Genomic DNA, 60,948 nt, shown 5'->3' on the forward strand with positions numbered 1-60,948 from the left:
AAAGTGGGACATTTAGCCTGTTCCACTTTCAAGGTGACATAGCAAGCAAAATGGAGTTATATGCAACATCGGCAATGTAATAAAGCCGGCAGATTACTGCAGCGTTTCAACTGATAGACGCCAGGTGTCAAATCTTCATATTAAAACTTGAGGAAGCAGAGCAGTTCGTCAAACCACTGCTACATTGCCACCAGTGCCAGTTTTAAGATCACAAAACATAATCTTAATAACATGGGGAATTATCTGGTGACCCACTTGGTATTCATCCTTTATTCATTATATAGAAGGGGAAACAGTTGTCAGCTACAATCTAGTTTGTGGGTACTGCTAGTGTATTAGCTGCTATATTAATGTGTTTTGTCCAATTTACATTAAAAACAGTAAAATATAGGAAGTAAAACAATAGAAGAATGCAATTGACATTGAAGGTCCCTTCTCTTCAAAATTGACAAATGCAGATATGTGGAACTTAGTATATGTTGTTTTTACACATGATCGATAACTGTGCAATCAAACAATAAATATTTCATGGATACACAAGAGACCATAAATGCTGAAGTCTAGTGCAATAAGTGATCTGCTGGAGGAACTTAGCAGATCGAGCAGCAGCAATTCGTGTGAAACCTGACATCTGAACTTTCAGGGAATATCATTCAATTAATTAAAGTTGCTCAAAGATAGACAGAACGTGTTGGAGTAACTCAGTGTGTCAGGCAGCATCTCTAGAGAAAATAGACAGGTGTTTCGGGCCGGGACTCTCCTTCAGACTTTTGCTCCATGTCTCCACCTTCTGACTGCCTACTGTAATTTCAGGAATGGCCAGCGAACCATTTAAGATCATGATCATAAGTGATAGGATCAGAATTAGGCCATTCAGCCCATCAAGTCTACTCCACCTTCAATCATGGCTGATCTATCTCTCTCTCTCTTAACTCCATTCTCCTGTCTTCCCCCCATAACATATGTCACCCACAGCAAAGACTAAACTTATTCCGTCATCTTATCATCAGACCTCAGGACCCTTGCCTGAACCAGGGATCTTGATGCAAAGCTATCTGCACCTTCCATAGTCCAGCTGTGGTTCAATACTCTTGCCTCCAAGCCAGAAGCTCCCAGGATCATGTTACTCTATTATGAAATGAGTATAAGAATTTTGGCTGACACTTATGAGTAGAACTGATCCAGAGCTTCGCTATTGGAGATGCTGCCTTCAATGTGCGATAGTTAACCAATTCTCGTCACGTGGATTGAAAAGACTCCTTGACATGACCTTGACGAAAGGCAGAGAAGTTATGACCAGAATCTTGCTCAATATTTATCCCCTTTTCAAAAGGGGATTTCTTTATATTTCTAAAAAATACATGAATTACTGCCTCAAAATTACATTGCCTAGCAGAGCAATGTGATCCAGTTCACCCCAAGTGATTTGGGTTCGCAATCACTTCCCGATGAAATCACACCAATCCTGATATTGGGCCAGATATTTCAGTCAGCAGCTTGTCTAAGGCTTTTCAAATGAAGCCAATCATCGTGTCATGATTGCAGACAGTGGCTGCCCAAAAGTCACAGATTTATAAAATTATGAGGGACGGGGAAAGGATAAACAGTCAGGATTTTTCCCCCATTGTAAGGGAGACCAGAACTTAAAGGCTCAAGAGCAAAACACTAATTGCTGGAGTTTCTCAACAGTTAAAGCAACATCAGTCTGAAGAAGGGTTTCGACCTGAAACATTGCCTTTGCTCCATAGATGCTGCTGCACTCGCTGAGTTTCTCCAGCAATTTTGTCTACCTTCAATTTTCCAGCATCTGCAGTTCCTTCTTGAACAGCTAAAGCAACATCCATGTAGGAAGGGGGATGAATTGTTCCTGTTTCGGGTCAAGATGTTGGTGAATGCCATGCTTTACAACGGTACGGTGGCGCTGCAGTAGAGTTGCTGCCTTACAGCACCAGAGACCCAGGTTCGATCCTGATTACCGGTGCTGTCAGTACAGAGTTTGTGCTTTCTCCCTTGACTTCGTAGGATTTCTCCAGGTGCTCCGGTTTCCTCCCACAATCCAAAGACGTACAGGTTTGTACGTTAATTAGCTTTGGTAAAATTGTGAATTGTCCCTAGTGTGTAGGATAATGCTAGTGTACGGGGCGATCACTGGTCAGTGCAAACTTGGAGGGCTGAAAGGCCTGTTTCCACACTGTAACTCTATGGTCTAAAACAGCTCTCAAGATTCTTTTACCTGAGGGAGTCTGGGCTGCCGGATGTTTTCATCGGCCAGCATTACCCCAGTGGAGTACCTGGGGCACACGGTTCACCCTCCGCTTCATAGCTGCTCATGTCAGTATATGCTCCCACCACACAAGAGACGAGTGGAGATACCAGAGCTGAACAAGGAAGATAATGATAGTAGAGAATGCTGCAAGTCTCGACAAGATGCAATTCTGTTGCCTTTGCCAGGCTGGGGCACTCCGTACTGTAAGCTTAATGATTGTATCAAATCTTGCCAGCTCCAGGTGATGGCCAGTGTTGGAGATGCGAGACATGTTGCCCCTGATGGCATGATCCATAATGAAATGCGTCAAGAGGTTGATTATGACATAGGTAAAGCTGCTGCCTCACAGTGCCAGAGACCTGGGTTCAATCTTGACTTCAGGTGCTTCCTGTGTGGAGTCTGCATGCTCTCCCTCACCGCATGATCGATTGTCTGCATGGACTTGGTGGGCTAAAGGGGCAGTTTCCAGGCTGTAACTTTCAACTGTGAGGCAGCAGCCTCTCCCAGCTGTGTCACTGTGCTGCCCTTGTATTATAAATACAGCTTGCAAAATATCAATAAAATACCAAAAAAAGGATTTATTGCTGACTGGTGAGCTTGCAGTGCCTGCTCATTAGGAACATCCGCCACCATCCAACATAAAATTGTACCATTTCAAGCCAAATTAGCTATGTAGTCCAGCAAGCCTAAGTAAGTTTTTTCTATAAGACAGTCTCTTGCTTTCTCCCCTTGATGTTTAATAACTTGTTTTCAACCAGTTATGTAACTGCCTATTAAAAAAATGGAATCGATGCTGATAGTTGTTTAAAATAAGACAGGAATCCTATTGTTGTTTCTAATCCAGTGAGGTGTAACTACCTACTGGGGATCAGCAATGAGCAACTTTTGTCTGAAAATATGATTGCATAGCTTCTTTTTCCACAGTTTGATGTAACTGGCGTGTCTGGAGTGAAACAGAACAAATACATTTATCCTGCCATTTTGTGTCATGCAGAAAATGTGATCAGGGCATTTCCTGCCTTGATTCATCCCTGTGGTCCTGAGATGAATGCTCAAGTCAAGTCAAGTCAAGTTTATTTGTCACATACACATACGAGATGTGCAGTGAAATGAAAGTGGCAATGCTCGCGGACTTTTGTGCAAAAGACAAACAACAAAACAATCAAACAAATTATAAACACAATCATAACACACATATTCCTTTACATAATAAATAATGGAAGGAAAAACGTTCTGTAGAGTTAGTCCCTGGTGAGATAGGCGTTTACAGTCCGAATTGCCTCTGGGAAGAAACTCCTTCTCAACCTCTCCGTTCTCACCGCATGGCTATGCCAGGGCCTCACATTGTGAAGTCATTTCTCCTTCTGGAGAGGTGCTTGGATTACTTTATCTTCAGTAGGCTTGCAGTTAACTCTCCTGAGACAACATTTTACCAGAATGATGCCTGGATTAGTGAGTATTAACCACAGGGAGAGGTTGGGAAGACAAGGAATGTTTTCTCTGGAAGGTTGGAGATTGCGGGGTAGAAGTATATAAAACTCTTGAAGTATTTTTCATACTCCTGATATAAAATTATGAGAGGCATAGATAAGGCACAGTCAGAATCTTTTTCCCAGGTTTGAAAAATCAAATAATATGGTTTTAAGGTGAGGGGGGCAAATTTAAAGGAGATGTGCGGGGCCAGTTTTTTTTACACAGATGTGGTGAATGCCTGGAACTTGTTGCAGGGTTGATGGCTGAGACAAATATGTTAGTGGCATTTACAGGACTTTTAGATAGACACATGGGTATGGAGGGATATGGATTATCTGCAGGTAGATAAGTGATGGTTGGCATCATGTTTGGTACAGATATTGTGGGCTGAAGGGCCTGTTCTTGTTCTGTCCTGTTCAAAGTTCTATTTTTGAACATGATCTTAAAACCATAGCACTAAGCAAGGAATTGTGTACCATGACTAATTATTTTAATGCTTCCTTGAGCCCAGGATCATTTAAACAAACCAATCCTCCCAATACCCATTTGATGATCCCTCTACCTGATGCTTATTTATGACTCCAGCCAATCTCCCCTTTCCACCCCTCTCAAACACAATAGGTTTCCATACCTTGCTTCCAAAGCCAAACCCGCAAGAACTTGCTCATGCCCACTCCCAATCGAAATTTACTGCTTCCTGTGCCTTGATCTCAACCCATCCTCCCTCTCAAATATTAGCCTAAATACCAGGTGAATCAGTTAAGCAACCAAGCAACCACATTTGCAGTTGGTTTCATAAAACTATAACAGTTGGTGGTGCAGGACATCTGTGCCATTCTAGCACACTGGAGACTGTGCTCTGTAATTTATATACATGGCTGAATTTCCTTCACCAGCCCATGGCACTGAGCCAAAAACACAGTCTCTTTTATTCACCCTGTGAAGTCATCAACCTCTGCATACCCAATGTTATAGAGTCATACAGCACGCCCGTCAGTAAGCTCTTCAGGCCCACTCATCCGTGCCAATCAAGTTGCCATCTAAACCAGTCCCGTCTGCCTGCTTTTTGGTCCATAACCCTCCAAACCTTTGCTATCCATGTACCTGTCCACAAACCCGGTATTATCATGCAAACTGCCTTGTCCTTATTCATCAGTTCCACTTGATCATACACAAAATGAATCACCTAAAAAAGCTCATTGCAGTACCATTCTAGCCTGTGTAATATTCAATCACCCATGACAGCGTCAGTCTTCTCTTTTTTAAAGATGCTTTTGATTCTTGCACGTACCTTCTTTGCATGAAAGGAGTGTTTGGATGGCTCATCGCTCCACATGGCTTCCTGTCTCAGTTTTGTGAAGTTTTGTTTATGGTGTCACTTTGCAAAACTCAGCCAAGGCAATTCTATCCTGTGAAGTTTTGAATTTGAATTAGATTTTGTTCACAGCTGGCCTTATGACACAAATTAAAATAGGGCTCAACTATTTTAAAAATTCTCACTGCAAACAGGTGCACAAACATGGGGCACAGTGGCGCAGCAGCTGAGACTAACATGGAAAGTGCAACAGCAGCCAGTTCACCAGGCGCTTCTCCTCATCAGACCCATTACATCTAAGCTATAAGTTGGTACAGTGGCGCAGCAGTAGAGCTACTGCCTTACAGCGCCAGAGACCCGACTTCCATCCTGACTATAGGGCCTGTCCCACTTTTACGACCTCTGTTGAGTTTGCCCTTGACTCATACTCGCAGCATGGTCGTCACGAGGTCGTAGGAGGTCGTAGGTAGGTTGTAGGAGGTCGTGATGCTAGTCGTAGGTACTCGTGGCATCAAGTAGGTCGGGTGTTTTTCTAGCAAGATGAAAAATGTCCACGAGTAAAAAAGGTTGTGAATAGGTCGTGAAAGTTTAAGGATTAAGGGGAAATCCTTTAGGACCGAGATGAGAAAAACATTTTTCACACAGAGAGTGGTGAATCTCTGGAACTCTCTGCCACAGAATGTAGTTGAGGCCAGTTCATTGGCTATATTTAAGAGGGAGTTATATGTGGCCCTTGTGGCTACAGGGATCAGGGGGTATGGAGAGAAGGCAGGTACAGGATACTGAGTTGGATGATCAGCCATGATCATATTGAATGGCGGTGCAGGCTCGAAGGGCCGAATGGCCTACTCCTGCACCTATTTTCTATGTTTCTATGTTTCTAAGTGGGACAGGCCCTCTTGGGTGTATGGAGTTAGTATGGTCTCCCAATGACCGTGTCGGTTTTCTCTCGATGCTCCGGCTTCTTCCTACACTCCAAAGCCCTATAGGTTTGTATGTTAATTGGCTTTGGTAAAAATTGTAAATTGTTCCTAGTGTGTAGGATAGTACGAGTGTACGAGGATAAGCTGGTCGGCGCATTCTTGGTGAGCCGAAAGGCCTGCTTCCACGCTGTATCTCTCAAGTCTAAAGTAAAGTTGAGACACACAAAGGAAAGCAATATAGAGAACATGTAAAAGGACACAAAGTGCTGAAGTACCTCAGCAGGTTAGACAGCATCTGTGGCGAAAATGGATAGGTAGACACAAAATCCTGGAGTAACTCAGAAATGGAACAGGTGATGTTTCGGGTCAAGACCCTTCATCAGACGAGAACATGGATATGTGTTACTCCACAGATGCCTGACCAGCAACTTTGTGTCCCTTTGTGTATTGACCAGCATCTGCAGGTCTTGTTTCTAGAGAAAATGGAAATCACTTACACCAACATTCAATTTGCAATACATACTTGGCAAATAAAGTGTGATTCTGAAGATATAGAATACTTTATTACATATTCTATAAGAAATACAGTAAATAAACTCACCATATTATCAGCAAATAATTTGGACAAAAGTATAATCAGTAAAGTACGGCATCAATTTTACATAAATCACTTGTCATTTTTTATTAAAGCTCAGTGCCTCTGCCCTTTTGAACCAGGGTAACTCTAATCTCTGGACTCTCCAAACCCCAGCTATTCTGGTTAATTAAATATCCAGCCACCTACAATAGAATCTGCCCTCTTCATTCACGGTATGTATTCAACTGCCATCTATAATTGAATGCTTTGTTATGAAAATGTGAGAGAAATCTTTGTAGCACAGTTAATTCAAAGGTACAGCATCCTCCAACAACTACTTTGTCAAGTAGTCATATTGAACGGCTCTCTTGTCAATTACATTTCTAATGTCTTAATTGGAAGAAGCAGAGATGAGACTATACAAAAAAATAACAGATGGTTTAATTACACTAATTAACCAAACTGGAAGGACTGCTATGTAAGGGGCTCCTGAAAAATAACAGCATGACCTGCTAAGATAGCAATTGTGTAACACCTAATTGCAACTAGGACACTGTCCTCATTGTTTCTTTCCCAGTTTAAAGTCAAAGTCAATAGAAAAATTGAAAGAATAAAGAAGATTTGCAGTAATTGGTAGTTGATTGTTATATTTCAAAAGCTTTAAATAATTTATCTTATAATTTGATAGAATTTAAAATGAAATCAAATATCATCTTTATTTATATTAAATCCGGAATCCAGTTTATTCTTAAAATCTTTTATAGTTGCTTTTTGCTTACATTATTGGACTATGAAACTGATAGTTTGAAGAATTTGTCTCAAAATAAAGGATATAATTTCCCAAGGACTTTGATGATTAACTACTTAATAGTGGTAATTTTCAAAGTGAACAGCCTGTCACTGATACATACAAGATTCACATGATGAAGTAAACAAAACAGTTGTATTAAAAGAAAACATTTCTAATTCTGCTACATTGAGAGGCAGATTAAAAGTTCTTACTACTTTCAAGCACATTTGGTGCAAGGTGATTTGTTGTCACCTAAAGAAGAAGAATTTCACCTTGGGATTCTAACTAGTTCATGATATCACACAACGTGCCTAAGAAATATATCTGTTTCCTTCTACTTCCTACAAATTTAGTGTTATGCACACACAATTTAACATGGTAAGATTAACTTAATAACTAAACTAGGATAACACCAAGGCGCAGACTGTAACTCCCACCTTTAGCGACCCGGCTTGTGATCTTGAGCTCCGGTGCTGCTTGTGTGGAGTTTGCCTGTGATTGTATGAGTTTCCTCTGGGTGCTCCGTTTTTCTCCTATATCTCAAAGATGCACAGTTAATTGGCCACAGTGGTTTAATTGGCCACAGTAAACTACCCCTTGTATGTATGTGAGTAGAGGAATCGGGGTGGGGTGGGGTTGATGAGAATGTAGGGAAAGGAATATGGGATTAGTGCAAGATTTTATAGTACATAAGTGCTTGATGATCAGCACAGACTTGCTGGACTGAAGTCTGATTTCATGCTTTACGCCACGGTAACTGCAGAGAAAATTTTCATCTTCTTACAAAAGGTATTCTGAAAAAAGGTAGTGGTGGAGGACAGAGGGGTTATATTAAACTCTTAGTATGCAACCCCGCCACATCAAGCTCTGAAACCTCACAAAATATGTGCACTCATCCGCAGTTTACTCTGCACCAATAATGATTTTCATGTCCATCTTTCACCAAAATAGAATGACTGACTGACTCCAAAATCAGAGCTGCAAAGCAGATTTGCAAAGGAAATACTGTAAAGTCAGCGATACAACGTGTGGATGTGTCGCATCCTTATTCTGTATCGTCTAAAAATTTGCAACATTGCATGCATTTAACTGTCACTGGTCAAATAATTGATGAGGTAGATAGATCTCAAGTGCTGTCAATTCACACTGCCACACCAACAAATTACACAAATGGAGATGAATACAAAATGCTGGAGTGACTCAGCAAGACAGGCAGCATCTCTGGAGAGAAGGAATGGGTGACGCTTCCGACCTGAAGAAGGGTCTCGACCCAAAACATCGCCCATTCCTTCCATCCAGAGATGCTACCTGTACCGCTGAGTCACCCCAGCATTTTGTGTCTATCTGCAGTTCCTTCCTGCACACAAAAGGAAAAACAGGAAAGGAACAAGTCCAGCATATTTTGAATTACACAAGTGTTTGTGGCCTTGATCAGTTTTTAATTAGTGTATGTACTAATAGCCAGCTCCAATCTAACATGGCTTTGATTATGCATCATAGTAGGGCATGTGAAGGAAAATAATAGTGGGCAGTTAGATGTGTCTGTATGTCTTGGTTGAAAGAGAAGTCAAGAAACTTCGCTCAAGAGTGTTAATACACTAGATATGAACAGGCACACAGGCACAATTTTAGCAACTTTAGCGTCACAACAATATATATGCAATAAATGATTAATGATTCAAAGTAGTGCACAAAAACAAAGTATGTTGAGGTGGCTGAGCTAGGGTTGTGAATAGAGTTGAACAGGATGGTCCAAGAACCTGATGCTTAATGGAAAGAAGCTGTTCTTGAAGCTGGATATAATACTTCTCAGGCTCCTGTATCTTCTTCCTGCCGGTAGCATCAAAAAGTGGGTTGTGTGGGTTTTTGATGATATTTACTACCTGCTTGGGGCAGCATTTCTGGCAGATCCATTTGATGATGGGGAGGTCAGTACCCGAGATGGTCCAAGCAATGTCCATCACTTCCTTTGTTCTTGCATGTTCATAGTTCCTCACCAGGCCATGATGCAAATTGTCAGTATAGTCATCACAATAGAAGTAGAAGTTTGATTGAGTATTTGATGACTTGCCAAATCTCTTTAAATATTCTGATGAAGTAGAGGCATTGGGGAGCTTTCTTTGTGATTGCATCTATGTGCTGGGCCCAGGTCAAATCAGCAGGGATTTGCACGTCCAGGAACTTGAAACAATCCCACCATCCCGCCAAGCACCATCAGTTTTTCATTCCCATAGTCAACAATCAGTTACGGGGTCTTGCTAGTTGATTGCAAGGCTGCTGTTCTGCCACCGTCGATTGCCGATTTCACTCTTGCACTTTGACTCTTCATTGCCTGTTATTCATCCAATGATGGTGGTGTCATTGACAAATTTAAATTTGACATTGGAGCTGTGTCTGACTACACAGCACAGGTATAGAGAAGATATAGCAGGGTACTAAGCACAGAGCCTCAAATTACACCTGTGCTGATGGTCAAAGAAGAAGAGGTGTTGTTGCCAATTCATACTGATTGAGGTCTGCCGATAAGGAAGTTGAGGATCCAGTTGCAGAGAATGAATCATGGAACAACAAGGCATAAAGGTGTAAGAAAGAACCGCAGATGCTGGTTTAAATCGAAGGTAGATACAAAATGCTGGAGTAACTCAGTGGGTGAGGCAACATCTCTGGAGAGAAGGAATGGCCGACGTTTTGGGTTGAGACCCTTCTTTAGACTGATGTCAGGGGAGGGGGCGGGACTAAGTGTTAGAATGTAGTCGGAGACAGTAAGACTAGTGGGAGAACTGGGAAGCGGAAGGGGATGGAGAGAGAAAGCAAGGGCTATCTAAAGTTAGAGAATTCAATTTTCATACTGCTGGGGTGTAAACTACCCAAGCAAAATATGAGGTGCTGTTCCTCCAATTTGCGCTGGGCCTCATTATGACAATGGAGGAAGCCCAGGATAGAAAGGTCAGATTGGGAATAGGAGGCCGAGTTGAACTATTGAGCAACCGAGAGATAAGGTAGGTTAAAACAGACTGTGCGTGAAGTGCTTGGTGGTTGGAGATTAGAGTAGGAAGTATTAGTCAAGGAGGATCAGGATCTTGAGGGATGGGTAGGGATTAAGGGAGGTCACAGTCAGTTGAGGGAAACAGATGAACTTGTGAAGGTATGGCTTGAGGTTACAACCAAGGAAGTTAGATGCGAGACTTTTGGAAACTTCACAATGGCTAAGCATCTTACTTAACGATTCACTTACACTGTTACATGATTTGCTAGGTTCTCTTTAAATCACATCATACAAGACCGAACTTGCATAGGTGGTCAATGTGCTTCAAAAGCCGTGCAAGCATGGACCAACATCACGGAAGTGACATGTAACAATTAACTGTATGCTATTAGAGATACTGTGCATGTCCAAATGTCTCAGGCCATCAATGGATTGAAGCTCCAAGGAACTGGAAGGAAAGCATGGCTCCATGACCCCTATAGTAAATGTCCAACTTTCCTTAACAATCAGTTTAATTGAAATTAAATCACCAGCATGCTTAAGTGGTACACCTGTGTGACAGATCAGGTAGATCACATGTTTGCAATGACATTCCACAACATAGACCTAACAGCAAGCAAAATTGACACCTCTCTGACTATCTGTGGCCTTGCACATTTAGCTAGGTCCAGTTTACCCAGAATAAATGATGAATGAATGAATACTTTATTGTATATTTGTTTGTTGTGTTGTTGAATCTAATGCACCAGTAAAGCAGTAGCAAGTAAGAATGTCATTGTTTCCTGACACATGTGACAATTAAACACTCTTGACTCTTGATAATGAAGGTAATTCAGATTATGGTATGCAAAGATTTTCAGTATATTGGCAATGCCAGATAACAAATAGAGGGAATGAAAAAAAAAGATCAAGAGAGACATAGGCATGAATCTGGGAAATATGTTTTACGACACTGGATGGAAAGGTTAGGCTGGAGATGTGATCGTACTTTTCGAAAAGAGTAGAATAAAGGCAGGGCTATTTAACAAGAGGTGAAGATGACTATTGGAAAGCAGGTACAATATCAGACAGGTGCCATTAACATAATGGTTAGGAAGGTAACTCAGACAGTCAACGGTTTATCACAATATATAAGAATTTCATACACAGGGAGGCTATAAGGATGTCTTGGTCAATCCAGGAACTGTAATTCCCTATAATCTATTCTCGTTCACGTCCAACTCACGACTGATCCTTCTGCCTTTCATCTACAGAGTAATTTGCAACAGCCAATTTATTTACCAGCAGCATCTTTGGTAACACAGGCAATCATACTGTGAACATGCAAACACCTCACCAGCAAATCCAGATCTGCCATCTACAGATTTTGATTATACTTATTTAATATTTTGTCTTTTCATCAACGATAGCCCAGGTATTTCAAAGTTATACTTGCCTCTACTAATGGACTACGGGACGTAAATATTCATTCCACTATATTGCTGCCTTCCTCAGCACTCCGGCTCTCATCTGTGGATGGATTGTCATTACCTTCAAGATCAGCCTCTGTAATAACTTCAGTGTGTTTCTGATCTACATTTTCCTGATCTTGGCTATCAGTCAGCACTCCACTAACCTCATGCTGGCGTGCTGCCTCTTCTACTGTGTTATCTGTAGGTTCATCCTGCGATTTAATATCAATCTCATTGCTTTTGTTATCTTCGTGGCTAGAATCCTTTCTCTCTACAAAGCCCGGTTCAGTATCAACATTCGCAGTGCTACCAGATGTATCCTCAAAAACATCTTTCTGATCCAACTCAGTCTCACAGATGTCATGTCCAGCCATCTCAGTGGCCATGTCTGGCTCCCTTTTATTGTCTTCTTTCATGACTGACTGGAGCTCTGATCTACAGATGTCTGCATCTGCAGTAATGTTTACTGCCCCTATTGGGGAGCCAAGCTCTGCAGCACAAATGTTAGTCTCTGTAGTGCCATCCTTCACTGTTGAATGGAGGCTACTGGTTCCCATTCTACTTTGAGTTTCCTCATGGGTTATCTCCACGCCTTCTTCAACATTGGTATTTTCTTCTTCAGTAAATGCCAGCTCTTCTCCCGAGCTGTAATCAATTCCATCTGTACCTGGATATGCTTCTGTAAATAAGTCACCATCAGCTCTGAAAAAAGAAATACATCTTCTTTAACTGAACAATTTCAGTAATTCAGTTATATCTGTTTTCACATCAGAGTATGTCTTTGCAAACAAAATCACCCCAGATTAGTTCCATCAGAAGTCACATTTTACTCATCTGTAGAGGCTCTTTTGCAGTCTAGTTCTTCATTGAACTGGATGGTAAAATCGCCCCTAACTGATCTTACTCAGATATATTGTCCAGTTCTTCATTGAGATGGACAATAAAGTAATCATTCATTGATCTTACTCAGACAGACCACAACATGGTAAAAGTGTACTTTAAAAAATCTAGCACTTGAGCTTGAAGTTATGCAACAGTGATGGAAGAATTGAAGTTTAAAGCAAACTGAGTTAAATTTGTGGGTTACACAGAAAAGCTGGAGAAACTCAGCGGGTGCAGCAGCATCTATGGAGCGAAGGAAATAGGCAACGTTTCGGGCCGAAATATTCTTCAGACTGATCGGGGGGTGGGGGTGGGGTGGGGACAAGAAAGGGAAAAAGGAGGAGTAGCCAGAAGGAAGGGTGGGAGGAGACAGCAGGGGAGCTGAGGAACAGGGAGGAGACTTTAGCAAGGACTAACACATTGGGAGAATTCGATGTTCATGCCCCTGGGGTGCAGACTCCCCAAACGGAATATGAGGTGCTGTTCCTCCAATTTCCGGTGCTGCTCGCTGTGGCCATGGAGGAGACCCAGGACAGAGAGGTCGGAGGCGGAGTGGGAGGGGGAGTTGAAGTGCTGAGCCACCGGGAGGTCAGCTTGGTTATTGCGGACCGAGCGGAGGTGTTCGGCGAAACGATCGCCCAACCTCCGCTTGGTCTCACCGATATAGATCTGCTGACATCTAGAGCAGCGGACGCAATAGATGAGGTTGGAAGAGATGCAGGTAAACCTCTGTCGCACCTGGAACGATTGCTTGGGTCCTTGAACGGAGTCGAGGGGGGAGGTAAAGGGACAAGTGTTGCATCTCTTGCGGTTGCAAGGGAAAGTGCCCGGGGAGGGGGTGGACCGAGAGGGAAGGGAAGAATTGACAAGGGAGTTAGGGAGGGAGCGGTCTTTGCGGAAGGCATTGCGAACACCTCCGCTCGTTCCGCAATAACCAAGCTGACCTCCCGGTGGCTCAGCACTTCAACTCCCCCTCCCACTCCGCCTCCGACCTCTCTGTCCTGGGTCTCCTCCATGGCCACAGCGAGCAGCACCGGAAATTGGAGGAACAGCACCTCATATTCCGTTTGGGGAGTCTGCACCCCGGGGGCATGAACATCGAATTCTCCCAATTCTGTTAGTCCTTGCTGTCTCCTCCCCTTCCTCAGCTCCCCTGCTGTCTCCTCCCACCCTCCAGCCTTCTGGCTACTCCTCCTTTTCCCTTTCTTGTCCCCACCCACCCCCACCCCCGATCAGTCTGAAGAAGGGTTTCGGCCCGAAACGTTGCCTATTTCCTTCGCTCCATAGATGCTGCTGCACCCGCTGAGTTTCTCCAGCTTTTCTGTGTAACCTTCGATTCTCCAGCATCTGCAGTTCCCTCTTAAACACTGAGTTAAATTTGTACCTGGATACTAAACCACCAAATGGAACATTTCCTCTATCATTACAAATATTCTTCATCTTGATAAAATAAAAATTTGAAATAGAAAACTATTGTATTAACAAAATAAACTTTATCATATGTACATTTAAAATATAACTTAATAATCAAAAAAGGTGAGCTTGTAACATACAGGCTAACGGAATCAAGGGATATGGGGGAAAAAGCAAGAACAGGGTACCGATTCTGTATGATCGGCTATGATCATATTGAATGGTGGTGCTGGCTCGTAGGGCTGAATGGCCTACTCCTGCACCTACTTTCTATGTTTCTATGCTTCTAAATACCAAGCCTAATGAAGAAAGTACAATTCAACAAGGCTAATCAAAAAGCAATTTGGCTTAAGATTCATTTCACTTAATAACAATGGGGAAAGAGAAAGACTAAGGCAGGAAAATGCCTTTCTAAATCAACTAAAATATATCAAAGATTAGCGGTTAAATGAAAAACTTAACATCAATAACCTGATTTGTCTAACATTCAGAATTGTCAATTCTGAACAATTTATTAATTGTATTGAAAAAAAGAAAAGCACATTAAAGAAAAGACAATAGTCTGGTAAACAGTTTACTGTAAAGATTAATGATATTGATTTACAAAATTCATAGTGTGGAGCTTCTTGAAATCTTGTTTAATCTATCACTAATTATAAAAATAAATAATTTTGAAAGGCAAATCAGAGTGATTGTAGTGCATGAAAATTCTTACATCTTAATTATTTCAATAGTGAAGGAGTGTTCTTTATAGATTAAATATTAATAATGAGAGCAACCTATTTAGGATTGTACTTTGGGCGTCAATGGCCCATGACTCAGAAAGAAAGCAGAGTGAGATTATTTATTCCTAGGAATGTTATTCCATTGTTTAGGCTGCAATATCAGATTGAGGCAGAACAGCAATGTCAGTGGAGAGCCAATGTTAAGAACTGCAATGGAAAGATCCCTGTCAGTTATTTCCATGTTTTTTTCTCTCCAGTTTTTGTATAAAGAACCATTTTACAATATTAAGTTCCTGATAGTTAAATCAAATTAAACTGGAAAAAGACATCTTCATACCAGTCCTCTGATATTAAGACATAACCACCAACTAATGTGGCCAATTTGACAAGTTATTGGTAAACTGTTGCTATTGATTAACATATTATGTGATTGTTTAAAATATTTCTTAATTCATTCATTCATCAGTTTGTGAGATATGAAACTACAATGATCAAAGTTGCAAGTCCCCAGGTTGGACTGCTTCACTGAACATTGACTGCCTCTGTAATGAGCAGCAAGACGGAGGAATAGCCAGCATTAGCCTTTATTTCCAGTGGGAAGGTAGCCATATTGACATATAATGTGCATGAGCGTTGGTCACACAACCTCCCCAGCCTAATGAACGATGAGTGGAATGAGGTTGGATTGCAATTGGACAGTGACTGGTGTGCATTGTACCCATGATTCATGGGCAGATGCATCTGTGTTTATGATGCAACATTCATCAGTCACGCCCAATTTCAGCCAGTCATCTTTGCATTTACTAGATATTAACTGCAAAGTTGATTGTGACACAAAAAGTCCAAACTAATGTTTAAGAGTAGCCTTCGCGCTTCCACCAGTTCAGTCAGGACAGTGTCAGCAATTGGGGGACTCCACATGCCACTGACCGGATGTACATTTACTATATCAAATTCAGATACGTTGATGCATGCAACACTTGTACATGTATTAAATATACAATGCATTGAATGGCTGAAGATAACGTGGGACCAACATTGTGATTCCCCACCAATGAAAAGGAATAACGCTTTGGGAACAAAAGCTCTGAGCGTAATAGCTGCCTCTCCCATTTAACATTTCTATTTATGTGTAGAAAGTATAGGAAAGAACTGCAGATACTGGTTCTTCATATCTTAATATCATGTCTTAATATTAATGTAGAGGTCAGAAGAGGGTCTCGACCCAAAACGTCACCCATTCCTTCTCTCCAGAGATGCTGCCTGTCCCGCTGAGTTACTCCAGCATTTTGTGACTACCTAATTCTATTTATGTCAGCTACTGATGTGCAACTAATAGGTTGGTCAGATAAATTGTCACTTTTGTAATAGACACAAAAAGCTGGAGTAACTCAGCAGGTCAGACAGCAACTCTGGAGAAAGGAATAGGTGACGTTTCCGGTCGAGACCCTTCTTCAGATCTCGACCTGAAACATCACCTATTCCTTTTCTCAGGTTCTCTGCGGTTCAAACCAGCATCTGCAGTTCCTTCCTGCACATCACTTTTGTGATGTTAGGTCTACTTCATCCTCAATCATTGGCTTTCTGTGTTTTAATTTCCATTGGTTGTTTTGATGAGCCTTCAATATTTCCTCTTGTTGACCTGCTTTATCTTAATTCAGTGACTTTTGAAGTCTCTTTTATCCTCATTCGACTTCTTCAATATGAAGCTAAAAATCAAGAACTGGAAGTTTCTAATCCAAATTTTATCATTCTGTAAGATAGCAAATTTCAGCTAGACAAAGATTTAGACTAGGGAACAATTACTAATCTTGATGCTATTATTTGTGATAAAACCTTACCTATTCTTACCTTACCTATTCTTATTGCAAACATCAATAATAGAGGAATGGAGAAACATCTTTCTGTCTGAATCTTGGGCTCTCCTCTTTCATTATCTTTTAGATCATCCTTCGTGGACAGCCCAATTGTATTCGCTTCGTGGTCTATGCTGTGAATAAATCTCTGCATCGAGCGGCAATTCCACTGTCCATCCTATTTTTAGAAAATACACACTACAGGAGTTCAGCTCTCACTGTCTTGAATAACGTGAAGGCATAGCTGTCAAAAGTCCCTTGCTTGTCCTATCAAAGACCTAAATGAGATGTCTAAACATGTCATCTAGACTGCAGCATGGTATAATAAAGAAAAACATCAGCACGTTACAATTGGCAGGTTTTAACAAAAGAGAATGTAGTTAATTGGCAAAAACCTTCCACGTTTATAGTGACATCTCTATATCTACCCATTTACTTTGATTTGTTTGTATTTTCGTTAATTTACGGATGAAACCGAGGCTTATAGATGCAATCTGACAGTCATAACCCTCTAACTTGTGCTCTTTATTGGGGATCTGTATAATAAGTGGAAGAAAATATATGGAATTGTGCTTAAGAAACAAACAGAAATATGTTTCTTTATCATCATGTCAGGAACACTGAAATGTGGAATAATCTGGTGAACTGCCCAACAAAAATCATTATTTTTTAACATTATTAAGTCTTCATAAATTGTGGTTTTCAATAATATTGGGTAGGGAAGATATGTTTTAAATTTTGTGGGTGAAAATGATTACACAATCTTTCTTCATTGGTTTTGTGCATCATTCAACCACCTAAAATTGTAGCATCCTTTGCAATAATGTCAAGTGATGACAACAATATTGAAGTCAATAGGGCTCATATATTCCTGAAGTTCCTACTATTCAGCCCACACATATTTAAGGAATGATTGATGGTTCTGGATTAGCATAAATACAAGATCCGCTCAGGCACAAATAACAAATCAAATATGCGATCTGAGCTGTTACTTCAGAGATTTATCCTCATGGTAAACTATGCGAAAAGTAAAATGGTCTGCGATGCAATCAGATTGTTACTCTCCTGTCTGAGGACTAACATTTTAAAAATATTTTCAACAAAGGTTGGATTGGAACGGCTTTTGCTTTTCAATCAACATGTTGGGGGAAGTTGTCTAAAATTCAGCTTCTCACTGCTGGAAAGGATGGTGGAGGCAGAACCCCCACCACATATAATATGCATCTAGACATTTGCTTGTAGACCTGTGACCTAGTGCTGCAGAACATGTGATTAAGCTGGGGAGTGGGCAGCCAAGTGGCGCAATGGTAGAGTTGCTGCCTTACAGTGCCAAAGACCCGGGTTCAACCCTGACTACAGGTGCTGTCTGGACTGAGTTTGTACGTTCTCTCTGTGACTGCATGGGGCTATGGGTTGACAGGGATCAGAAACTTGTAGAGGTCATTCTTTGTGAAGGAGCTAGAAGGATGGGGAGCCAGAAGATGAGAGTTAACCATGGCACTTTGTTCTACAATGTGTGATTTATAACAGCACAGGATGCACATAGGCAATTGGCAACCACATGAATGCTATTTAGGCCCATGGTACATGCAATGAGGGGCAATGCATATGTCCAGTGTTCTCCATGAGTTAGAGCAACAAATGTGTAGTGTGGCACAGTGGCACCCTGGTAGAGCTGCTGCATTACAGCGCTAGAGACCCGGGCTATAGGTGCTGAATGTACGGAGTTTGTAGGTTTGCCCTGTGACCATGTGGGTTTTCTCCGGGTGCTCCAGATTCCTCCTACATTCAGGTTTTTGGCTACTGTAAATTTCCCTTACGTGTAGGTTGTAATTAGTATACGGGTGATCATTGGTCGAAGCCGACTCAGTAGGCCGAAGGGCCTGTTTCCACATTGTATCTCTAAACTAAACTACTGATGACCAAAATGAAATCATGGACTTTATGCAATTTCACGTTCCTCGAATTACAATATTTTACCTTTCATTAAAAATAGATGGTTTCTTATACAAAAAAGTTGGCAATATGTGGTTCATTATCAGAATGTGTGGTTTATTTTACATTGAATACGATTGTTGATTCAAACCAATACCTTGCTTAAAAAAGGAGTGCACCTGGAGGAACTTGCTGGGTCAGGCAGCACTGTAATGGGAAATGGACTGTGGGCAAGGAACATTTGTTTTCTTGGGACATTATTCAAAAGCCTATTCATTTCATTATTTTGTGGGAAATTAACTAAAATGCAGAATGCTTTGGAACTTACCATAAACCACTATCTATAGATAGGAATGCAACTTTTGGGAAACAAAGGACTGCCTTTAATTACCTTTCAAAATTACTTCACTGGAACCTGTAAAAGACTCATAACATCCTGAATTTGAGAAAGTCACTATCTGAATGCAATTCTTGCTGCAGCCCAACAAAATAAAATTACATTTGAGAAATAGATTCAATAGACCAAAGATATTCTCAGTTTCCGGCCTCTTATACTGCTACAAGTAAGAATTTCATTGTTCCGTTGTCAGTACATATGACAATTAAACACACTCAACTCTCTTGACGACCTTGAAATGGATTTATGCTAAATTTGGTGGTCTAGAGATGTAATAACCTTAATTTTGGTCCTACATTGCTTTTCTGCATGAAATTTTAAATCCAATTGTTAATGCATGTTTATTTGCATAGCATTGTAGTTCAATTCCTCATTGACTACCATGCATATTTTCTTCAGTTTGCCTGTAAATAACCGCTGCAAGAAACTACTGGTCATCATACGCACTTTTATTATTTTACAAGCATTATTTTTTTCCTGAGCATGCAATACCAATATTTCTCATGCTGACTAGAATCTATTGTGTGATTGCACCAAGTTGAGTTTGCTCGTTTGTCTGTACCACTCATTTTAATTATAAAGAATTCCATGGGAATGTTGCTTATGCAATAAGCTATAATGAGGGCATGGATGATTGTTATCAATTAACCTCATATAAGACTGCATACAGGAGTACTGATTGAATTTCTAAGAAGAATATTCTCCGCTTGCTACACTGAGTACCACTCCAAAAATATTCTAGCCCATTCAGCACAAAGATTCCCATTACACCATGACCCGCCAACCGATCGTTTCACTGCAGTCCGACGCAAAGTGCGTAATGTATGCTATTTTTCAAATGGAGGGCAGCAAGCTATGTAAGCTTCCTCCCACTGCAGGTAAAACCCTCAATCTTACATCATCAGAAGCTATCATTTGGGTTATTTAGCATCTCCAAAATGGAAAGTTTCCTCCACTCACTCCTGCATGGAAATATAATTTTCCTTTCCCGGTTGCTTGCTATGCCAGAGCTATTCCTAAAACACCAGTGTCAGTTCCTCTCACCACAAGTATTGAAGTGGATCAGGAATATGGAATGAATAATGACCTAATGACAATTCCCAATTTATATAAGGAAATTCAAATTAACTGAGTGATGCAGTTCTCTAGTTAGTAATCATTCCAGAAATCAGACCTCCTTCTGTACAAATCATGCAAATCTGAACCAAAGAATCGATGAATCTTTTTATATTTAAAACCAAAACTGCTGAGTAGATCTCCAAAGTACATCTACAAAAGCCCATTCAGCACAAAGATTCCACTGCACCTCTACCTGCCGACCAAATCTTTCACTGCAGTGCACTGATGCGCTCTGTGCAGTATGCACTCTGTTTTCTTTCTCTTTTTGCACTAGTCGTATAATGTATGGTAAGATTGCACTCTTGGATTGAGCGATCTGCCTGGATAACAACACTTTTCACTGTGTCTCGGTACACTTGATAATAATAAACTAGACATAAACCTAAGCATAAACACTGAGTGTTAAATGTTCTATGTGATTTTGCATGCCCTACTATTTCTGTACCATGCTCCCCCCCCCCCCCCCCCCCCCCACCCCCTCCCCCCCCCCCCCCCACCCCCTCCCCAACGCTGTGGTACAAGTGGATGATTAGCTAGGAATTCAGACGGCCTTTAAGGATGAACACATGGACTAACATCAACATGTACTCTTTGTATGAGCAACATCAAACTATTCTGGCTGGGTTATGGGCTATTGCAATGGCACTGAAGACAGAGGCATGAAGCATGATTTCAGATACATTGAATGGAACCCAGGACGGGGCCTCAATTAGCATAGAACCAGGAAGAGAGCAGATCGCTGAGTGACGTGACACCATTAAGGACCTTGACAACCATAGATGCAATGGTATGCTGGTAGGGATCAGAACTTCCCAGTGCAACTTTTATTGGTTGGGTTGTTTCAACCTGTGCTTCATGGAAGCCGAGATCTTCCCCTTTATCGATTGCATCATGGTTGGTTTCACAATTCTTAATTGTGAAATCACTGGGCACCTCCTCAATTTTAGAAATTATGGGTTTCAGGCCTTGCATAAAATCTTGTGCAACATGAGAACTGGATGTTCCCATCCGTCTGGACACCAGATACAAGAAATATACTGAGCATTTTCATACACTTGGGATTTCAGCGTTAACATAGACAGCACTTTTGTAGTGGCCATCTCAATCCTCCAGAGAGGCCAGCTCTATAACATTGGTTTCTAAGACAATGACACATAAGCAGCCCTTTTCCACTACCCTAGCAACAGTGTACATCGAATCATTTAGGGTAGTACCTTCCTCCACTTTTCCTTTCAATGTCCATAAAGGCCTTGATCTGAATTGATGGACGCAAGGGTCAGTTGCAGGCCATATGGAACATAGAACAGTAACAACAATGGAATAGTCCTTTGACCCACAATGGGCAAATGTGACACCAAGATAAACTAATCTCATCTGCCTGCACATAATCTGTATGCCTCTGCATATTCATGTGCCTATCTGAAAGCCTCTTAAATGTCATTATTATATTACCTCCACCACCTTGGCAGCGTGATCCATGCACCACCATAAGTTTTACAATTGATTAAATGTTTTCAAGTGATTCGGAATCATTAATTACATAAAGTTGTTCACAGCCAGTTATTTAAAATTTGTATTTAGTTAATGGCAATTGAATGAAGCATAAACATTCTACATCGAAAACACTCAATTATACAATTTTGAAGCATGTCGGCTTCTTATTAATATTATGGGCTCTAACTAATCAAGGTTAGGTTTTACAATCAAATGTGAGTGAGCAGACCCAGTATTTAGTGGTCACCATTTTTGGGTGGCTGATTCATTTGAGTTTATAATTAACTGTACCCCAAGACATTGATGATAGGGTCGATGTTGATATTAAAGATGAGGATTTGGTAATATTATTACCTTTGAATGTCAAGGGTAAGGTGGTTAGACACTCCTGTTGGATGGTCATTGTCTGATACGTTTGTGATGCAAATGCTACTTGATCCTGAATACTGCGGCACAGTGTGTCAACAGTTGAGTTGCTGCCTCACAGTACCAGAGACCCAGGTTCGATCCTGACTACAGGTGTTGTCTGTACGGACTTTGCACATTCTCCTTATGACCATGAAGTTTTGTAAGGTAATTGGCTTCTGTAAAATATCCCTAGTCTGAAGTACAGAACTAGTGTATGGGCAATCGTTGGTCAGCATGGACTCGGTGAGCCGAATGGCCTATTTCCACGCTGTATCTCTAAACTAAACTAAATTAAAATGTGGTTTGCCCCAACAGCAAGATCATACAGAAAATTATAAAAAGGCCCTCTAATTTTCTGAGGCATTAGCACATCTGGTTATTATCCTGGTAGCTCCATAACTGCATGTTTTAAATTCATTCTTTAAATTTCGCTATGTTTGGTTTATTCAATTTAAACAGAATATTTTGTCAGAAGAATATTTGCTGAAAGAATGCAAAGAGCTTTATTTTATTTCTTAAATTGGTGTACATGTGAAAGTCAAGGTACTTGAAAAATTAACATGACTATTGTTCTCTGTATAAAAGAAAAATTCTTACTGAAATAGATGTTTTTAAATAACTCTAATCCTGTGTTTGAAATATCTGCACAACACAAAGCAAGCAGTACTTTTTCAATAATGGCAGTGAAGGCAAAATACTGTAAGATCCAGCAATTGAAATATAGGACGGTATGGACACTTTTGTTTGTCAGCTGAGGCACTGCATTACAGAACTCACTCATCAGGTGGAGGGGTTGCCGTTTCTTTCTTTGTCTTCCTTGTAGAGTAACCTCTATATGCTGACTGTATGATCACTGCAGCCTCATCTTCATTTAAATGTGTGTCCTGGAATTTAAAAAAAGTAAAAATTGTTCCATGTAGGTTTTTTCGTGTTCAAAGAGTGTTACTGAACACTTCTAACATTGTTTGCGAAAAAGACATATCAAGTGTGAGAAGTTCAAATGTGAGATTTACAGAACAGAACTTTCATGTTTCAGAATAATATTTTCTCAGTTTTTGGACCATTTAAATTAATTGGCTGTTTTTTGCATTATACATGCTATTGGAGGTGGAGGTTGAGATCCATGTTGAATCTAATTTATTTCCTTCACGTCTACCTATCGGGCATATCGCTTAACACAGGTCTGACGAGGATCAGACAAAATGTCCCGTGCCAAAGAATTTCAGTTTCACAAATGTGCCGCTCCCAAAAAACATAATGATTATTCCTGGTTTGGAGGAGAAATACTACAAAGCATATATAAGAAATCATACAAAGTATATAATTCTGTGCCAACCCCTATCTCAAGGATAATTTAACTTTTTTTACAAATTGTTCAAATACGCTGGAGATATCTATATAATTAAAAGTCTCATCTTGACCATTTCCTGTCTACACTGTACATTGATTTTAGAAAAAAAGCTACCCTATATCGCTATGATTTTTGGCCATTTACTCACAGTCCTCCTCTGCTGAGCAGGTCCCGAGGATTTTTCCCATCAATGAAAAATAAAAAAGTTATGAGTGTTTAAAAAACCTTGAGATCCTCTCGCCTGTCAGGAGGCAACCGTGGCTGACAAGAGAAGTTTGGGATAGAATAAAACTAAAAGAAAATATGTTTAACACAGCAAAGAGTAGCCAAAAGCCAGAGGATTGGGAAACTTTCTTTGAACCATAGAAGGAAACAAAACGGGCAATACGGGCTTAAAAGATGAAGTACAAGGTGAAGCTGGCCAGAAATATAAGGAAGGACAATAAAAGCTTCTTTAGATATGTTAAGGGAAAAAGAGTAGCAAAGTCACATGTGGGTCCCTTGAAGGCAGACACGGGTGAAAATATTATGGGTAACAAGGAAATGGCAGAAGAGTTGAATAGGTACTTCGGATCTGTCTTCACTAAGGAAGACACAAACAATCTCCCAGATGTACTGGAGGACAGAAGATCTAAGGGGGTAGAGGAACTGAAAGAAATTTTCACTAGGCGAGAAATAGTATTGGGTAGGCTAATGGGACTGAAGGATGATAAATCCCCTGGGTCTGATGGTCTGCATCCCAGGGTCCTCAGGGAGGTGGCTCTAGAAATAGTAGACGCATTGGTGATCATTTTCCAATGTTCAATATATTCAGGATCAGTTAACTGTGGATTGGAGGACAGCTAATGTTATCCCACTTTTCAAGAAAGGAGCGAGAGAGAAAAAACAGGGAATTACAGACCAGTTAGCCTGACTTTGGTGGTGGGGAAGATGCTAGAGTCAATTATTAAAGAGGTAATAATGGGGCATTTGGATAGCAGTAAAATTATTAGTCCAAGTCAACATGGATTAATGAAAGGGAAATCATGCTTGACTAATCTTCTGGAATTTTTTGAGGATGTGACAAGTAAAATGGATGAAGGGGAGCCAGTGGATGTAATGTATCTAGACTTTCAGAAAGCCTTTGATAATGTCCCGCACGGGAGACTGGTGACTAAAATTAGAGCACATGGTATTGGGGATATGGTGTTGACATGGATAGAAAATTGGTTGGCAGACAGGAAGCAAAGAGTAGGAGTGAACGGATCCTTTTCAGAATGGCAGGCAGTGGTGAGTAGAGTGCCGCAAGGCTCGATGCTGGGGCCGCAATTGTTTACCATATATATTAATGATTTGGAAGAGGGCATTGGGAGCAACACTAGCAAGTTTGCAGATGACACAAAGCTGGGTGGCAGTGTGAACTGTGAAGAGGATGTTAGGAGGTTGCAGGGTAACCTGGACAGATTGAGTGAGTGGGCAGATGCATGGCAGATGCAGTATAATATAAATAAATGTGAGGTTATCCACTTTGGCGGCAAAAACAAGGGGGCAGATTATTATCATAATGAGGTTAGGTTAGGTTAGGCAAGGGGGAGGTGCAGCGAGACCTGGGTGTCCTTGTTCGCCAGTCACTGAAAGTTGGCGTGCAGGTTAAGCAGGCAGTGAAGAAAGCTAATGGAATGTTGGCCTTCATAACAAGAGGAATTCAGTATAGGAGTAAAGAGGTTCTTGAATTAAATTGAATTTCCTTTATTGTTGCAGGCACAAAACAACATTTTGTGCCTGCAGTCATACATACAATAATACAATAATAAACAACAGTAAACACAAATTAATAACCACCACAGTGAGTCCACCAAGCACCACCTCACTGTGATGGAGGCAAAAATCTTAGGGCTGCAGTCTCTTCCCTCCTGTTCTCCCTCTGCGCTGAGGCGATACTCCACCGGGCGATGGTAAGTCAGTCCCGCGGCTCACCAAGCTCTGTGAACGGGCCGGTTCAAACACCGCGGCCCGGGGTGGTCGAAGCTGCCGCCCTCCAGTCCAGCGGACGCAGCTGTTGACGACATCGTCCACTGGCCCGCGGCCGCCAGAACGCCGCCTCAGCCACCGGAGCACCGTTCCAGCCCCGAGCCGGGTCGCCCTCACGTGAGTGCCGTTCCACCCTCGAGCTGGGACGCCCCGACGGGAGTGCCGTTTCCCTTGGGCTGGGCCGCCCCGACGGGAGTGCCGTTCCACCCTCGAGCTGGCCCGCCCCGACGGGAGCGTCACAGCCCCTTCACGGGAGCATCTCGGCCCCTCACGGGAGCGCCGTTCCAGCCCCGAGCTGGGCCGCCCTCACGGGAGTGAGCCCAGGGCGAGTCCTGACAGGCTGCCTCCGGAGCCTCGAGGCCGCCAGCTCCGCCATTAGGCCTCAGCGCAGACAGAGGCAGAGAAGGGGGATACGACAAAAAAGTCGCATTCCCCCGAAGGGAGAGACAGCAAGCCCTGTTTCAATCCCCCCACCCCACAAAAAAACAACACAAAAAAGTTAAAACAAACGGACTGCAGGCGAGCTATAGCCGTTCACCAGCTCAGCCACTTCTGGAGTATAGGGCTCTAGTAAGACTACATCTGAAGTATTTTGTACAGTTTTGTTCTCCTAATTTGAGAAAGGACATCCTTGTGATTGAGGCAGTGCAGCGTAGGTTCACGAGATTGATCCCTGGGATGGCATGACTCATATGAGGAAAGATTGAACAGACTAGACGTATTCACTGGAGATTAGAAGGATGAGGGGGATCTTATAGATACATATAAAATTACAAAAGGACTGGACTAGCTAGATGCAGGAAAATTGTTCCCAATGTTGGGCGAGTCCAGAACCCAGGGGCCACACTCTTAGAATAAAGGGGAAGCCATTTAAGACTGAGGTGAGAAAAAACATTTTCCCCCAGACAGTTGTGAATTTGTGGAATTCCCTGCCACAATTCCTGAGGGCAGTGGAAGCCAAATCACTGGATGGATTTAAGAGAGAGTTAGATAGAGCTCTAGGGGCTAGTGGAATCAAGGGATATGGGGAGAAGGCAGACATGGGTTATTGATTGAGGACGATCAGCCATGATCACAATGAATGGCGGTGTTGGCTCGAAGGGCTCCTGCACCTATTTTCTATGTTTCTAAGAGGGAAATTTCCCATGGATTGATAATGCTTCCAGAAATGTGGAGAAAATTGTTCTGTTCCAAGATAATGCAAATTTCAATTGTACAGCACTGCTTTTTTTGTGCTGCCTCAATACATTTCTAGGCCACAACCTATAAAAATAAAGAATGCTTGTAAGACAATGTACTCATTGTTAGATTGATAAGCTAAACCGTTACTTACCGCACTTGGTTCCTTAGAGGATGGAATTTTTTCATCTTGTGCTGATGTTGTTGCAATCATTTGAGTAGGTTCATCTTCCTTTGACTCTCCTTCTAATGGTGCTGCAATCACCTGCGGGGTTGTTTCTTCCAAAGGACCTCGATTCGATGCATCTGCGACAAATTCAGATGCAGTGTCTTCAATTTCTCTTGGTACTGATGCTTCTGTGATTGGTTGAGTCTCAGTTATTTCACCAGGACTTCCTTCTGGGGCTACTGCAGCCGCCTGAGAAGTGGTGACTTCCAAAGAACTTTCTTCTGGACCTGCTGCCATTATCGGAGATGTGGTGACTTCTATTGGAACTACCACAGAGGCCTCATCAGTCAACTTTGTGGTGTCTGAAACGCCTTGTTCTGGTGCGGACCCAACTAACTCTTGGGATATTTCCTCCACTGGCACTGTCTTGACATCTGTGGTGGCATCTTCTCGATATTGTCTTGCGCGCGTTACCTTATCCTACAAAAACAATTTTATTATTATTTCCATTTTTGTATCGTTTAAATCTATGGATATTGTACTAAAACTCTTCCCTTTTTTCTTAACATTCTAAATGTCTGTATGTATGCAGGGTTCTGTTGGCTATCTTTTAATCTTGCAAAACGCTTGGCCAGACAGCCTTCCCATTTTCACACATGCCATTCACATTTTTTCCGTGGACGGGATAAAAATCTTCCCGTCGCATTTCAACCTATATTTCTCAAGTTACTAACCTTTTAAAAACAGCTTCAAAATATTAAAGTTTTCAAACCTAATTTTGAAGGGAAAAAATTACGACTGACGTCACAATCCACTCGCACACTCCGGCCGCGAGGGTCACTACAACATTCCAACCCGCTCGGCGACGCTGGGATCGACTTCACCTCTCGCGACGTGCTCACCTTCGCTGGCAGTGGCATCCCACCTGACATCAATATCCCTAACTACGACAACATCCGTCAGACGGTGGCGTTCAAAAACGTCTCGCTCGGTAATGTACTGCCAATGGCCTACTACACCTAGAAGGAGAAACTCACCTTCCTAGATGATCGCAACAAGGACCTGTACATCGTGCAAAGACCCCTCCTTCCAAGACCAGGTCGAGCTGCTGGGTCACGGCAGCGGGAAGCTCTTCATCCAGGACGACAAGGACAAGTTTAACTTTGATACCAGCCTGGTGAATCCAGAGAAGGGAGCCTGGAGTTCTACACCTCAGAAACCCAGAAGTGGAGGCAGGCCCACATGCAGGCTTGCATTGCCATCCTGCAGATGCCGCTGGAAGTGGCTGAGGGTCTGGTCACCGTGCGGCAGATCACCGGTGCCGACGAAAAACGCGACGCCATCAGCACCCTGGACCAGGAGAAGATTGGCACGGTGGGCAAGGCCGCCATCAAGGCCTTCCTCAGGAAGCTGCAGGTGTACAAAAGCACTGCGGATGTTGAGTCGGGCAGGGCGCAGAGCTACTCACAGGTGACGGACTACAAACCAGAGTGCTATCTCACGCTGCGCCACACCGTACTGCTACGCAAGGAGTACCGGAAGATGTTTGTGCATCGATGGAGCAGGTGGTGAATCTACGGTTGTAGTGCAGCAGCATCTTCTCCACTTTTGGGCTGGAGGTGTGATCCTTGGCCTTCTCCAGATTCTCCACGACCTTCTTCATCAGCAGGGAGTAATCTCCTCGGACACCTTGAATGTCGCATCCTCAAACTCATAAACGCCGCACTGGTATACAAAGATATCCAACATCCATTCTGTGATTCACCCCAATCTACCCAGATACCACAGAGACACCAACGGCAACACTCATCACGGCCGACCCTGCAACGCCGGCAGGACAACAGACCTTCATGATCAGGTCAAGACCTCTGCACTTACTACGACTGGATCTTGGAAATGGTGCCAAACAGGCGACTCTGTATACTGAAGATAGACACAAAAAGCTGCAGTACCTTAGCGGGACAGGCAGCATCTCTGGAGAGAAGGAATGGGCGACATTTTCGGTCGAGACCCTTCTTCAGACCTGAAACGCCACCCATTCCTTCTCTCCAGAGATGCTGCCTGTCACGCTGAGTCTCCCTCTCTAGCCCCTCCCCCTTCTTCTCTACTCCCCTCCCTCTAACTCTCTATCCTCTCCTTCTCTGCCCCCCTCCCTCTCTATCACCCCCTTCCTCTCTATCACCAACCTCTCTACCACCACTCCCCCCCTTTGTAGGGAATGCTGAGTATTGGGACCTGTGGGTGAATGGTGGAGTATTGCGTTCGGGAACCAGCCCTCCCCTGCGAGGCCAAGTGCCACATACCCCTTCCTCTCTACCCCCCACCCTCTCCCTCTCTCTACCCCTCCCTCTCTGTTTTGAGAGGTGGGGGACGATCCCCCCCCCAGGTTTTTGTAATCCGGATTTTAAAACCCAGTGAAATCTCCGCTTTCCGCGAGACAGTGGGGGTGGGACTGCTGATCGAGGGCGCCGATTGGACGAGAGAGACATCGGTCAGCAGGCAATGGGGGCGGGACATGATGATTCAACGCGATCATTGGAAGAGGGAGGAGCGGGGGTGTGGGACTGAGGATAGAGTGCGGTGATTGGAGGAGAGAGATATGCCAAAACACTCTCGGCACAGACCTGCGCCTCATCCTCAATCAGGATCGAACCCGGCCTCTCCGGCACTGGAGTCAGACAGGAGCTGTACCCCCAGGCCCACAGCCAGCGCAGAAAAGCAGCGCAAAACCCTGCTCAACTCTGCATGTCCCGCCAGGTTAACCTACAACCCTGCCTGGGCTTGGGGGAAATATGGCCCAGGTTTACAGCCAGCGCGGAGAAGCAGCGCTGGTGTCCCATCAGTTCAGGCAGGGCTGTACGTTAACCCGGTGAGACAGGCAGAGTTGAGCTGCATTGAGCGCTGGATTGAGCCTCCGAAGCCTCGCGTGTGAGTGTGCGCTTGCGTGCGCGGTCGCCAACAAATTGTGTCCCCCCTGTCCCCCGTTCCCCTCCATATTTTGATTGCGATTTCCGTCACTGTATTCAATGGAGTCCACCAGTGCAGCACCTCATTATTAGAGAGTTGCACTACAGTCTCTGCTTAGTAATAGCCCAGTTAAGGACATCGCTGATGTAGATTTGCATATAAATGATTGCCCCCATGCTAGTAGTCAAGTCCACCACACTTTTTAAAGTTGTTTTGCTGCTATAGATGTTCTTCCTGTTGTGTAAACTTTGCACTTTACCTGTAGCATCATAGAAATAGTGTCTTGGGAAATTGATGTGAAATGGGCTGGCTTCTTTATGCATATTTTTTGCAGTCCCTCCAAAGGCTCTGCCAGGTCCTGTAAAAATTAAAATATAGTAATTAAATAGTAACCACGGCTTTCATAAATAGATCAGCAATATAGTATAACAGCTCATGAGTAGTCATAATAAACATTTTGCTTCTAAGCCACCGCCACCCAGTGGTGAACGCGGTTGGATTTGATAGGGGGACCTCATTGAAACTTACAGAATAGTGAAAGGCTTGGATAAAGTGGATATAGAAAGGATGTTTCCACTTGTGGGACAATCTAGGTCATAGCCTCAAAATTAAAAGACATTCGTTTAGGAAGGAGATGAGGAGGAATTTCTTTAGTCAGAGGGTGGTGAGTCTGTGGAATTCATTGCCACAGAGGCTGTGGTGGCATAATCAATGGATATATTTAAGGCAGAGATAGATTGATTCTTGATTGGTATGGGTGTCAGAGGTTATGGGGAGAAGGCAGCAGAATGGGGTTAGGAGGGAGAGATAGATCTCCCTGGTGTAATGGCGGAGTAGACTTGATGGGACAAATGGCCTAATTCTGCTCCCATCACTTATGATCTTATGATTTTTCAGAGTATCTGAAAGGAAGTAAGAAGCCAATTACTTTCGATCAACTTCTAAAGTGAAAGAGTTCAATGAAATAGAAGTTACAAAATTGATTCTGCTGTAGATTTAGAAGTATACAAAATGAATGTTTAACCTTTCGTCTCAACACTCAGCAAGATTAAAGTACAAACATACCAGATGTCTTGTCTTATGATATAAACACGAGCAAGATTACAATATAAAAACACTAGATGTTTTGCCCTTCTGACATAAACATTCAGAAAGATGTTCAGGACACTTGGTCTTTACTCTTTACTCCAGATATTGTAATGTAAAGACACTGAATCAACAAGGTCAAAAAACAAGTCCGCTTGGATCTGCAAAAATAAGAAATAGCTTTTCCAAGCAAAACCATATATGGGCATAACCTTTCCTCTATTGGAAGAAACTGTCAATCTTTGATATTACCCTATATAGACAAGGCAAGAGGCTGTACAATTCTTTGTAAAATAAAGAATTGCTGATTTGCTGATTATTGGGGTACAAGTACATATGATTGAACTTTACATCCTTGTGTGGAACACGAGTAGTTTTGTCATACTCGGACCCTGTCCTCCCACACCCGCCTGGCGAAATAAAGATGCTACCGTGTTACTAACTTTTGTGTTGTTATCTGTTTGAAGCGAATCGGACTTTAATATTGGCGTAGTCGGCAGGATCTTGCTGGAAACTATCTCTGAAGACTGAGTAAGAGGCTACGGTTTGGCTGGGGCCATGAAGGGAGTAGAAAGTGGCACCCCCAGAAGAAGATGATACTGATAGCGACTCGGAAACTGAAAAGGAAGATGAGAAAGAAGAAAGGAAAGGGCTGAGGCAGAAGAGGAAGGTAGAGTAGTAATCCAGCAGTGAGAGAGTTAAACAATGCAGAGCACCAGAGGGACAGGATATAAATCAAAGAAGACTGAAAAAGGAAAACAGCATGATGCCATCGAGGAACCTTACCCTGATGACCCTGTCCTGACTCAATGCCTGAAACAACCTATTGACATGGGCAAAGTAATTGAATGCAGACCCTTACCCAGGAAATCAGCGGTGATTTCTGGGAGAGAATTACGACAGCGTATCGCACTGGTGCTGGAGACGAGCATTTTAACTAACTGTCTGCACAGGTTAAAACAACCTTGAAACAACTAAGGCTTCCCCAGGGCTCAGCGGTGATACAAAAGTGCTGACGGAGATAAGGAGAATGCTGAAGACACCGGTTGAGCTACTAAATCCTTCCACTGCTGGGGTTTCATTCTACCCAAACGGAAGGTAGTTCAGGGGGCAGTGGCAGCAGGAGTAGCAATGGTGATAGCTCTCCATGAGGACAGATAGAAAATGATTCGGATGAAGGCTTTGCGACCTGGTTTGCCGGTGATAAGAATCTGCCCACTGTGCAAATTACCAGCGAACTCTGAATAACTTTTGGCACAGGGCTCCTCTCCCTGATGGGGAGAGAGGGAGAGGTCACAGGGAGAGTTTGTGAGTAACAGGGCAAGTGTGATGTGTTGCACTTTGGCAGGTCGAATGTAAGGGGAAAGTCTACAGTCAACGGCAAGACCCTGAACAGTATCTGAAGCACAGAAGTGCGTTGCTGACTGACAGGGAGTCTGACCAATCACAATCCAGATCACCATCCAATCACACGCCCAGGATCCTGACTTACAGGGAATCGGACCAATCACCTCTTTTTATGCAAGTAAAATTTTGGTGTATTGGTCAGTACTACGGAACGACACCCACCCGGGTGGATCCTATTGCTGGTAGTTTGCATAACAGAAGCTTGGAATTTTTCAAACATATAACCAGTAAAATAACCTCCAAAGATCTATATATCACTAGACCAAGTGCAGACCCGTTGGGTCTGTTTCCCCAACAGCGTTTGCGGGGGGGGGGGGGGGGGGGGGGGGGGGAGTGGGGGCTGCGGCATCACACTCAAATTTAACCACCCCCAAACTCACAGGTGGGGGGGTGAGAAGAGGGGAGGGAGGGGGAGAGGAGGAGGAGGAAACATGACAGATTTGGGAGGGAAAGGAGAGCGGGGTAGGGGGTGAGAGAGGGGGAAGGGGAGAGAGATGTGGGGGAGAGGGGGGGGGATGGGGAGGGAGGGGAGGAGGGAGGGGGGAGATGGGGGTGGAGGGAGAGACGGGAAAGAGTGGGGGAGGGAGAGTGGAGGGGGAGAGACGTGGAAGAGTGGGGAAGGAGGAGGAGAGGGGTAGGGGAAGGGGGCGGGTGGAGAGAGGGAAGGGGGTGGGGTAGTGAGGGAAGGGGGTGAGGGAGAGAGGGAGAGGGGTGAGGAGAGGGAGAGGGGTGAGGAGAGGGAGAGGGGTGAGGAGAGGGAAACATAGAAATTAAGTGCAGTAGTAGGCCATTCGGCCCTTCGAGCCTGCACCACCATTCAATATGATCATGGCTGATCACCAACTCAGTATCCTGTACCTGCCTTCTCTCCATACCCCCTGATCCCTTTAGCCACAAGGGCCACATCTAACTCCCTCTTAAATATAGCCAATGAACTGGCCTCAACTACCTTCTGTGGCAGAGAATTCCAGAGATTCACCACTCTCTGTGTGAAAAATGTTTTTCTCATCTCTGTCCTAAAGGATTTCCCCCTTATCTTTAAACTGTGACCCCTTGTTCTGGAATTCCCCCAACATCTGGAACAATCTTCCTGCATCTAGCCTGTCCAACCCCTTAAGAATTTTGTACGTTTCTATAAGATCTGCCCTCAATCTTCTAAATTCTAGCGAGTACAAGCCGAGTCTATCTAGTCTTTCTTCATATGAAAGTCCTGACATCCCAGGAATTAGTCTGGTGAACCTTCTCTGTACTCCCTCTATGGCAAGAATGTCTTTGAGCATTGGACATTGTGACATCACACGATGGAATGTTCACCATGGGCTGGGGCTCCTGCAAAGGCATATGTAAATGGATCCATTCCGATTGGACATCTGTGAACATTGGGCATTGTGACATCACACGATGGAACATTCACCAGGGGCTGGGGCTGGGGCTGGGGCTGATTCTATGGGTGAGATGCCAGTTTATTTTGAAATATTGGGAGGGGGGTAGAAGGATTTGATTAAAAATGTGTACATAAACACGACAAAATGGCGTTTTGTTGTGGGGGGGGGGGGGGGGGGGGGGGGGGGAAGGGGGGGGGTCACCATTGGTGCCCCGCCTCACGATTCCCTCCAACCACGGTTTTCACCAAGGGGGGGGGGGGATGGTGGTGGGGGGGAGGGAGGGGAGAGAGAGGGGAGGGGGAAAAGGGATTGATTTGGGGGTGGGGGAAAGGAGAGGCGGGGTAGGGAGATCGGGAGGAGGGTGTGGGGATGAAGAGGGGGGGAATTGGGAGAGTGGGGGAGGAGGGGGGAGGGGAGAGGGAGGGGGGTAGAGAGGGGGGGAGAGGGGGGAGGGGGGAGAGTGGAGGGGAAGGGGGGAGAGAGTGAGAAGAGTGGGGAGGGAGGAGGAGAGGGGTAGGGGGAGACGGGATGGAAGAGGGATAGGGGGGGGGAGGGGGGGGGGGGGAGAGGGGGCGGGGTGGTGGGGGGTAGAGTGGGGGAAGGGGGGGGGGGGAAAGAGTGGAGGGGGAGGGGGTTGGTTGAGAGGGAGGGGGGAGAGAGAGTGGTGGGTAGGAGAGAAAGATGGAAGAGTGAGGGGGAGAGAGAGGAGGAGGGAGAGAAGGGGGGTAGTGGGAGATGGTGGGGGAAGAGGGACGGGGGAGTGGTGGAAGAGGGACGGGGGAGCGGTGGAAGAGGAACAGAGGAAGGGGTGGGGGAGAGAAGAGGTGGTGGTAGAGAGGGAAGGGGGGTGGGGGAGAGAGGGAGAGGGGTGAGGAGAGGGAAACATAGAAATTAAGTGCAGGAGTAGGCCAATCGGCCCTTCGAGCTTGAACCACCATTCAATATGATCATGGCTGATCATCCAACTCAGTATCCTGTACCTGCCTTCTCTCCATACCCCCTGATCCCTTTAGCCACAAGGGCCACATCTAACTCCCTCTTAAATATAGCCAATGAACTGGCCTCAACTACCTTCTGTGGCAGAGAGTTCCAGAGACTCACCACTATCTGTGTGAAAAATGTTTTCCTCATCTCAGTACTAAAGGATTTCCCCTTTATCCTTAAACTGTGTCCCGCTTGCCCTGGACTTCCCCAACATCTGGAACAATCTTCCTGCATCAGACAAATGCAATTCAGGACTTTTCTCTTCACAAGCAAAGTCAGAATGACGGTTAGTGAAGAATTCGAATAATCGCTGAGCGTTCTCTATGGCAACAATGTATTTGAGCATTGGGCATTGTGACATCACATGATGGAACGTTCACCATGGGCTGGGGCTCCTGCAAAGGCATATGTAAATGAGTCCATTCCGATTGGACATCTGTGAGCATCAGGCATTGTGACATCACACGATTCACCAGGGGCTGGTGCTGGTGCTGCTTCTGTGGGTGAGAAGCCAGAATTTTGCCAGGTTTAATTTTGTGGGGGGGGGGGGGGGGCCCGGGCCCCCACCCCTCCCCCCGGACCACCGGGGAAGGCCGGCCGGGAATTTTGCTCCCCTTCCGGGGGGGGGGGGGGGGGGGGGGGGGGTGGGGGGACCTCTGGGGGGGGGGGGGGGGGGGGGGGGGGGGGGGGGGGGGGGGGGGGGGGGGGTGGGGGGGGGGGGGGGGGGGGGGTGGGGGGGGGGGGGGGGGGTGGGGGGGGGGGGGGGGGGGGGGGGGGGGGGGGGGGGGGGGGGGGGGGGGGGGGGGGGGGGGGGGGGGGGGGGGGGGTGAAGGATTTAATTTAAAAACGTGTACTTAAACACGATGAAATGTAATGAGGAGCGGATACTTTGAAAGAAAAGCAAAATCTCTTCCGAAATGGAAAAGATGTCGGCGATTCTGCGTCCGGTTTCGAAGTTGCGGGGAATCAAAGGAAGAAACGCGGCCGGAAGCCGTACATGCAAATGGATCCATTCCGATTGGACGTCTGCGAGCATCGGGCATCGCAATTGGATGTCCGCGAGCATCGGGCATTGTGACATCACACGGCGGGAGCAAATCCAAAGGCAGGGCATCAGGAAGGCCAAGCACTGCCATAAGCTCAGGATTGAGGAGCACTTCAACAACTCCGACCCCCGACGCATGTGGCAAGGCATCCAGGCCATCACGGACTACAGGCCCTCCAACATCACCCCCACATCCAGCGACGCCTCCTTCCTTGAGGAGCTTAATCACTTCTATGGCCGCTTCGACAGGGACAATCTAGAGACAGCCATCAAGACTGTGCTACCTGCCGATCACCAACCCCTCACACTCACCCCCTACGACGTGTACGTGGCACTGAGTAGGACTAATGCACGTAAGGCTGCTGGCCCTGACGGCATCCCCGGGCGCGTGCTCAGGGCCTGTGCTGCGCAGCTGACAGACATCTGGACTGACATCTTCAACCTGTCACTTGCCCAAGCAGTTGCCTTAAAACCACCTCCATCGTGCCAGTGCCAAAACACTCCACTGCGGCAAGCCTCAAGGACTTCCGCCCAGTTGCACTTACCCCCATCATCACCAAGTGCTTCAAGAGGCTGGTCCTGGCACACCTCAAAAGCTGCCTACCCCCCACACTGGATCCCTATCAGTTTGCCTACCGCAAGAACAGGAGTACGGAGGATGCCATCTCAACGGCACTTCACTCCGCCCTCTCCCACCTCGACAACTGAGACACTTACGTAAGAATGCTGTTCATCGATTACAGCTCAGCATTCAACACCATTATACCATCAAAACTGATCACCAAACTCGGTAACCTGGGCATCGACCCCTCCCTCTGCAACTGGATACTGGACTTTCTAACCAGTCTGTGAGGTTAGACAAGCACACCTCTTCAACCCTCACCCTGAACACCGGCGTTCCACAGGGCTGTGTGCTGAGCCCCCTCCTCTACTCCCTCTTCACCTATGACTGCACACCTGTACATGGTACTAACACCATCATCAAGTATGCAGATGATACAACGGTGATTGGCCTCATCAGCAACAACGATGAGCTGGCCTACAGGGAGGAGGTCCAGCACTTAGCAGCATGGTGCGCTGACAACAACCTGGCCCTTAACTCCAAGAAGACCAAGGAGCTCATTGTAGACTTCAGGAAGTCCAGAGGCGGCATGCACACCCCCATCCACATTAACGGGACGGAGGTGGAACGTGTTTCTAGCTTCAGGTTCCTGGGAGTCAACATCTCCGATGGCCTCTCTTGGACCCACAATACCTCTACTCTGATCAAGAAGGCTCATCAGCGTCTCTTCTTCCTGAGGAGACTGAAGAAGGTTCATCTGTCTCCTCAGATCCTGGTGAACTTCTACCGCTGCACCATCGAGAGCATCCTTACCAACTGCATCACAGTATGGTATGGCAACTGCTCTGTCTCCGACCGGAAGGCATTGCAGAGGGTGGTGAAAATTGCCCAACGCATCACCGGTTCCTCGCTCCCCTCCATTGAGTCTGTCCAAAGCAAGCGCTGTCTGCGGAGGGTGCTCAGCATCGCCAAGGACTGCTCTCACCCCAACCATGGACTGTTTACCCTCCTACCATCCGGGAGGCGCTACAGGTCTCTCCGTTGCCGAACCAGCAGTTCGAGGAACAGCTTCTTTCCGGCGGCTGTCACTCTACTCAACAACGTACCTCGGTGACTGCCAATCACCACCACCCCCCCACCCCCCCCCCCCCCCCGCCCCCCGGACACGTATTACTATTTATTCAAATCGTTTGCTATGTCGCTCTTCCAGGGAGATGCTAAATGCATTTTGTTGTCTCTGTACTGTACACTGACAATGACAATTAAAATTGAATCTGAATCTGAATCTGAATCTGAGGAAGGGCTCCGGACGGCAGGCGGTCGGATGGGGCGAGAGTTTTATATATATAATATAGATAGATAGATAGATGAAATAAACAATAGACAATAGGTGCAGGAGTATGCCATTTGGCCCTTAGAGCCAGCACCACTATTCACCCCACAGTACCCCGTTCCTGTCTTCTCCCCATATCACTTGACTCCACTGTCTTTAAGAGCTCTAGCTATCTCTCTCTTGAAAGCCTCCAGAGAATTGGCCTCCACTGCCATCTGAGGCAGAGAATTCCACAGATTCACAACTCTCTGGGTCATCTCCTTTCTAAATGGCCTACCCCTTATTCTTAAACTGTGACCCCTGTTTCTGGACTCGCCCAGCATTGGGAACATGTTTCCTGCCTCCAACGTGTCCAATCCCTTAATAATCTTATATGTTTCAATAAATGACTTCATACATCAAAAATCTTTACAAAAAATGTTACCTGAAATGTCTCTTTGTCTAGCACTGAGTTGAGAAAAAACTTTTTCACCCAGAGAGTTGTGAATTTGTGGAATTCTCTGCCACAGAAGGCAGTGGTCTCGTCTCCTTCAGCAGCACCTCGGTCTCCCTTCCCGACTCAGATACCCAACTCCTCACCTCACCTACCATCATTTCTCCTCACCTACACACCTACACCTCGACTAATCTCCTCACCTCACTAATCTCCTCACCTCGACGATACGTCACTAACAAACTTCTCCTCATACCTAAACCTATCCTCAACTAAACCGTACCGCACTAAACCTCGCCCCTCAAATAAAGCTCACACCTCACTAAAGTTCACCTCACACCTCACATCTTAACCCCACCTCATTCCACCTCACCTAAACTTAACTAAACCTCCCACCGTATGACCAAACTCCACCTCACACCCGCCTCGACTAAACCGCGCCTCGATTAATCGCCACCTCTCACCCGCTCCCCGCTATTTATAGCACCACTCTCCAGCCATTTGCGGCACATCATGTGAGCGGAGCGACTCCAACCGGGAGGGCGGGATCGAGCACGGAGAGCGGGGCAGGCGCACTGCCCGAGAGAGCCGGTGGGAGGGGAGGGTTGCACTCGCACTGGCGTTGATGTCAAGCCCCGCCCCACCCACAGCAGCCGCATCCCCCCCTGCGGGATCTGGAGAGAGGCGCCGATTAGTCGAGGCGGGATTAGGTGTGAGGCGGAGTGTAGTCGTGAGGTGGGAGGTTTAGTCGAGGCGAGGTTTGGCGAGTTGAGGTTTAAGTGTGAGGTGAAGTTTAGTCGAGGCGAGGTTTTGTAGTGAGGTGTGAGGTTTAGTTGAGGCGAGGTTTAATTGAATCAAGGGATTTAGTCGAGGAGAAAAATCAGATTCATTTCCAGGAAAACAAAATCCGAATTCCGATTTAAATCGGAAGAATATTATGGGATAATATAAACATATGATTATTGGGATATCAGTACATGTGATTGAAGATTACATCTTTGTGTGGAACATGAGGAGCTATGTAGTCTGTATTGTCACACTCAGAGCCTGTCGTCCCACAGCCGCCTGGCGAAATAAAGACGTTACTGTATTAGTAACTTTTGTGTTGTTATCTGCTTGAAACAAATCGGACTTTAACAAAAGGCAACCATGCATATGGCCTCCAAATAAAAGTTGTAACAATCAGCAACATGCGAGATGTCAGAACTGAAAATAAGCAAAGTCACTGGTTTGAAGAGATTACAAAGATAAGAAAAATTGGAATATAATGGATTGAAAATGAGAATAAAGGTTTTTAAACTAGAGCATTTTGATTATATTATGTGATGACAGAAATCATGATAGTGTGTGTAAAGTAGACATCATAGAGATGACTTTAAAGTAATTGGTGTGATATTTAGGAATGGAAAGGTACTGGTAATCTAAAATTTTAAACTTTATTAGGAAGATTAAACATAGGCAAGTGATGTATGCCATGTATGTCAGGCAGAATAATGGTCTTCTCCATATTACGCACAAAATGATGGACTACATGCATATTAGATAGATGTTATTTTCTCTGAGAGTTCTATGTTCTACAGTGATTAGTTTCTGTTTGTTTCTGTGCCTGTCCAATGAAGCCATGGTTTTCCACAAGTTAGCATACTTCATTGTGTGTTAGTAATTGTTTTGAGTGTGAGCCAATGATAGTCATGAGCAGATTGGACAGCAAAGGTTTTCTGTGTGCAATTGTTAATTTGCAAGAATTTGGGTACTTTAGAAATGGCAGGTCTCTGTGAAAAACTGGGCTTCACTGATAGTGACAATACATTGGAAAGCGCTGGAGACCCATGTGAACTAGTTGGCTCCAGTAAGTCTGGACCTCTGAAGACCTATGAAGAAGCCCCGTGAAGCTTCTGCCCGTGTGACCCACCTGTCGCCACCAAGTCTGGGCTCCTAAAGTGTTTTTGTTGTGTTTCAGTACACTGACGCTTAATGCATTTTTGTAATTGGTTGGGGATGCTTTATGTTTCAACTTCGTTTCGCCAGCATTTGTGATTGGTCTAAGAGAGGTTAATTGATTGAATTATAGGGGTTGCCTCCCCTCTGTACTTTTGCACCGTTAGCTTTCCCACCACTGTATAGCAGTATAAAAGGGAGGGTAATTCGTTAAGGCGTGTCGGTTTTCTTTCCTTCTGTTCTGTTTATGCAAGGCTGCTGAGAGCTCGAGTGAGTAGATCCGAGGCCAGCCAGTGGTGCTGTATAGAAATAAAGAAGGGTTTGGACTCCAGTGTTTGACTCAGTAGTTTTACTGAACCAGACTAGGGAGAGAGGATTAGATCCGGAATCAACACAATTAGCAAGGATGTGTTTCTATAAGTGTCAGGCATGTAAAAAAAAAACACAAACTAGTATATTTTAACATTATAATAACCCTAATGTGAAAGCACATTCACTTGCAAATAGTAATAACACTTAATACTGTCAACATTTTAAAATGTTCTACAAAACTTTTATTCAACTTCAAAGTTGCAGAAAATATAAAACTGGAACCAATTGAGTAAAGGTTGGTTACTGTATTAGTCTATTCATATTATTCCACACACAAAGTAAACAGAATATAATTGCAGAAGGTCCCTGTTTATATGTGGAAAGGAAAGTGATCTCACAGTGAATAATATAATCTGATGGATTGTCCTGTTGACTAACTATAGGATCGAGCTTGCAATTTTCTGCCTTTCCACATCTATCCAATACAATACTCCATGCAGTACTCTTGTGAGCTCAATATAAGCTTATCATGCTTAAATTAGTTAGTCCAGAAGATGCAGTCTTGGCTACATGAGAAGTTGATGGTTCTATGAACTCATCATATCAAATGAAGATGAACCATTGCTCATGAATCTATGGGAGTAAGTGCTGTTAAGACCGAGCTGTTAAAAATAAGTCTTCACTTTCCCTGGTACTGAGATACGGTGTTGTTTTCATATCTGAGTATAATAGGGTGGGACACAATAACCAATTAAAAACAAAATTATATCCACAGTAATTTAAAATTACAAATCAATGGACATATAATGAGAGATGAACAATCAAAATCTCCTTTCATGTCTAGCCTCTAACCTGTCACTGTTGGTGTAAATATTTTTAGCCAATAAAAGTTGAAAAAACTAAGAATCAAATGAGACATATAATGGAAAATCAATTTATTAACATTCACTTTACACAACAGTTCAGATTATTAATGAGCCCACTGTCATATTCTGAACCTCAGTTCTACCATTATCATTTTGTCTCGCTATTTTATCAATTAATTTTCTGAATGTCTCACCTCTGAACCTCCTGCTGTACCATTCTTACGTCCCTGCATAATTATTCTTCAAAATCAAGGTAGATTTCACGTTCTTTTAACCAATATCTCAAACTCCATTGCCCAATATATTACACGTAGTTCATCTTTGATCAGTGTATCCCAAAATTTGCCGTTTTCAAATGACTACCTCTTTATTGTCCCCTTCTACTCTTTCCAACTCTGCTAGCAGTCCACAATGTACGTGTCAGCCGTTCACTAATGTTCCTTTGGTATTGTGAACTGAATTTTTGATTTTGCCAATATGTACCAACCAATTTAGTTGGAACACTTAACAGTAATTGTTTTCATAGGCAGAAGTGCTGGATGTACTCAACAGGCCAGAATCATTCTGAAGAAATGATTTAAATTGTTGTTCTTCTTTTGACACATGCTGCCTGAGCAGCTGAGCATTTCCAGCATTTTCTGATTTTTATTTACAATTCCATCCTCTGTAGTTTTTTTTTTACTTTCCAATGGGTTTTATTTACCTTGCCCCTAAAATGTAAAAGTAAATGTTTGAAAGAAAGTACTCTATTATGAATACATTAATTGAAACTTGGACACTTACATCTGAAACTTTATCTTTATCCTGGAATGCTGTATCAATCGTCACGGGAGCAGCTTTTGGTTCATTTTCAGGTATAATTGTTCGTTGTTCCTGCAAAAAGAAAATGGATAATTATTCTAATTATACAGGGCAAGCCAACAATCAAATTAGCTGCATTTTGTGAAGAACAATTCACTATAATTTGCCTTTGTGCTTAAATTAGTGTTTACGCAAATAAAGAATAAATTGGGTTCACACAGTGGCTTATCACATTGTTTAAAGACATTTCAGAACACATTCAAACATTTAGGTGGCCTCAAGAATTGTTGAAACCCTTTCTTATCTCCAAATCATGGCATGAAAAGCTGTGGATACATTTGAGTTATCAGACAGCAATCTATGTAATTTATCCAAAGGATGATACCTTCAACAATGCAGAGACCTTCCCTGTGGAGATAGTTTGATTGAAAGATGTAGCATGAAGAAAAAGGCCCTTTGGCGTACCAAGTCCATGGCTACCATTAATCACCCATGCACACTAGATCTACGTTATCCTACTTACGTATCCATGCCATACACATTCAGAGCACTTTACAGCAGCCAATTAACCTATAAACGCATATGTATTTAGGAGCGCCCGGAGGAAACCCATGTGGTCACAGGGAGAAATTGTAAACTCCACACAAAAATCATGATTGAACCTAGGTCTCCGGCGCTGTTCGGAAGCAGTTCTGTTACCTGCACCAATGTGCTGCTCCTCGAATTGTATTCTGTTCTTAGGGAAAGGGCCTTGAACTTCATCAGCTGGGTAATAGATGTGTTACCCTTTCTTGGTTATATTTAAGGTTTCAGTTACAACAATACAGTCATTGCTAAACCTCCGATCATTGATCACCATTTCACATTAGTTCTATGTTATCCCACTTTAACATCCCCATCCTACATTCTAACAGCAATTTACAGTGGTCAATTAACCTACAACCCCGCACGTCTTTCAGATATGGGTGGAAACAGGAGCACCCGGAGGAAACCCAGAGGCTCACCAGCAGAACTTGCAAACACCACACAAGTCAGCACCCGAGGTCAGGATTGAACCCGATTCTCTGGCATTGTGAGGCAGCAGCTCTACCAGCTGTGCCAGAGAATTGACCCCAATTTCTTATTTTTATTGTATTTGCTGTACCATCAGATCATTAGATTATATGCTGTGAAATGTATGTTGATTATTCTTACTCATGTGAGCTATGTAATAAATAAGTCCCTCACCAACACAGGATTTCATTATAATTGTTAACTTTTACTGTCTACTTTCAGTCATTTTAAAGTTATCTTTCCAAACAATCTTGAAATGAAAGCCATTAACATTTAAAATATAAAAATAATTAAATAGAAAGCAAACCAACTTTATTGAGGCAGCAGCTGGTAGAGCTGCTGCCTCATCTGCTGAGTTTCTCTAGCATTTTTGTCTACCTCCGATTTTTTCAGCATCTGCAGTTCCTCCTTAAACTCATTGACAATGATAATGTATTCTGTTATATTTTCTGTTCTTTAGTGCTGCATCAGGTGTGCATGGATGAGGCTGGTAATATTTCCCAGCACACCATATGTCGGCATACAGAGTGTTAGGATGCAATTTACGCCAATGATTTTGCACACGGAGATCCACATTGCAGAGAGAAGTCTAGACATTCCTTTCATTTTAATTTCAGAAATCTTTTACATTGAGACATTTCTGCTGCTCAGTCTACGCACAAGCATTGTGATTGGGGAGATCAGATGGGAAAAATAACTGGGGTTTCAAATCTGACAGTATTACGAGTCTGATTTACATTAAGCAGATTTCCAGTTCAATGTCCAAATCTTGTAATCAGATTGAAAACATAATGAGGAAATTCTTATAATTTGTGGAGAATGAAAGTATAATTAAAAAAAATTGCAGTCAAAATAAATATGATACAAACAACAGAATGCCAGTGCACTGCTTGACGAGAACTGAATTTTAATATTCCATGTTATAGGGAGAAAATGTAGTGTGAGAGACACTGTGCTCTACACATTCGTCCCGTCAGAGGCTGTGATCCCAATGTTAATTAATGACGTTTCAGGCCTGAGACTTTACACTGCAGAAATTCTTCCTGATTGTAATGTTTCAATAGAAATTTAAGGCGAATAAGGACATAATAAGGCAGCATTCTGTGCTTTTTGCTTTTAACATTGCATTCCTGTTAAATTTTGTTCAAATATAGTGGGCATTAAAAGTACCAAGTCTTCCTGTTAATGGTGTAAGATTGCTTAAAGGTATGTGGTGAGAAAAATTTGATAGTCAAACCTGTCTTAGGAATCATGTCTGAGGTCTAATTAACATGAGAGATAACACCCACTGAGAAGTAAGCATGCATCACCTTTGTGCTACCAGTGAATTTGTATGCCAAGATTTGGCTCTCAAACAGGTGAACAGATTAGAAATGATAGATCACAGGCTTGTTGTTATCAAGTGAGAAACTCCAGTTAAAATAACCTCAAATGCAGAAGCTAATCTAAACGAAAATTCGCAAAAAACCCTACAGATGCTGGAAATCTGAAATATAAACAGGACATGTGGAAAACTCTTTGCAGAACATGCAGCCTCTGTGGAAGAGAAACTGTTGATGTTTCAGGTCCTATACCCAAACTGGTAAAGAGAGATATCGTTAGTTTTAGACAGAGAAGGAGGGAGGTGGACGGTAGAACACACCAAATATCTCTGATAGGTGGAGACCAGGTGACCTAATGTGGTCATTAAGGGGCAGTTAAGATCAAGTTCAGCTTCCAAGTCTGTAATCTCAATATAACTAAGTCTTCATCTTGTTTGTGCCCACGATGTGTCAATCTGGTTTTCCTATCTTCTTCCAAACGCTGAGCCATAGCATTCCTATTTTCCCACATCATACTCACATTTTTCCCCTTGTGATGATAAACATCTTCCCGTCACATTTCCACATATATTCCACATATATTTCCCAAGGTACAGCATTTTAAAAATACCGAAAACCAAGTTTTTAAACGGAAAATCTTTCAACCTGCTTCCAATGTGACGTCACAATGGCTCTCAATGTGGGCGGGCACCAGCTTCGAGTGACGTCAGGGGGAGGGCCGAATTCAAATTGCACGGAAGATTATAAGGTCAAAGGGTGCACCTTGTAAAAACCGTGAAACATCACTGCTGCTCATGGACAGAAAGAAGATTCAGATGGTTTTCGTCATTGACTTGCGAAAGAGCAGGGTGCCAGTAGATTGAGGGCAAGTCCCAGCCCACGACTGCCTGAGGCTGGAGGGTGACTGAGTGCTCTGAACCCGAGCACCAAGGGACACTCAGACACCCGGTGTAAGTGGCGGAAGGAGCGGATCCCTCGGGACAGCCCCACTCTCCCCCCTGAGTCAGCAATCCACCACCGCCCTCCGCCCCTTCTCCGGGCAGCGGACACACGGCGACACAAAACCCGGCAACGTCCCCGTCAGCTGCAGCAGAGTTGCAGACAGTCTGGTCCCTCTGCCCACCCAGAGTCACTGACCGTGCTGCACCGGCACCGGGGCCCGACCCCCACACTGGGGTGATTCACCACCCCCTCCAACCCCCACCCCCACACACGGAGTGATTCACCCCCCCGACCCCTGGACCCCGACCCACACTCGGGGTGATTCACCCCCCACAACTCTGACCCCCACACGGGGTGATTCACCCCCCAATCCCCACTCCCACACGGAGTAATTCACCCCCCCCCCCGACCGTCGACCCCCACATGGGGTGATTCACCCCCGACCCCCAAACGGGGCGATTCATCTCACCCCCAGACCCCGACCGCCACATTCTTTCACTGTGCCGAGGATCGTGGGGGGGGGGGGGGGGGGGGGGGAAGAAGAGGAGGGGGAGAGAGAGAGAAAGTGGTGGAATATTGTGTTGGAGGAATGGGTTGCGTTGGGGGACCAGGTGAATGCACTTGGTCTAGCATGATATAATAGTTATGCTGTGGGATATGTGCAGCAAGTATGAGTGTGAATGGAGTGGTGAATTAAAGATGCAGAAGGTCGGCCGGGGTCACCCCTGCAAACTGACCACAGGTATCAATCAGTCTTTTGTTTCTCCAATATAAAGGAAGCCACTGTGATTTCTGAATGCAGCACACTATATTGGAAGACGTGCAAGTGAATTTTACTTCGGAGTCACGTGAGTGATTACCTGAAGACCCCGCCAGCGACGAACGAGATTACGAGCTGCTCCCGCATCAAGTTTAAAACGGGACCTCCAGGTAAGTAAACTTACTCTGAGGTCGTGTGTTTTCGAACCCTTGTTCTGGTTTACTCACACAGGATCATGAACAAGGGAAAACAACCGAGGAAGGTCGTACCCTGTTCGACTGCAATGGAATAGGAGGGTTCCATCAGTGGGGGGCGACCGGCGGCACCTGGACCGCACACGCTGCAGTCCACAGTCACCAGCAACATTTCCGAGCCGAACCCAGCGCTGCTAGCACAGCTCGAGCAACAGCAGCGGGCTGGAGGCAAGGCAAAACGGAAGTCGGACCGGCCGGTTTACTCAGACGAGTCCGGTGCTGAAGACTCACCGCCCGAGAGCGGCAAAGGTGGCCGTTTGAGCCGGATGGAAAGGCTCATGGAGCAAATGCTCCAGCGAGACTTGCTCCGGGAGATGGGGCAAGCTCGCCAGGGGAGCACAAGTACTCCCGCTCCAGTGCACTACCACGCACTAGCCATCGCATCTCCCTCAGCAGAGGGGAGCGTTGGCGACCAGGACTGGGGTGGTCAAGAACAGGGTTTACTGGCTGAAGAAACCGGGAGTATGCTTGGGGTACAGGATCAGGAAGAGCTGCTGGGAGTGGTAAACCGCTACGCAGCAACACCGCGTGCGGAGCGGCCGTTACAGCCTAAACTGGCGGCCAGCATTGACTACTTGTCCTTTAAACCACTACAAGAACAGGTAATCAATGAGGTGTTGGACCTCTACACGGCTCCTGAAAATTGCATTTCACTCAATGTGCCTGCCGTTAATAGTCAAATCTGGGGGTACATTGGCCAGGGTATCAGAACTCAAGAATTAAAACTGCAAAAGATATTAAAGCTCCTGACGTCGGCTATCACCTCGTATGCTCTTTCCGTGGACGGGGTAGACATGACAACAAACCAACAAGACATCCTGGCTCTACTATGCAACACACAGTATGAGATTAACAAACTCCAGAAGGAGGCCATAAGACCTGCCCTCAATCCAAAATTTGCAGGACTGTGTAGAACGCTGACCTCAGAACCACAGATCCTGCTATTTGGCAAGGACTTGCCAAAGCAAGTCAAAGATTTGGACGAAGAATCCAAGGCATTCGGCCTCATGAGGGCAGGACCTGGAACGAGCAGAACCACGCAACCCAGACGGCAGCACACCATTGCATCCACCAGTAGGCGTCTACTTCATGGTACTGGTGAAAGCTAGGAGCCTGCATACCATCCCTGGAAGTCTTTTTTAGGACAGGGCCCAGAGAGGGCCCCATGGGAAATGCGCCACCCCCCAACAGCACCACCCTGACAGACAAGGAACCAGAAACCGAAGAAATGAATACACCACCAACAACAATGGAGGTAGGTGGGTCTGGTTCCTACCAATACATAAAAAGTGGGGGGATTGTGCTAACAGGGGGGAGACTACACTTGTTTATGGAAGCATGGAGGACTATCACACTTGATAGTTCTATACTTAACAGTATTCAAGGATATAAAATTGAATTCATTCAAGAAAACATGCCACCAGTTCAGCATGCACCCCAAAGGGGTTTTACCCTCTCACTAAAAGAAAAACATGAGGGACAAGCAGAACTGGTGAGGTTACATACAAAGGGTATCATAGAGAAATCTAAACATGAACCTTTAGAATTTGTGTCAAATATATTTACTAAAACCAAAAAAGATGGTGGATGTCGCATCATCATTGACTTAACCACATTGATTACTTTTGTTAGATACTAGACCAAGTGCAGACCCGTTGGGTCTGTTTCACCAATGGCGTTGTGGGGGGGGGGGGGGGGGGGGGGGGGGGGGGGGGGGGGGGGGTCTGCTGCTGCTGCACCAAACTCACATTAACCATCCCCAAACACACAGGTGATGGGAGGGGGGGGAGAAGAGGGGAGGGAGGGGAGAGGAGGAGGAGGAAACGGGACAGATTTGGGAGGGAAAGGAGAGCGGGGTAGGGGGGTGAGAGGGGGGGATGGGGAGAGGGATGGGGGAGAGAGAGGATGTGGAGGAGGGGGAGGATGGGGAGGTAGGGGGAGGAGGGAGAGTAGGATGGGGAGGAGGGTGGGGGGTGTGGGGGAGAGAGGGGAAAGAGTGGGGACGGAGAGTGGAGGGGAAGGGGAAGAGGAGGAAGAGTGGGGAGGGAGGAGGAGAGGGTTAGGGGGAGTGATGGAAGAGGGACAGAGGGATAGGAGGAAGGGGGCGGGTGGAGAGAGGGAAGAGGGTGACGTAGCGAGGGAAGGTGGGTGGGGGAGAGAGGGATGGGTGGGAGAGGGAGAGGGGTGAGGAGAGGGAAACATAGAACCATAGAAATTAGGTGCAAGAGTAGGCCTTTCGGCCCTTCGAGCCTGCACCACCATTCAATATGATCGTGGCTGATCATCCAACACAGTATCCTGTACCTGCCTTCTCTCCATACCCCCTGATCCCTTTAGCCACAAGGGCCACATCTAACTCCCTCTTAAATATAGCCAATGAACTGGCCTCAACTACCTTCTGTGGCAGAGAATTCCAGAGATTCACCACTCTCTGTGTGAAAAATGTGTTTTTTCTCATCTCTGTCCTAAAGGATTTCCCCCTTATCTTTAAACTGTGACCCCTTGTTCTGGACTTCCCCAACATCTGGAACAATCTTCCTGCATTTAGCCTGTCCAACCCCTTAAGAATTTTGTACGTTTCTATAAGATCCGCCCTCAATCTTCTAAATTCTAGTGTGTACAAGCCTAGTCTATCCAGTCTTTCTTCATATGAAAGTCCTGACATCCCAGGAATCAGTCTGGTGAACCTTCTCTGTACTCCCTCTATGGCAACAATGTCTTTGAGCATTGGGCATTGTGACATCACACGATGGAACGTTCACCAGGTGCTGGTGCTCCTGCAAAGGCATATGTAAATGGATCCATTCCGATTGGATATATGTGAACATTGGGCATTTTGACATCACACAATGGAACGTTCACCATGGGCTGGGGGTGGGGCTGCTTCTATGGGTGAAAAGCCAGGTTTTTTTTTGAAATATTGGGGGGGGAGAAGGATTTGATTAAAAATGTGTACTTAAATACGACGAAATGTAATGAGGAGCGGATACTTAGAAAGAAAAGTGAAATCTCTACTGAAATGGAAAAGATGTCGGCGATTCTGCGTCTGGTTTCGGAGTTGCAGGGAATCAAAGGAAGAAAGGAGGCCGGCAGCCGTACATGTAAATGGATCCATTCTGATTGGACATCTGCGAGCATTGGGCATTGTGACATCACACGATGGAAAAGAATCAAAAGGCAGAAAGGCAGCCGGACGGACGACAGGCGGCAGGCACACAGTTTTAATATATAACTAGACCAAGTGCAGACCCGTTGGGTCTGTTTCCCCAACGGCGTTTGCGTGGGGGGGGGGGGGGGGGGGGGCTGTGGCATCAAACTCACATTAACCACCCCCCAAACACACAGGGTGGGGGGGGGGGGGGGGGGGTGAGAAGAGGGGAGGGAGGGGAGAGGAGGAGGAGGAAACTGGATAGATTTGGGAAAGGAGAGCGGGGTAGGGGGTGAGAGAGATGTGGGGGAGGAGGGATGGGGCAGGGAGGGGAGGAGGGGGGAGGGGGAGAGGGGTGTGGGGGTAGAAAGGGGAAAGAGTGGGGGGCGAGAATATGAGAATGGAGGGGAAAGGGGAGGAAAGTGGAAGCGTGGGGAGGGAGGAGGAGAGGGTAGGGGGAGTGATAGAAGAGGGACAGATAATAGGGGGAAGGGGGCGGGGGGAGTTCCCTCACTCTGGAACAGCTAACCCTGAAAACGGCTATGCTGATGGCGTTAGTCTCACCACAAAGGGTCCAGTCCCTTTACCTACTCAGACTGGACAACATGGTCATAACATCAGACCAAATAACATTCACCATTCAGGAGCTGGTAAAACAGAGCAAGCCAGGAACTTCAGGACTCATTATGGAATTCCGGGCTTACCCACCTGACCCCCGTTTATGTGTCATGACTCACCTTCTACTATACATCAACACAACCAAAAATTCCCGAGGGAGAGAAAAAGCACTATGGGTCAGCCACAAAAAGCCACATGGTCGGGTGTCGAGTCAAACCATCTCTAGATGGCTCAAACAGGTACTGGAAGCTGCTGGAGTGGATACTGATATTTACACATCTCACTCCACCAGGACAGCATCCACGTTGGTGGCTAAAAGAATGGACGTGCCATTAGACCACAACCTGGCAACAGCGGGGTGGTCCATGGAAAGAACTTTTCAAACGTTCTACAACAAGGCATTAGCAAAACCTGTTTTATTTGCAGAGAGTATTTTAGACTCTGCAAATATATAATTTAAGCCCGGGGGAGCATTATTTTCTTTGTTATTGTTTTCAAATAAATACCATTATTGTTTTATAAACAGATTCATGTTTGATTACGATACCATACCTCCTCCCTTGGATGACTTCTGCAGCGAGTGAAGTATGAACTGTTACACGGTTTGAAATCACAGAGTTTTAAAATCTTCACGTAGTCACTCACGTGACTCCGAAGTAAAATGGTAAGATTAAAAGAGAACTTACCAGTTTGAAGTTTGATCTTTATTTTATGAGGAGTTACGATGAGGGATTACATGCCCTCCGCTCCCACCCTCAATTATAAAGGTCAACTGGTATCTTTGTTCTGATTACCTTTACTATGTTTATTTCAGTCATTGTGTTGTTTTCTGTGATTCCACACCGCTGCTTTGAAGTGTGTCACGCATGCGTGCTGGCGGGGTCTTCACGTAATCCCTCATCGTAACTCCTCATGAAATAAAAATCAAACTTCAAACTGGTAAGTTCTCATTTAATCTTACGATTAATGCATCACCTGGAAAGATCCCAAACATGGAGATACAAGGAACTGTAGATGCTGGATATTTTGCAAAACACAAAGTGCTGGAGGAACTCCGCTGGTCAGGCATCTGCGGAAGGATTGGATAGTGACATTTCAGGTCGAGATCCTTATCCGGACGCCAGACGAGTCCTGACCCGGGAAACGTCACCTGTCCATGCCCTCTACAGATGCTTCCTGACCTGCTTAGTTCCTCCAACTATTTGTGTTTTGCTCAAGACCCTGACCTTTTTGCCTGTGGCCTCATGCACTGTTACAATGAGGCTCAACACAAACCTGAGGAAGAATACCTCGTTTTGGATCTGGGCACAGTGCAGCCTGCAGCCCTCAATGTTATATTCTTCAACTTTATATAAAGAACTCTTTATTTTGGTTTGTATTGTTGGCTATTTCTACCTGCCCTCATTTTGGCTCAGACTTTTATATATATATAAAATATACTCTGGCCTGCAATTTCTCTCTCATTGATCGAAGGAATCAGTGTGGATGCCTCTACCTGTAAAGTCACTGACTATTCATAGGTCTTGTCACTGCTAGCTAAAAATAGAGCATTGCCTTTACAGATCCAGGAAACGGAAAGGAGATTTGGCTAAACCCTGCAATGGTTTTGGCATTGTTAATTGGGTCATTACCACCCACAACTTGCACACATCCATCTCTATCCAGACTAAGACAATGATAATCTATAATACCAAGAAATGTGCTGCTCAATGTCACTTCACTGGTATACTTGTTGGAAATGTCCATCCACTTCTCTGTCGAATTGTAGTGACAAATTATGGCTATCCTATTTCACCACTGTTGAAAATGTGAGATAAGCCATTGATCATTCTCAATTAAACTTTCAGACAGCAAATTGCTGTTCTTCCTCTGTACTACCATTTGCTTGTCCTTCTCTGAGAACTGTAACTCAGTCTTCAGTGCCACTCCGAATTGTGCACACATTGTGCCAGTAGTGAGTATGAGGCAGAGAATGGTGTGATGATGACTTACTTAGAACATAAAACAGAACACAGGAACAGGACCTTTAGCCCACGATGTCTGTGCTGAACATACTGTAATGCCCCAGTTTAAACTCATTTCCTCTGCTTACGCATGATCCAAATCCCTCCATCCCCTGTATATCTATGTGCCTATCTAAAAGCCTTTTAAATGCCACTATTACCTGTTCCAACCATCACCCCGAGCAGTTGTTCCAGGCATCCACCACTCTCTGCGTAAAATTCTTTGCCCCACACATCTCCTTTGAACTTTCTCCCTCTGAACTAAAGCTACATTATGCCTGGTTGACATAAAGCAGTGCAAATGCGAGCATTTCAAAAGCTTTGAATATACTTTTGATGTGTATGTTTGGATGAAAGCCTGTGGGAAAACACAGGAAGGCATTGATTCATCCCATTATCTCAGATCTTCTATTTCGATCCACATTTGGATCAAGGTCTTTTAGTGTTGCACAAAAGAGACGCTATAGATGACTCTTCCCTTGGAAGAGGTCGTGGGTGGAATCCTCCTGAATGTCTATTTTGTCTCAATGCATACAATCCATACGTTCCCATGTGCTAGCTGGATCCCTTCCATGAGACAGGAAGAGAATCTTCACAACTCCTTTATTTCTGTTTATGTCAAATGTTGAAATTTCATGTCATCGATGTCGAAATTTCCTTTCATCCCATCAATTTGGGCAAAACATCAGTGAGGTACTAATCCTTGTTGATGCATCCAATCCTTGTTGATGCATCCAAAACATGGCAAGTATTTTTGCATAGATTTTTACAAAGTTAAGGATTATGAAACGCAAATGTGAGGTAAACAACAGCAAAATGAAATAATCAAATATAGTTTTCGATTTTCGAGGTATCAGCAATGAATTACATAAAATTGAACTAACATGACTGACAAGAAAGTAAATTCAATTACTGTATCTACTGGGGATCTTAACAACATTCTCAGACACAAGTGTCTTTATTGCCACAAGCTAACTTTAACTCAAATTCTTTATCTTTTTGTCAGCTACTAGTACATTTATTCTCAATAGACAGATGAATCAAAAATATATATAATTTACAGCATCATCATATTAGCACACTCAGCATCCGTGCATTGATTTTGAGTCCAAAATGCTCATTTTGCAATGTGGAGTTGGTGTTGGAAACACTTCTCCTCCAGCGGTCCCCAGCACAAAAGATGCAAATTTGTTTAATTCCATGTGATATCAAGGAACAGCTAAAGGAACAGCTATCCATAGGATACCGCAAGGCCTTTACGTCTTGACCACATCCGGACTGTTCACCCACTTCCATCCGACTCTCAGATAATCCAAGCAACCAAGTAGCCCAATTTATGTGATTGCATAAATATAATGCTTGCAGAATTAAAACTATTAGAGGATTAAATCAACTTGCAGATGGCTTTGGGTAAACCTTCAGACAAAAAAGTAGAAAGGCCTAAAGCCTTTGGTCATTGATTCTCCTGCAATAAAGCAATTTTCAGATTCAGATTCAATTTTAATTGTCATTAATTTTCTCTGCCTACTCATTTTTAAGACAATGATTAAGGCTTTGTATTGTAATATTGTATATCAATTTCTCCAAAGGCTTCACCCTTCTGGCAATAGAAAATGCAAAATGACATTCTACACCACTATAGGGGTAAATATGCCATAGATGGTTTTCCAATACTGTATGTCTTAAATTGTGTTTCACTTATTTGGTAACTTAAAAATATAACTCAATCTCCCAAAGTGTCAAAAGGTGGAAGCACTTACCTTGAATATATGGTTGTTGTAGAATCGATCCTCTAATTGTGCTGCCCAATCTACAGGGTCCATACCAGTGGCTGCATTGAATAGAAGGTGGTCGGAAGAGAAGAGAAAAGAGAATTACATTCTGAAGATTAATATGGAAATAAATATGAGGAGTGCATTCAGTTGAAAATATTGCAACAACTTTTATTCCTTCATTATTTTCTGAACTTCCAAAATACTTTACTTTTTAATCGTATGGCTTTTCTTCTTACAAGATTTAGTGCAGCAATGCATACAATTGCAAGTGCTGGAAGATTAATATTTTACTTGACTTCAATGTAAATATGAATAGTTGTGTATCATGTGGTTGCATTATGCAAGTTGAACAATGTGACTAAACACTGCACATTGTTGGTTAGATGCCAGTGTTGTAACACTGCTAGAACAGATTAACTATAGGTGCTGTTAATTCTCCAGTATATCTCTGGAATTATAGTCAGGAGGCTGTCTGGTCCTATCGTGATGAAGAGAAGGATATTTTTGGAACCTCCTCCTTCAGCACCAGAGCAGAAGTGTGCTACCTCATCCATACATGAGCAGTTCATCCAGTTAAGAACCACCATTCACAACTGGGACTGCATAGGTTTGATCTGATACGTCCGGAATAAAATAAATTAGTATTAGGAATGACAAACATGAATTTTATAGATGATCATTTAACAACTCTATCATTCACTGTTGTGCTTCTTCAGTCTGCCACCCTGTGGAGCAGAGGGACCTAGGAGTACAGATGCAAAGTTATTTGAAAGTGGCGTCACAAGTGGATAGGGTGGTCAAGTATGTTTTCGGCACATTGGCCTTCATCGGTCAGAGGACTGAGCACAGACGTTGGGAGGTTATATTACAGTTATACGAGGCTTTGGTGAGACCACATGTAGAGTATTGTGTTCAGTTTTGGTCACCATGCTATCGGAACGATATTCACAAGCTTGGAAGGGTACAGAAAAGATTTACCAGGATGTTGCAAGGACTTGAGGGACTGAGTTATAGGGAGAGATTGAACAACCTAGGGCTTTATTCCTTGGAAAGCAGGAGGATGAGGGATCTGCACAGTGGCGCAGTGATAGTGTTGCTTCCTTACAGTGAATGCAGCGCCGGAGACCTAGGTTCGATCCTGACTTCAGGTGCTTGTCTGTATGGAGTTCTCCCTGCGTGGATTCTAACCCAACTCTGGCATCTAACCGTGGGTTTTCTTCGAGATCTTTGGTTTCCTCCCACACTCCAAAGGTGTACAGGTATGTAGGTTAATTGGCTTGATAAATGTAAAAATTGTCCCTAGTGGGTGTAGGATAGTGTTAATATGTGGGGATCGCTGGTCGGATGTGGGCCGAAATGCCTGTTTCCACGCTGTATTTCTAAATTAAACTAAAATAAACTTATAGAGGTGTATAAAATCATGAGAGGAATAGATCAGGGAAATGCACAGAATCTTTTGTACAGAGTAGGGGAATCGGGAACCAGAGGACATAGTTTTAGGGTGAGGGGAGAAAGATTGAAAGGGAACTTGAGTGATAAAGTTTTTACACAAAGGGTAATGATTGTATAGTGCATGCTGCCAGAGGAGATAGTTGAGGCAAGTATTATCGCAACGTTTAAGCTATATTTAGAAAGGTGCATGGATAGGACAGGTGGGATATGGGCCAAAAGCAGGCAGGTGGAACTAGTGTAGTTGAGGTGTTGGTCGGCATGAGCAAGTTGGGCTGAAGGGCCTGTTTCCACGCTCTATGACTCTATCCTTGCCTGCTCTGACTTATATGTATCTCCAGGCCCAACAAAGTAGTACTGATTGTGGGTATTGATTGTGGATGATCAGCCAGGATCACATTGAATAGCTGTGCTGGCTTGAAGGGCCAAATGGCCTACTCCTTCCACCTATTGTCTATTGTCTATTAATTGTCCTCTTCAGGTCAGAGACAAGTAGAAATGGACATTAAATTATGTGATTTTGTTAACCAGTATGTGAATAAAAATGGTTCTGTAAGGACTTCTAAGAAGGCTGCCGACCCAAACATCACCTATTCGTATTCTCCAGAGATGCTGCCTGACCTGCTGAGTTACTCCAGCACTTTGTGTCTTTTTTTGTAAACCAGCATGTTATAGCAGAATTAGGCCATTCAGCCCGTCAAGTCTACTCCAACATTCAAACACGGCTGATCAATCTTTCCCTCTTGTTCCTTGAGTCTCCACTAATACTGTCATGGAAGATACATCTTAAATTGATAGAATGATGAGGATGAGGTCAAGTGAGTTAATCGCTCATTGGTTAATTCATCACCTGCCACAGACCCAGTCTGGTAATTATTTTCAGGGCTCAGCCAACTCGATTAATGTTGGTGACACTGAGGCACTCTAGGTTGTGGGCATTTCAATCTCATGCCCAGAGCAGAGGCTGTGATCTTTATACCTTAGGTGCTTCTTCCATGTGCATTCAACATGGACAAGGGTTCATTCATCCCTTTTGACATGCCACAAGACTTAATGGGAAAGGCATGAAGCATATTTTATCTCTCGCTCCATGATATTAAAATAAACTTCACTCTCCCTTTTGACAAGAATCTAGAAAGCAATCATGCAACCAGCCCTATGATACTGTCCAGAAATTCAGTCCAGAAATAGATCATGCAGTCCAGAACCTGTGGCACAGAACTTGAACGATGGGAGTTTGTGAAGAAGCAAATCCCAGAACATAGGGGTGAGATGGTGAAGGCAACAGCAGTGTGGAATATCAGCTAGAGCTGAAGCTGGAAGAAATAGTAGTGAACTGTAAAGCCACAAACATAGAGAGGACAGAGAACGTGAAGGTATCAGGATGCAAAGGCAAAGATCTTTGAATTAGGAGATTGGAAGACAATGTAGGTCAGAGAGTTTAAGGCATAGGAATAATTTGAGTTACCGATTCTCTTTTTGAGCAGCTCATCAAAATAGGTGGCAGCGAACCCTACGATGTCAGTTGGCTGATCCCTCAGCACCTCTCTGGACAGCCCCTCCAACAAGTTCCCAAAGCCACGGGGAATTCGGAGAGTGGTGTTGGAAAATGGTACTGACATACTGGTACAAGCTCTGAGACCAATATACAATATCCAACCCACTGCTAATTAAAACGCAAACCTGAATATTAGCCTTAGCTTGTTATTCCTCAGAAAGCTGTTGGGCCAACTATGTAATCTCTCGTCATAAGCCTCTTTATCCCAGGAATCTCCTCTTTCTGACCCAGGTTTTCTTCCTCCCTTTCTCACGCCTCTTCTACCTATCCCAGAGCTCTACCTCTTCATCCCAGATATCTCCTCTCCCACGTCTAGGGCTTTTCCTGTCCCTGTCCTAGGTATCTTCTCTGTCTAGACCTTTGTATCAATTACTGTTCTTTCCCCAATCCCTCCCACTTTCTGTACCTATCCTAAGTCTTTCTCTCCCTCTGTCCCAGGTTTTTCCCTCTTCCTTCCTTATCCTTACGCGTGTCTCGTCTCGGGTCTGCCTCTCTGTCCCAGATCTCTCCCAATCTCGTCTCTCCCTTTATCCCAGGTCTCTCCCTCTCTCCCAGGTCTCTCTTGGGTATCTCTCTCAGGTCTACCCTTCTCTCCCTCCCAGGTCTCTCTGTTTCTCCCAGGTCACTCTCCCTCTCCAGGTATCTCTCTCTCAGGTCTACTATTCCCTTCTCTCTCCCAGGTCTATCTCTATCCTCCCAGGTCTCTCTCTCTCAGGTCTCTCTCCCTTATCCCAGGGTACCCCTCTCTAGCCAGGTCTCCCTCTCCAAGGTCTATAGCCTCCCAGGTCTACCACTTTCTCTCAGCTGTATCCCTCTCCAAGGTCTCTCTCTCTTTATCCCAGGTCTACCCCTCTACTCTCCAAGGTTACCACCCTTTCTCCCAGGTCTACCCCTCTCTCCCCCTCTCTCCCAGGTCTACCCCTCTCTCCCAGGTCTACCCCTCTCTCCCAGGTCTACCCCTCTCTCCCAGGGTCTCCCCTCTCTCCCCCCTCTCTCTCTCTCCCAGGTCCTCTCCCTCTCCCAGCCCTCTCCCGCTCTCTCTAGGCCTACCCTCTCCCAGCTCTCTCTAGCCAGGTATCCCCTGTCTCTAGCCAGGTCTCTCTATCCCACTCTATAGCCCTCTCTCCCCCAGCTGTCTATCCCTCTCTCCTCCAAGGTCTCTCTCTTGTATCCCTCTCCCAGCTCTCTATCCCCCTCCTCTCCCAGCTCTATCCCTCTCTCTAGCCAGATCTCTCCCAGGTCTCCCCCTCTCTACCAGGTTCTACCACCCTCTCCCTCCGCCGCTCCCGGCTCCCCGCTGTGTGTCGTCGACCCGCCCGCCGTTGCTAGGCCCCGCTGCTCCGTTGTCAAGTTGTTGAATCGTTGCCTGGAAACGGCGGCTCGGGCACTCACCTACGGGGCGCGCAAGGGTCGAAACCGGAGAAACGCTGGAGTCGGGACGGAGCAGGTACTTGTGCTGAAGACAGACACAAGATGCTGGAATAACTCAGCGGGACAGGCAGCATCTCTGGAGAGAAGGAATGGGCGATATGTTGGGTCGAGACCCTTCTTCAGACTTCGGAGCAGTCACTTGTCACAGCTCTGGGGTGGGCTGTGGTAATGTGACCCAGATTATTAGAGAAGGTCATCCCTATGTCAAGGGACAAGAGTATTTTATTGTCATATGTGCCAGATAGAACAATGACATTATTAGTACAACATAATTTGTAAATATAGTGCACTATGAACAATATGATAAACGAGAGAAAAAAAACTTCAGTGTGTATTGATACACATACTCACAAACACACACACACATATATACGTGTGAAGATATATATATATATATACATGCACATACACAAAAAACAAACAATAATAATGCAATAATAATAATAATAATAATAATAATAATAATAATAATAATAATAATAATAATAATAATAATAATAAGTCTATTGCAGTTCAGAGCTTATTTGAGGTTGTAGTGTTTAATGGCCTGATGGCTGTATGGAAGAAGCTGTTCCTGTGCCTGGACGTTACAGTTTTCAGACTCCTGTATCTTCTTCCCGATGGCAGGGGTGAAATGAGTGTGTGGCCAGACTGGTGTTGGTCTCTGATGATGCTGGCTGCCTTTTTGAGGCTACGATAAATCCCTTTGATGGTGGGGAGGTCAGAACACTGGCCCCTTGCAATCACACCATGGCTCAATAGAACCATAATACCATAAGACATACGAGTAGAATTATTCCATTTGGCCCATTAAGCTACCGCCATTCAATCATGGATGGTCTATTTTTTCCTCTCAACCGCATTCTTCTGCCTCTTCCCCTTTTCACTCTTCTTTAGTCAGAGGGTGGTGAGCCTGTGGAATTCTTTGCCACAGAAGGCTGTGGAGGCCATGTCAGTGGATATATTTAAGGCAGAGATATATGCAGGTGTCAGAGGTTATGAGGAGAATTCTTGATATATGCAGGTGTCAGAGGTTATGAGGAGAAGGCAGGAGAATGGGGTGAGGAGGGAGTGATAGATCAGCCATGATTGAATGGCAGAATAGACTTGACGGGCCAAATGGCCTAATTCTGTTCCTATCAGTTCTGATCTTATGATCTAACCTTTGACGCCCTTACTAATCAAGTATCTATCAATCTTTGCTTTAAAATTACCCAATGGTATTGAATTTTTTTGACACAAAGTCTTCCACAGCCACCTGTGGCAATGAACTCCACCTCAGATGAATGTGTGAGCCACCAGGACACTTCCAGTAAAAACAAGAATGGATAGAAATACCATACAGGTCTGTGGAGAGATAAGCAGTTAACATCCCAGGTCAATTCCTCTTTGTTAGAGCTTTTATGCTTGGCTGAAAAGCCACAATGTTGGAAGGCAGACTTTCAGCACCATTGCTGTTCAGCAGCATTTTATTTACTCTCACATGCTGGTATGTGGCTTGAATCAGACTCATGTGAGTGTTCAACCATTATCTGAAGCCGATAAATAAAGTGAATCAACCCTGAAATTGCCACAACATAACATGAACGTACTGTAGGGTTACTTATTCACCCCCATTTCCATCAACTAGATTTAACCATTCGCTGGCACACTACAGGTAATTTTGAGTGAACTATTAATCTACCAATTTACATATATTTGGGGTATGGAAGGAAACACAGTCATTGAGAGAATGTAGAAACTCCACATGGACAACACCAGAGGTCAGGTTTGAACACAAGTCTCTGAACATGGGAGAAAGCAGCATGACAACACAGCACCACTGCCCCACTGCCCCCCCCCCCCCCCCCCCCCCCCCCCCACCCCCCCCCCCCCCCCCCCCCCCCCCCCCCCCCCCCCCCCCCCCACCCCCCCCCCCCCCCCCCCCCCCCCCCCCCCCCCCCCCCCCCCCCCATCAAAAATTTTAAAGTGAACACCCCCCCCCCCCCCCCCCCCCCCCACCCACCCCCCCCCCCCCCCCCCCCCCCCCCCCCCACCCCCCCCCCCCCCCCCCCCCCCCCCCCCCCCCCCCCCCCCCACCCCCCCCCCCCCCCCCCCCCCCCCCCCAGGGCCCCCCCCCCCCCCACCCCCCCCCCCCCACACCCCCTCCCCCTACCTCTTCAGGCAGCTTCCCTGGAGAAAATGGAGAGGTGACATTTCGGTTTCTTAAGACCAGGACAAATCAGGGCCGGCAACAGATGACCTTTGTTTCCCTGACAGGCCAATTGTTGGCTACGGACAGTGTGATCTCAAGGGGGATACATCATTGTGAACTGTGGAACTATTTAACCAACTTGGAGGAAAGTGTGTGGGCGGGGGGGTCGTGGAATGGGGGGAAAATATATACATTCAGGTAAAGACCTCGCTGCATTTCCAGAACATACGTCAACGCAAAAATCAAGGCAAATATGTTTGATTCTGTCCACATTGTATTTGTTCAATTGCCATCATGGCTGGTCAACCAAATTCAGTACCCCGTTCTGGCTTCTTCCCCATATCCCTTGATTCCCTTAGCCCTCAGAGCTAAACCTAACTCTCTCTTGAAAACATCCAGGGAATTGGCCTCCACTGCCATCTGAGGCAGAGAATTCCACAGATCCACAACTCAATTCAAAAGTGTTTCCTCATCTCAGTTCTAAATGGCTTACCCCTTATTCTTAAACAGTGGCCCCTGGTTCTTGACTCAATGTCCTTACATGAGACAAAGATACTATCACTGAATCACTCCTATACTCCGGATTTCCTTTCCCTTCATTGT

The 60,948-nt window shown here is 44.7% G+C and overlaps 1 protein-coding gene across 2 annotated transcripts; it reads right to left on the reverse strand.

Annotated features, from left to right (window-relative positions):
• Nucleotides 1-9,032: 9,032 nt before the first annotated feature.
• spa17 (sperm autoantigenic protein 17) lies at nt 9,033-58,242 on the reverse strand. Of its 2 annotated transcripts, none has more exons than XM_055660817.1 (7): nt 58,113-58,242; nt 53,699-53,769; nt 41,821-41,910; nt 29,946-30,044; nt 26,705-27,199; nt 22,788-22,894; nt 9,033-12,483 (listed from the first exon to the last, which is right to left on the reverse strand). In XM_055660817.1, exons 2-7 carry the CDS (start codon nt 53,759-53,761, stop codon nt 11,796-11,798), a joined length of 1,542 nt encoding a protein of 513 aa, XP_055516792.1. In that variant the 5' UTR covers nt 53,762-53,769; nt 58,113-58,242; the 3' UTR covers nt 9,033-11,795. The 2 variants fall into 2 exon arrangements, with proteins under 2 accessions (XP_055516792.1, XP_055516791.1); XM_055660816.1 differs by lacking the exon at nt 58,113-58,242 and adding an exon at nt 56,631-57,352.
• Nucleotides 58,243-60,948: the final 2,706 nt, after the last annotated feature.

This window comes from Leucoraja erinacea, chromosome 32 (assembly GCF_028641065.1).
Source record: "Leucoraja erinacea ecotype New England chromosome 32, Leri_hhj_1, whole genome shotgun sequence".
Taxonomy (NCBI): Eukaryota; Metazoa; Chordata; class Chondrichthyes; order Rajiformes; family Rajidae; genus Leucoraja; species Leucoraja erinaceus.

Coding starts and splice junctions, on each gene's coding strand:
- spa17 (XM_055660816.1), bottom strand. CDS start 56,784: ATGTCAGTACCATTTTCCAACACCACTCTCCGAATTCCCCGTGGCTTT. Junction 30,045..41,820: donor ATAAAGATAAAGTTTCAGAT/GTAAGTGTCCAA, acceptor TAATTTTTACAG/GACCTGGCAGAGCCTTTGGA. Junction 27,200..29,945: donor CTATTTCTATGATGCTACAG/GTAAAGTGCAAA, acceptor TTGTTTTTGTAG/GATAAGGTAACGCGCGCAAG.